This window comes from Leucoraja erinacea, chromosome 1 (assembly GCF_028641065.1).
Source record: "Leucoraja erinacea ecotype New England chromosome 1, Leri_hhj_1, whole genome shotgun sequence".
Classification (NCBI taxonomy): domain Eukaryota; kingdom Metazoa; phylum Chordata; class Chondrichthyes; order Rajiformes; family Rajidae; genus Leucoraja; species Leucoraja erinaceus.
The window spans coordinates 48,755,117-48,827,205 of NC_073377.1; the positions used below are offsets into that span (position 1 = coordinate 48,755,117).

General features: G+C 43.7%; 2 protein-coding genes across 2 annotated transcripts; both read left to right on the forward strand.

Annotated features, from left to right (window-relative positions):
* Positions 1–16,277: 16,277 nt before the first annotated feature.
* LOC129696348 (granzyme K-like) lies at positions 16,278–23,186 on the forward strand. Its single transcript, XM_055634172.1, has 5 exons — positions 16,278–16,402; positions 16,473–16,617; positions 18,064–18,199; positions 20,086–20,367; positions 21,204–23,186. Exons 1-5 carry the CDS (start codon positions 16,339–16,341, stop codon positions 21,423–21,425), a joined length of 849 nt encoding a protein of 282 aa, XP_055490147.1. The 5' UTR covers positions 16,278–16,338; the 3' UTR covers positions 21,426–23,186.
* Positions 23,187–28,032: 4,846 nt separating this feature from the next.
* On the forward strand, positions 28,033–44,174 carry LOC129696354 (granzyme K-like). Its single transcript, XM_055634185.1, has 5 exons — positions 28,033–30,274; positions 30,359–30,503; positions 35,814–35,964; positions 41,161–41,433; positions 43,501–44,174. The coding sequence occupies exons 1-5, from the start codon at positions 30,202–30,204 to the stop codon at positions 43,693–43,695; spliced, it is 837 nt and encodes a 278-aa protein (XP_055490160.1). The 5' UTR covers positions 28,033–30,201; the 3' UTR covers positions 43,696–44,174.
* Positions 44,175–72,089: the final 27,915 nt, after the last annotated feature.

Sequence of the window (72,089 nt, forward strand, 5' to 3'; positions counted from 1 at the left end):
AAAGAGTGGCCAGCAGGCTGTGCCTTGAAAGATCTGCGCAGCTCGCCGCGAGGAGTTGAGGCATTGTGACGTCATCAGCCGTTTAGCTTCAGCTTAAATTAGCTTTAGCTTCAGATAATAATAATAATAATAATAATAATAATAATAATAATAATAATAATAATAATAATAAATACTTTATTGATCCCCTCAGGGAAATTCAGATGTCCAGAAGCCCCCAACCAACAAACCCACAGATTCAAAATGAACGCAGACAGAAAATACATAGAATACACTGTGGATACTACCTGAGAGCAATAAGTACTTAAAAACACCAATAATTAACAATTAAAAATTTAAAATTGCAAGAATGCATCCCCCTACAGCCTAGCGGTCCGAATTATAAAATCTAATGGCTGTAGGGGTGAAGGATCTCCTGAACCGCTCCGTTCTACAGGGCAGGGAGAGGAGCCGGTTGTTGTTCCGAGTGCTCTTTTGACTCTCCAGAATTACATGGAGGGGATAATAGGCAATAGGGATGCCCAGGGTTTTTCCGGATGACCTGCACTTTGTGCCTCATACGCCTCTCAAGCACATCCATCCCAGAGTCTACTCTCCCCTCCAGCACTGAGCTAGCTCGTTTAACCAGTTTGTCCAGCTTCTTGTTGTTTTTTTCACTAATGCTGTTGCCCCAGCAGACAACCGCGTAGGAAATAACACTTGCAACCACAGTGTTGTAAAACATGTGCAGCATATCACTACACACATTGAAGGATTTGAGCCTTCTGAGGAAAAAGAGTCTGCTCTGGCCTTTTTTGTAGAGGGAGTCAGAGTTGACAGACCAGTCCAGTTTGTTATCAAGGTGCGCTCCAAGGTATTTATATGTCTGCACCACCTCAATGTCAGCCCCAGCAACGTTGACCGGCTGAAGGGGGAGCTTGGACCTGCCAAAGTTAATCACCATCTCTTTAGTCTTAGTTGTGTTCAGGATGAGACAGTTCTCTTCACTCCAGACACAAAAGGAACTGGTTAAGTTCCTGTATTGGTGAAGAATTTGAAGAAATAACTAAAGAAATAATTAACTAAATTTTCAGATGAGGGCATTTTTGAAATCATGAGGTAAATCTGTAATGGAATATGTAAAAATTTCACCATCACTGTGTCGGGTTTTTTCGAGGAGATATGAATCACATACAAAATAGCACACACACCCACACATACAGTTTTGCATAATACTAGACCGAGGGGGACCAGTTGTGGGGGGGGTGGTGGGTTTCGGCATCATACACATGCACTAACCACCCCCCCCCCTCCCCACACACTAATCACCCTCCCCTTGATATTATATTAAAATTATTAATTCACTCCTTTTACCCCATCCCTGCCCTATCCATTCATACATAAACCACAACTGTGCAGGCAAGGCTAGAGAGGGAGGGATGGAGAGGGAGGGGAAGGGGGTAGAGAGGGAAACGGAGGGAGTTAGAGATTGAGGGGTAGGGGGAAGGCACGCCATCACAGGGGAGGGCTGGTTCCCGAACGCAATTTTCCATCACTCACCCATAGGTCCCAATATTCACCACTCCGTATAGAGGGAGAGGGTGCAGTGGGAGGGGGGCAGAGAGGGAGGGGGCAGAGACAGGGAGGGTGTAGAGAGGAAGGGGTCAGAGAGAAAGGGCACCTTCTTCTGTGTCCCCCTCCCTCTCTACCCCCTCCTCTCCCCCCCCCCTTTCCCCCTCCTCTCTCTCTCTTTCTCTGCCCTGGGGAGGGGGTAGAGAGGGAGGGCGAGGGGGTAGGGGCAGCACCTACCCAGGTTGTAGAGCTCTTTTCGATGTCATCACTCGGGTGCTCTTCTGGTTATTTCGAGTTCTGTCATGAAACCCGAGCCCAGGCGCGACCGTACTTCGTGTTCAGCGGTTGGGCTATGCGTGGAGCTTGGTGCTGGGGAGCCGAGGCACGAGCGTACTTCGTGTTGAGATGCTGGGCTGTGGACGGGGCTTAGCGCTGTGCTGCAGATGGCACGGCGAGAACTGGTGGGCTGGGCGCTGCGGGAGCCATGGTGCGCAAGTGGGACCCATTGTGTCCCATCCCCTCAACGCTAGGTCGCGTTTGTGCGGCTGCGGCATCACACACACACCAACCAACCTCTCACACACAGGCACACTAACCACCGCCATTGATATTATATTAATATTATTCATTCACTTTTTTTACCCCATGCCCCGCCCTATCCACTCACAATAGCCCCCAACTCGCAGGCGTGGCTAGAGAGGGAGGGGGATAGAGAGAGAGAGGGACAGAGAAGGACACAGAGGCACAGAGGCACAGAGAGGGACACAGCAGCACACAGAGGGACACAGCAGCACACAGAGGGACACAGAGGGGGAGACAGAGGTAGAGAGAGGGGCACAGAGAGGGACATGGAGGCACAGAGAGGGACACAGAGAGGGACACAGAGAGGGACACAGGGAGGGACACAGAGAGGGACACAGAGAGGGACACAGAGGCAGGGGAGCTTGCTGCCTTTTGGAGCTGGGGTTTCTGGAGCGCTAGTATGGGTGTTGTAGGCTGAAGGGACTGGTTTCCAGAGGGCTAGTATGGACATTGTGGGCCGAATGAATTCTTGTGCTGGCGGCTCAGTCACTTAAGCCTGGTGTGGTGGCAGCTCACTCACTCATGGCTGGTGCGCTGGCAGTTGACTCACAGCTATTTCTTGAACTGCTACTTAAGGCAAGGTGCAAGGCCACCAAACTCAAGTGCAGTTTCATGCCACTTCAGGCAGGGTGCAAGGCCACCAAACTCAAAGTGTAGTTTCATGCCACTTCAGGCAGGGTGCAAGACCACCAAACCCAAGTGCAGTTTTCTGCCACTTCAGGCAGGGTGCAAGGCCACCAAATTCAAGACCGCTTGTTAATAAGGCAACACCTGCTTTTGCAATAAGGCAATACCCGCTTATTCATTTTCAAACCATAAACAGCTTTTGCATTTTCAAACCAAAAACAGCTTTTGCATTTTCAAACCAAAAAACACTTTTGCGTTTTCAAACTACATTTTCAAACCACATTAAGGGCACTTAAGGTCAGTAAAACCATTCACAGTTTAGTAGACATGTGTTCAGCATTATTCACAGCTCAGACAGAGAGCTGTGACCTCTCCCTCCCCCTCCCCCATCTTGCAGAGAACTGAAGCACATCCACACTTCAGGGTGTCATAATCCCTCCCCCTCCCACCAGAAGGGGTGTGGCTTTCATGGCGTGATTGACAGGAGAGAGAATCTCACCATTTTTTAAACATAAATAAGTTTTATTTTTCATCAATGGGAAAAATCCTCTTGTCCTGCGCAGCGGAGGGAGACTCTGAGGAAGGTGGCCAAATATCACAGCCGTAAGTGGTAGCATTCTTTCTAAAATCAATATGCAGTGCAAACAGGAAGTGGTCAAGATCAGAGTTTTAATTATATAGATATGATACAATGTCCCAACCAATGAGGGGGAGCACATCAAGCACATTCTTTACAACTAACTAATTTTGTTGCCATTTTCAGGGAGCATTGGTGTGTGCCCCAAGATCCCTCATAACATCAACGGTGTGAATGATCTTGCCCTCAATGATATACCTACTCCTCACTGTTAACCTCCCAAAGTAAAACACCTCACACTTGCTTAGATTAAACTCCATCTCCCATTTCTCCATCCATTTCTGTAGTTGATCTATTAAGATTAGCAAGTTTGCTGATTATACACAAGTGGGTGCTTTTGCAGATGGTGAAGAAGGTTGTGAAAATTTGCAGCAGGATGATCGATTGGCCAGGTAGACTGAGGATTGGCTGATGCAAATTAATCCAGAAAAATGTGAGTTGTTGCATTTTGGGACATCTAACAAGGGCAGAACCTACACAGTGAATGGCAGGCCTCTGGGGAGTGTTGTAGAGCAGAGGGATCTAGGAGTGCAGCAGGTGCCTGGTTCCTTGAAGGTCCAGTCGCACGTAGATAAGGTGGTCAAAAAGGCTTTTGGCAGGCTAAAATTGGAGAAATCAATGTTCCTACCGCTGGGGTGTAAACTACCCAAGCGAAATACGAGGTGCTACTCGTCCAATTTATGGTGGGCCTCACTCTGGTCATGGAGGAAGCCCAGGACAGAAAGGTCGGATTCGGAATGGGAGGGGGAGTTCAAGTGCTGAGCCACCGGGAGATCAGCTTGGTTATTGCGAACTGAGTGGAGGTGTTGGGTGAAGCGATCGCCAAACCTACGCTTGGTCTCACCGATGTAGAGCAGCTGACACCTAGAGCAGCGGATGCAATAGATGAGGTTGGAGGAGGTGCAGGTGAATCTCTGCCGCACCTGGAAAGACTGCTTGGGTCTTTGCATGGAGTCAAAGGGGGAGGTAAAGTGGCAAGTATAGCATTTGCTGCGGTTGCAAGGGAAAGTGCCAGGAGAGGGGGTGGTTTGGGTGGGAACAGACGAATTGACCAGGAAGTTACGGAGGGAGCGGTATCTGCGAAAGCCAAAAGGGGAGGAGATGGGAAGATGTGGCCAGTGGTGGGATCCTGTTGGAGGTGGCAAAAATGTTGGAGGATTATTTGTTGTTTGTGACGGCTGGTAGGGTGGAAGGTGAGGACAAGGGGGACTGCCCTTGTTGCAAGTGGGGGGGATGGGTAGTGGGAGCAGAGTTACGGGGTATAGAGACCCTGGTGCGGGCCTCATCTATAGGAGAAGAGGGGAACCTCCGTTCCCTAAAGAATGAGGACATCTCCGATGCCCTGGTTTGGAACACTTAATTCTGGGTGCAGTTGTGGCATAGACGGAGGAATTGGGAGTAGGTGATGGAGTCCTTACAGGAAGCAGGGTGGGAAGAAGTGCAGTTCAGATACCCATGGGAGTCAGTGGGTTTATAGTAGATGTCGGTCAGTCGTCTATCACCTGCGATGGAGATAGTGAGGTCCAGAAACGGTAGGGAGATGTCGGAAATGGTCCAGGTGTAAATGGTCCAGGTGCCGGATGGAAGTTAGTGGTGAAATGGATGAAGTCAGCGAGTTCTGTATGGATGAAGGAGGTAGCACCAATGCAGTCGTCGATGTAGCGGAGGTAGAGTTCGGGGATAGGGCCATGGTACACCTCGAACAAGGATTGTTCGACGTACCCTACAAAGAGCAGGCATAGCCTGGGCCCATGCGCATGCCCATAGCTATGCCTTGGATTTGGACGAAATCGGAGGAGTCACACAAAAAATTGTTAAGGCGGAGGAGAGTATCAGTAGACGGGGATTGGTTGGTTCTGCGGTCGAGGAAGAAATGGAGGGCTGAAATCAGCTAATTTAATATCATACTTGTATAACATCATCCTAAATATAGAAATACCATCATCCGATAGAATTAGAAGGGACTGGAACAAGAACCAGATATAGAAATTTCGAAATAGAGGTGGGATAAACACTTGCTATATGTGCATAAATGCTCGATTAATGCAAGACATCATCCAATTCAATTTAAAACTCTACATAAACTATACTACTCAAAAACTAAAATAAGTAAACGTTTTCCAAATGTCTCCCCCATCTGTGATAAATGTCTATCCCAAGAAGCAAATATTCCTTTGTTTTTTGTATAAAAATCCAAAAATTTTGGAATATAATTTTTGACATTTTTACAAAATTATTTAAAATAAATCTGAAACCTAACGCAGAATTGATTATTTTTGGAACAATGGAAGTCAGCCTTGAGCTAACCGTCCCAAAAGAGCCTACTTAATTACGGTTTAATAATTAGCCTACATTAATTACGGTTTACTTGACTTCAGAATTAAGGGACAGAAGTTTAGGGGTAACATGAGGGGGAACTTCTTTACTCAGAGAGTGGTAGCGGTGTGGAATGAGCTTCCAGTGGAAGTGGTGGCGGCAGGTTCGTTGGTATCATTTAAAAATAAATTGGATAGGCATATGGATGAGAAGGGAATGGAGGGTTATGGTATGAGTGCAGGCAGGTGGGACTAAGGGAAAAAAGTTGTTCGGCACGGACTTGTAGGGCCGAGATGGCCTGTTTCCGTGCTGTAATTGTTATATGGTTATATGGTTAATAATGGGAAAAAAACTCATACTTAAATTCTGGAAAAATGCCCAACACCAACGATAACTATGTGGATTTCAAATATGTCCGAAATGTTACACATGGAAGATATGAGATTCCTCCTAGCAGGCAAACCCGACCATTTCCAAAAGCTTTGGTCTCCATTTATCGACTTACTACAAGTATAAGGTGCAACATAACTCTGAAAATAAATGGTTTCAGGACCTGGTGAGGGGTGAGTAAAAATACGGTTGGTATATCCCTTTTATCTCTCTTTTTTTACTTTTAATATATCTTCTGTTTTCTTTTTCTCTATTGCTTTATTTTTGGCTTGCTACAACTCTTTTTCGAGTACTTAGTCTCTAAGGGTCTCTCTTGATCACTCTTTAACACACTTACTATCCTATCTAACTCTCTTTACTTTGCTTCTTTTTAAAGTTTAAAATATGAAGTGGTACAGGAAATGTATTGGTATTTTTGGCTTATATCATTGTAATGTACACTACTAATAAATTAAAAAAATAAATAAATAAATAATAAATGGAGGGCTTTAAGACCTGGTGGGGGATGGAGGTGGAGTGTGACTGCATATCCATGGTGAAGATGAGGGAATGGGTGCCTAGAATCCAGAAGTCATGGAGGAGACGAAGAACGTGTGAGGTGTCTTGAACATAGGTAGGGAGGGATTTTATCAGGGGGGATAGGATGGAGTTGAGGTATGCGGTAAGTTCGGTGGGGCACGAATGGGCAGAAACAATACGTCTGCCAGGACAGTCACGTTTGTTGAGTTTGGGGAGAAGGTAAAATCAGGCCGTGCGGGGCTGGGGAACAATGAGGTTGGAGGCTTGGGAGAACAGGGAGCCAGAAGTGATGAAGTCAGTGATAGTGTTAGAGATAGTGGCCTGGTGCTCGTCTGTGGGGTCATGGTCCAATGATAAGTAGGAGGAGGTGTCTGAGAGTTGGCACGTGGCCGCAGCCTTGTAGAGATCTGCGCGCCAGACTACCACGGCACCTCCCTTGTCAGCAGGTTTGATCACCCAGTCTGGGTTGTTGCAGAGTGAGTGTCGGGCTGTATGTTCAGGGGGGGTGAGGTTAGAGTGAGACAGGGGAGTGGAGAAGTTGAGACGGTTGATGTCCTGCTGGCAGTTTAAAATAAAAAGGTCTAAAGCCGGTAGATGGCCATCGGCTAAGCCGGTAGGGGGTCCAAGATGAGGGGGTCCATTGGAGATGGGAGAAGGGGGTCATCTCTGTCGGGCGAGAACTCCTTCCCATGGAAAAACGCTTTGATGCGGAGGCGATGGAAGAAGAGATCCACATCATGGCGGACGCGGAACACATTGAGGTGGGGAACAAAGGTGAGGCCTCTGCTGAGGACAGATTGTTCGGTATCCAAGAGGGGGATGTCAGGGGGGATGGTGAACACATGGCAAGGGTGGGGGTTGTGGCCGGAGGAAGGCAGGTGAATGGGCAGAGGCCGAGAAGATGTCTGGTAGGGGTTGGTGGGTGGTCAGGGAGGAGAGGGGTATAAGGACTATAGTGTGGGAGGGGAAGAGCTGGGGTCACATGATTTGAGGGGGAAGGGGAAGACCCAGTGGTAAATCCACTGAGGTTCCCTGTGTTGGGGCAGGGGGGAGCACTAGGACCCAGCACAGTTAGAAGTATGTTGATTTAGAAGTATGTTGGTGGAAGATTAGAAGATTTATAAATATGTTGCCAGGACTAGAAGGTCTGAGCTACAGGGAGAGGTTGAATAGGTTAGGTCACTATTCCTTGGAGGGCAGGAGGGGTGATCTCAATGAGATGTATAAAATCATGAGAGGAATACATTGGGTAGATGCACAGAATCTCTTGCCCAGAATGGGGGAATCGAGGACCAGCCATAGGTTCAGGGTGAAGGGGAAAGGATTTAATAGGAATTTGTAGGGTAACTTTTTCACACAAAGGGTGGTGGGTGTATGGAACAAGCTGCCAGATGAGATTGTTGAGGCAGGGACTATCCCAACGTTCAAGAAACAGTTAGGCAGGTACATGGATAGTTCAAGTTTGGAGAGATATGGACCAAATACAGGCAGTTGGGACTAGTGAAGATGGAACATGTTGGCTTGTGTGGGCAAGTTGGGCTGAAGGGCCTGTTTCCACACTGTATGATTCTATGACTCCATGACTATATCCCACTGTATACATTGACAACCTTCCTCACGGTCTACACCTCCATCAACCTTGGTATCACTTGCATACTTACTAAGTTACCCATCTACATTTATGTCCAAGTCATTTATATATTTCACAAACATTAAGGCTGTTAAACTGAAATTCATTGCATTGGTGGTTTTCAAACTGTTAGTACCAACTTACTTTCAATTTCATGAACAATTTACAAATTCACCTCTTTACTATGACTCATGTAAATCAAAGAATTGGTAAGGGTAGAGTTTGTTGCATTGTTCACCCATGTCACAAGGGAGCAGGTAAGCAGATCACCATATCAAACTTTGGACAATATTGTCAAGTTAATCTATGGCCATGCAACTAATACCATGTGTTAATCCTAGTAGGAAGATCAGAGTTTAGCTTCAACATATTTACTCAAAGGCATCTGTTTGTTAGTGATTGATTAGAAAAAGATTTCAGTGAGAACATTTTCTAGAGTTTAATTATTGAATAGAGTCATAGAGTGATAAGGTGTGGAAACAGCCCTTCAGCCCAACTCGCCCACAGCCAACAATCTCCCAGCTACACTAGCCCAACTTGCCTGCACTTGGTCCATATCCCTCCAAACCTGTCTATCCATGTACCTGCGTAGCTGTTACTTAAACAATGGGATAGTCCCTGCCTCAACTACCAGCTCTGGCAGCATGTTCTGTACACCCACCAACCTTTTGTGTGAAAAAGTTACCCCTCGGATTCCCATTAAATCTTTTCCCCTTCACCTTGAACCTATGTCCTCTGGTCCTCGATTCTCCTACTCTGGGCAAAAGACCCTGTGTATCTACCCAATCTATTCATCTCATGATTTTACACACTTCTATAAGATCTCCATCCTCCTGCGCTCCATGTAATAGAGAACCAGCCAACTCAACCTCTCCCTAGAGCTCACACCATCTAGTCATGACAACATCCTTGTAAATCCTTTCCTAACCCTTTCAAGCTTGACAATATCTTTCCTATAACCATATAACCATATAACAATTACAGCACGGAAACAGGCCATCTCGGCCCTACAAGTCCATGCCGAACAAATTTTTTTCCCCTTAACATGGTGCCCAGAACTGAACACAATATTCTAAATGAGTCTCACCAATGTCTTGCTGTCATCTTTCACAACCATCTTCAATTTGCAAAACCACTACCTTTTGCATCATCAGCAAACTTGCTAATCTTGCCCTGTATGTTCTCATCCAAATCATTGATGTAGATGACAAACAGTAACTATAGTTATGCCGAACCCTGAGGTACACCACTAGTCGCAGGCCTTCTGTCTGAGAAGCAACCTTCCACAATCACCCTCTGCTTCCTTTCATGGAGCCAAATTGCTATCCATTCAGCTATCTCTCCTTGGATCCCATGCGATCTAACATAGAAACATAGGAAAACAGGTGCATTCGGCCCTTCGAGCCGGCACCACCATTCATTGTGATCATAGCTGATCGTCCCCAATCAATAACCCGTGCCTGCCTTCTCCCCATATCCCTTGATTCCACCAGCCCCTAGAGCTCTATATAACTCTCTCTTAAATCCATCCAGTGATTTGGCCTCCACTGCCCTCTGTGGCAGGGAATTCCACAAATTCATAACTCTCTGGGTGAAAAAGTTTTTTCTCACCTCAGTCCTAAATGGCCTCCCCTTTATTCTAAGACTGTGGCCTCTGGTTCTGGACTCGCCCAACATTCGGAACATTTTTCCGGCATCTAGCCTGTCCAGTACTTTTATAATTTTATATGTTTCTATAAGATTCCCCCTCATCCTTCTAAACCAGTGAATACAAGCCCAGTCTTTTCAATCTTTCCCCATATGAAAGGGATCAATGTTGTGAACCTACGCAGCATTGCCTCCATCACAGGGACGTCCTTCCTCAAATTAGGAGACCAAAACTGTAGACAATACTCCAGATGTGGTCTTACCAGAGCCCTATCCAACTGCAGAAGAACCTCTCTACTCCTATACTGAAATCCTCTTGTTATGATGGCCAACATTCCATTAGTTTTCTTCACTGCCTGCTGTACCTGCACGCCAACTTTCAGTGACCGGTGTACAAGGACACCCAGGTCTCGCTGTACCTCTGCCTTACTTAACCTAACCCCATTGAGATAATAATCAGCCCCCTTGCCATCAAAGTGGATAACCTCACATTTATCTATATTATACTGCATCTGCCACGCCTCTGCCCACTCACTCAACATGCAACCTCCTAACATCCTCTTCACAGTTCACACTGCCACCCAGCTTTGTGTCATCCGCAAACTTGCTAGTGTTGCTCCTAATTCCCACTTCCAAATCATTAATATATATGGTAAACAGTTGCGGCCCCAACACCGAGCCTTGCAGCACTCCACTCGCACTGCCTGCCATTCTGAAAATAACCCGTATACTCCTACTCTTTGCTTCCTGTCTGCCAACCAATTTTCTATCCATGTCAACACCCTACCCCCAATACCATGTGCTCTAATTTTAGTCACCAGTCTCCCATACTGGACCTTATCAAAGGCTTTCCGAAAGTCTAGATACACTACATCAACTAGCTCCCCTTCATCCATTTTACTTGTCACATCCTCAAAAAATTCCAGAAGATCAGTCAAGCATGATTTTCCTTTCATAAATCCATGCTGACTTGGACCAATCCTTTTACTGCTATCCAAATGCCCCATTATTACCTGTTTAATAATTGACTCCAGCATCTTTCCACCACCGAAGTCAGGCTAACTGGTCTGTAATTCCCCTTCCAGAGCAGCCTCCCATGCAGAACCTTGTCAAACGCCTCACTAAAGTCCATGTACACAACATCTATAGCTCTGCCCTCATCAACCTTTTTGGTCACGTCTTCAAAAAAATCAATCAGATTTGTGACACATGACCTTTCATGTACAAAACTATGCTGACTATCCCTAATCAGCCCTTGCCCAACCAAATGCCTGTATAACCTATCCCTGAAAATATGCTCCAGTAATTTACCAACTACAGATGATAAGCTCACCGGCCTATAGTTCTCAGCATTTTCCCTTCAGCCCTTCTTCAAAAGAGGCACAACATTTGCCATCCTCCAGTCTTCTGGCACCTCTCCTGTAATTATGACTCGTAAATGTCAACCAGGGCTCCCGCAATTTCCACTCTAGTTTCCTTCAATAATGGGGCATGCTCGGATATATCGGATCAGGCACTGGAGATTTGTCTACCTTCATACACGACAACACCTTCAGTACTTCAACGGTAACCCTGACTGCTCTCTAGACACCTCCAGTGACTGCTCAAATTTCCTCCGTCCTACTGTATTTCTCCTCGGTGAATACTTAGTTTACTCCTTCCTTCCTTCCTGAAGCTATTTCCAGAGCTATTTTTCAGTACACTTTTAAAAACATCCCCCTTGGCCGATGTTCCTTTCCCCTCTAATAACCTGCTCCAGTCAACTTGAGCAATACCTTCTCTCATACTCTCAAAGTTGGCCTTACCCCAGTTGAGCATTTTAACACGTGGATCCTCTCCATCCCTATCCTTAACTAACTTAAACCTAATCGAAGTGTGGTCACTAGTTCCAAAAGGCTCCTCCACACACACTTCATTAACTTTCCCTTCCCAATTTCCCAATACTAGATCCAACGTTGCCCTCTCACTTGTGGGGGCCTCCACATACTGCTTAAGAAAACTCTCCTGAACACTTTTGAGGAATTGCACCCCATCTAAACCCTTCACGCTATGATTTTCCCAGTCTATATTGGGAAAGTTAAAACCCCCTACTACAACAACTGTATTTGACCTGCAGCTGTCTGTAACCTCCTGGCACATTTGTTCTTCTAATTCCCGTTGACTATTCAGGGGTCTGCAGTACACCCCCAACAATGTGATCATCCCTTTCTTGTTCCTCAGGTCCACCCATATAGCCTCACTGGACGAACCGTCCGTAATGTCAGCTCTGAACACAGCCATGACATCTTCCTTAACCAACAATCCAACCCCCCCCCTCCTCTTTTTCCCTCATCCCTCTCTCCTGAAGCTCCTATACCCCGGAACATTGAGCTGCCAGTCCTGCCCCTCCCTTAACCAGGTTTCAGTCATGGCTACAACGTTCCGGTCGCTCATACCTATCCATGCCCTAAGCTCGTCTACCTTAACGTCAGGCCCCTTGCATTAAAATACGTGCCGTTTAAACCAACTCTCCTTCCTCGCTCTCCGCCTTTCACCTGCCTATTCTGTCCACTAACCTTTCCCCACACCACCCTCCATACCAACTTCTAGCCTCTCACTTGCCTCTGTCCTGCATGAGAGCCCACTCCCTGCCAATCTAATTTAAACCCTCCCGTGTAGCATTAGCAAACCTTCCCGCTAGGATATTAGTTTTCTTCCAGTTAAGGTACAACCCGTCCCTTTTAAACAGGTCACCCCTACCCCTGAAGAGATCCCAATGATCCAGAAATCTGAATCCCTGCCACCACTGCTAAGCCACACATTCATTTCCCCAATCTTCCTATTCTTACCTTCACTAGCACGAGGTGCTGGAAGCAATCCTGAGATCACTACTCTGCAGGTCCTGCTTTTCAGTCTTCTACCCAATTCTGTTGCAGAACCTCCTTCATCTTCTGATCTATATAATTTGTACCAACATGCACAACAACCTACAGCTGCTCCCCCTCACTCTTGAGGATGTCGTGCAGCCGCACCGAGACATCTTGGACCCTGGCACCAGGAAGACAACACACCATCCTGGAGTCTCGCCTGTTGCCGCAGAATCTCCTGTCTGCCCCTCGGACGATGGAGTCTCCCATTACTAATGCTCTGCCTGACGTCACTCTTCCCCGTTGAGCCTCGTCACCAGGGTTGGAATCACAGCCCTGGCTACCACTCAATCTTGTCGTGTCGTCCGCTCCCAAGAGCGTGTACCTGTTTTCAGTAGGTACAGCCACCGCGGTCTCCTGCACCACGTTTACTCCTCTTTCTCATAGTCACCCTCACCTTTGCTTTACCTGTATCCTTGGTGTGACAACTTCACTGAAGGTCTTGTCCATGAAACTCTCATTTTCCCAGATGGCCCCGTGGTTATCCAGCTGCTTCTCCAGTTCCCCAACGTTTATTCAGGAGCTGCACCTGGACACAATTTCTGCAGGTGTAGTTGTCAGATGCACCAGCGGTGTCCCTCACTTCCCACATCCAGGAAACACACTGTGCCAACTTGCCTGCCATTTCGAATCAAGTGTGGCCTCCTTGCCTCAACCTCCTTGCCAAAGACTCTTGAGCCAAAGACTCACACTTTACTCACCAAGATACTTCTCCCCAACAGGCCACTTCCGCTAGAGCAAGCCCTACTTTTATTTACTGTTCAATTAACTAATTAGCTAATTTACAAATTTGGTTAACGGTTTTTAAATGACCCACTCTTGAAAAACTCACCAAGGCTTCAACTTCTGCAGCCAATCCCCGCACTTGCTCCTTCATCTGCCGCTCCTCTGCCGACCTTGAATGTTATTGGTACTTGAGAGACTGAGAGATTGCTATGTCTGGAAGATGCATTCTGACCTCAGAAATAAACTCCCAGTTAAACTGGGAGAGATAATTATAGGTAGACACAAAAAGTTGGAGTAACTCAGCGGGACTGGCAGCATTTCTAGAGAGAAGGAATGGGTGTCATTTTGGGTTGAGACCCTTCTTCAGACTAAGTTTGTTCCAAAGTATGGGTTTAAAAGATGGCCTTGGGAGAAGTGAGTCAGATAGTGAGAAAGTGGTGATTTAGAATGGAATTCTTCTGTTGGTGCTTGAAGAGAATGAAGACACTACAGCCTAGGAGTAGCATTGGCTGGGAGTTCAGCATCAGAAAAGCGCACAGGGCAATCTGACCTCTGGATTATAGCAGTAAGAAATGGGGTGGCCAAAAAACAATTGAAATGAGGAAGAGAATTGTAGAAGAAATTAAGAATAATTGTCTGAAGAAGGGTCTCATAGAAACATAGAAAATAGGTGCAGGAGGAGGCAATTCGACCTTTCGAGCCAGCACCACCATTCATTATATCATGGCTCATCGTCCCCAATCAATAACCCGTGCCTGCCTTCTCCCCATATCCCTTGATTCCACTAGCCCCTAGAGCTCTATCTAACTCTCAACCCAGAATATCACCTGAAGATAGACACAAAATGTTGGTGTAACTCAGCGGGACAGGAAGCTTCTCTGGATAGAAGAAATGGATGATGTTTCAGGTCGATACCCTTCTTCAGACCGAAATGTCACATATTCCTTTTCTCCAAACCTGCTTAGACCAGCATTTTGTGTCCATCTTAAGTGAAGTGTAATGCTGGGCTCTGATATAATGTGTCAGTGATGCAGGGGTAATAGACAGAAGTGGCTGAGGACAGATTGCAAACTGAGGGACTAAATTTCAATTCTGAGAACTCTCTAATTCAGTTTGCAACAGTAACAGGGGGTGGAATCGTGTTGGTGACTAGATTACAGTATCTTCAGATTTCATCACATTATATTTTTCATTAAACACTGCATGAGGAACTGAATTTGAAAATCTATTTGTTTTTTTAAACCCTTTAGAAAATCCGTCTCTGGTCTAAAATAAAAACATGAATTCATGGAAACTTCACTGAAAGAGAAATAAAGTTAATGATTCAGGTCAAAGATCTTTCTTCAGAATTGGGAAAAAAAAGGTTAGTTTTAATTTCCAGAAAACAGCTGAGGGACAGATAAAGTAATGGGAAATCTCTGATATGATGAAACCAATGTTGCTTAATTTCTCAATCAATAACAGTAAAATACCTACAACCCTGTTTAGTCTAAACTTATTGATGGAATATCCTTGTATGACCTTATCAAAAACATTGCAATTCTGGAGTTCGGAAAGACTCCAGCAACTCACATCAACTTCTACAGATCTGGCGTAAAAAGCATTTAATCGGGATGCATTACAGCATGGTTTGCCAACAGCTCCATCCAAAACTGCAAGAGATTGCAGAGAATAGTGGACATAGCTCAGGCCATTATGCAAACCAACTTCCCTTCCATTGACTCCATCTACACTTCACGCTGCTTCAGCAAGACCACCAGCACAATCAAAGATGAGTCTCACCCCGGGCACTCCCTCTTCTCCCCTCTCCCATCAGCCAAGACATAGCGAAGTGTGAAAACGCATCACCGACTAAGCAGTCCTGAACTACTATCTACCTCATTGGAGACACAAACTATCTTGAATCAAACCTTTCTTGAACTTATCTTGCAGTAAAGGTAGTGAATGTGGATGATCAGCCATAATCACATTGAATGGCGGTGCTGGCTCGAAGAGCCAAATGGTTTACTCCTGCACCTATTGTCTATTGTCTATAAATCATGTATGGTCTCTCCGCTAACTGGATAGCATGCAACAAAGAGCTTTACACTGGAGATGTCGCAACGAACTAAACCAAACTAAAAAGTCCATATAGACAACATCTATCATCCTGCCCTCATCAATCCTCTCAGTTACCTTATCAATAAACCCTCACAGATTTATGAGACACGATTTCTCACACATAAATTTGCATTGACTTTCTCTCATCAATCCTTATCCTTTCAAATGCTGGTAGATCAGTATCCCCTCCAGTAACTTATCCACCACTTCCACAGCCTTCTCCTCGCGACCCATCTTAAATAACAATACACGTTAGCCATCTGGAACTCTTCTGGAACTGATATCCCGGTCAAGAGAAGGTCTAGTGTTGGGCCCTCTCTAGCAGGGTCATCTTGGACACTGTTAACAAAGTCCACCCTGCCCAAACCCATTCCACTGTGGCTGAACATAGGAGAAGTTAAAATCTCACTAATACCACCTTATTATTTTACAGTTATCACAATCCTCTTGTACATCTGCCCCGCTAATTAATAAAAATGTATTTCATTTGCATTCAAGATATGTTTCTCGGTTGCATTTTCATGCTTCAAAGCATTTTTTCCACAGGCAGTTTCACAATGGGGGTGTAATTGTGAAATCTATTGGTTGTGGCAAAATGTGTTATGACAAATCTGTAGAAAAAAAGAATGTCTTGATAAAGCAAAAGCGTTGCTCCTACACACATCCTCCTCTAACATATAAGACTGTTCTGGCACAGTGGTGATAAAATGATTAATATGGTTCGAGGGGTATTTGTTGCTTCAATAATCAGTGTTTTTGCAGTTCATGGCTGTAAGTATACAAATGATGACTTTATCTCCATAGAAACTTGAATCAATATTAATAACAGTATTTATTGCAGGTATCGGTGTGAAAATCATCGGAGGCAATGATGTTAAACCTGGTTCAGGATCGTATATGGCATCCATTCAAATATCAAATGAACACCACTGTGGAGGAATTTTAATCGACAAGCGCTGGGTTCTGACTTCGGTAAACTGTGGACTGTGAGTACGAGGACAATTATTTTTAATCCATTGCTGTTTATTTTGAAATCAGCAAGTCAAAAACTTATGACAAAAAATATTTCTATTTTCTCTTCTCTATCTGGTATTTTCAAAATGTTTAAAAAAAGTTTCCCGAACTATATTTCAGAAGCATGTTCCTTTCTATCTTTGGGGTCTATATTAGGATCTGTATGGACTCTTAAAACGTAAGTAGGGTGCTTGACTTCAGCTTATTTTAACCAGATCCAAGCCCATTCCAGTTCATAAAAGAACAACACTTTTCATGGTAAATAAGTAACACAAGTGGACAATGTTATTCGGATCATAGTGAAAAATGAAGACCCGCTTTTTCATGGTGCCTTTCTTGATATTGTGTTCTTTCAAAGCCTTTTTAAGCATGGTAAATGTGGAACCAAATTTATGCACAGCATGTTTCCATTAGGATGAAATGCCAAATAATCTGTTCATATAATCTTGATGGAGTATGGTTAGGCCCAAAGGGATAATGCCTCCACTTATTTCTGAATTAGTTGCAATAGTTTTCTTCTATCTACCTGAGAAAACAGAGGGTGTCTCAGCTTAACCTCCTCTGAAAGACAATGCATCAACCATTTTAGATCATTGTGCACAAGACCCTTCACTCCGACTTAAATCCAAGACCCTAGAAATGAGAATGCTATCACTCAGCTACCGCTGACAATTGAAATCTATCGATGTGAAGCATCGCTCACGGGAATTCTTGTGAAATGTGTGCTTTCCTTTTCTACAAAGGAATAATGAGGCCTGGAACTCCTCGTCTTGAACAGATGGTGAAGGCAGAAGTTTTTAATTAAAATTAAAAGTTTCCTAAATAAGCATATGAATAGCCCAAACCCATATGCAACAAAAGCTTGTCACTGTACATGTGGCAATAAACTAAACTCAAACTTACAGGTTGGAAGTGAGATCAACCCAAACTGTTCAATGTTTTGGCCAACATAGATCTGAAGGGACAATGGGCCTCTTACTATGGCTTTGCAATATTTCTTTGAATGAGAAAATTATCTCCATTTCAATGTTAAATTATGGTATATTTACTTTGAGTTGCTGCCCCAAGAACTAGACTGAGAAAACATCAGTGCAACATGTATTCTATGTTCAAAAACTATATTGTAACTCGAACTTTAAAGGTGATGTGCAGGGCAAGTTTTTTTACACACAAAGGATGGTGAGTGCCTGGAGCGTGCTGCCAGGGGTGGTGATGGATGCAGACATGATAGTGGCATTTAAGAGCCATTTGAATAGCAATATACATATGCAGGAAATGGAGCGGTATAGATTATTTACAAGTAGATAAGTCGGTCTTGGCATCTTGTTTGGCACATGCATAGTGAACCAAAGGGCCTGTTCCTGTGCTGTACTGTTTTATGTTCTATGCTCTCATTGTTCTCCTTTACTTTATTCAAGGAAACAAGTGTCTGTGGTTATTGGAACACACTCTTTAAAAGATAAAAAGAAAGCACAAACATTTAAAGTTATTAATGCTATAAAGCATCCCAAGTATGACAGTAAAACACAACGGAATAACTTGGCTCTCCTCAAGGTAGGAAATGCTCAATATGACTGTATATATGGACAGCAATATACAGACTAAATAGCAAGTCTGCCGTGGTCTTTAAAACGTACCATATTATTGAAACAATTTGTGCAGGCTGTTTGCATTTGTGTTTTTGTGCAACCATATGAGATAAAGTTGATTAATTGATAAATCGTATAATTAGCATAGAAAACATAATATTTTCTGAAAATAAAGCTTCTGTGAAAAAGAATCAGAGCATCACAGTGTCAGACAATGTCAAAGAGGCAAATCAGCCCAATACGCCTCTATTTGGTCAAACTCCATTGTTCTTGCCTCATCAGCCAAGTTATGGAAGGTGTCATGACACATCTTATCTAATATTACCCGGCTTCTTAATGCACAATTTAAGTTTCATCAGCATCAACCAGCTTCAGACCTCATCACAGCTTTAGTACAAACGTGGACCAAAGAACAGAATTATAAAATATATTGGCCTGGATATCAAAGCAACATTTGATGGAATGTGGCATTAAGCAGCTCTGGCAAAACTAAAATCAATAACCATCAAGGTCAAGGCTTTCTGAGGATGTTTCCAGGACTAGAGGGTCTGAGCTATAGGGAGAGGTTGATAGGCTGGGTCTCTATTCCTTGGAGTGCTGGAGGATGAGGGGTGATATTGTAGAGGTGTATAAAATATAGAGGAATAGAGCAGGTAGATGCACAGAGTCTCTTGCCCAGGGTAGGTGAATCGAGGTTCAGAGGACATAGGTTTAAAGTGAAGGGGAAAATAATCTGAGGGGTAACTTTTTCACACAAAGGGTGGCGGGTGTATGGAACAAGCTGCGAGAGGCTAGGGCTATCCCAACGTTTAAGAAACAGTGAGACGAGTACATGGATCGGATGAGTTTGGAGAGATATGGACCAAATGCAGGCAGGTGGGACTAGTGTAGCTTAGATATTTTGGCTGGTGTGGGCAAGTTGGGCCAAAGGGCCTGTTTCCACATTGTATGACTCTCTATGACTCTATGTTGAAGTCTTTACTTGCACAAGGGAAATAATTGCTTGTTGGTGGTCAATGACCCCAACTCTAGCACATTGTTGAAACAAGGAAATGCATATGCTGGTGAACAATACAATTGACATAAGGTACTGGAGTAACTCAGTGGGTCTGGCAGGATTATTGGAGTGACATGGATAGGTGACGTTTTGGGTCGGATTCTTCTTCACACTTTTTCAGCACATTTTTTCAGGAGTTACTTAGGGTGGTGTCCTAGGGTAACCATCTGGGCTTCTGGATCAATGATTTTCCTGCATGTACATTTTAAGGGAATGCTAAAGGGAATCATAGGGTCAGAAGTGGGATGTTTGCTGATGACTGCACAATGTTCAATCCACTTGTAATTCCTCATTGTCAGCCTGTCGAATCCTGAAATCTAACATCCAACAGCACGGTGGGAACACTTTGACTAGAAAGACTGCAGAGTTTCAGCGAAATAGAGGGATAGGGATTATGCACAGGTTAGATAAGAGATGGTCGGCATTATGTTTGGCACAGACCTTGTGGGCCGAAGGGCCTGTTCGTGTGCTATACTATTCCATAGATGGACACAAAATGCTGGAGTAACTCAGCAGGTCAGGCAACATCTCTGGAGATAAGGAATTGGTGACGTTTTGGGTCAAGATCCTTCTTCAGCGTTTCCTATATAGTGTCTATTCTATGTTCTATGTTCAAGAAGAATGCTCACCATCACCATCTCGGGATCTATGTGTTCGGGATGAGCAATAAATGTCATTTGTGTGTGTAACATTCAGAATCTCAACAATGAAAGAATTTAAAAATATATATTTTATATATTCTCCTTACAATGAAATTCTTTAATTTAATCCCATGTCATTTCTCCTTGCTACAGCTGGATAAAGCTGCAAAATTGAATAAGTTAGTAAAGATCCTGCCATTGCCAAAATCAGCAAAAGATATGAAACCTGGAACAATATGCAAGGTTCTAGGATGGGGACAAACTACAGCATCCCCCAGGGACACAGATCCCTCAGATACCTTGCAAGAGACAACTGTGACCATTATAGATCAGAAAACCTGTAACAATAAAAAATATTACAAAGAACAATTTGTTGTAACTGATGATATGATTTGTGCTGGTGATAAAACTGGGGGTCAAGCTAAAATGTGCAGGGTAAGTTACAAATTTCATATAAATAACGTGTGATGAAAATATATTCAGTATATAATGAATATGTATTCAGTTATTAATAATATTTATTGATATTATTAACATATTAATCATGTTTATTTATTAATGCAGGATTTGTGCATAATTTATGTATAATTTATATTTTTGCTTGTTGTCCGAGCCTGCTGCAACAAGCACGATTTTCATTGTACCTGTACTTTACAGTACATGTGCTGGTGTTAAAGTCGGATTGACTTGACTTCTTCAGTCTTTCTGGATCTGCAATCAACTCAACAACTGGAAAGTCTTCCAGTTCTGGGTGGAGCATAGGGGCAAGGGGCAAGGGGTGTTGGTGAAGAGTGGACAGTCAGATGATGAATCACCTTCTCACCTTTGCAGTTCATGGAATTGTGTGACTGGTTCAGATAAGTTTATGTGTAGGAAGGAACTGCAGATGCTGGTATGAACCGAAGATAGATACAAAATCCTCGAGTAACTTAGCGGGTCAGACAGCATCTTCAGACTGAAGAAGATTCTCGACCCGAAACATCACCTTTTCCTTTTCTCCAGAGATGTTGTCAGACCCGCTGAGTTACTCCAGTTTTTTGAGTCTATCTTCAGATGTTTAATGATGTGACAATCAGAGTTTTGTCAGATCGACTTGGAATTCCATTGTTCAAAATATATCCCTATTGCTGAGTAATAGCCAAATTACCAAGAACATCTTTTTATACCTTTGGTTTGAATAAGTCCACAGAGACAAAACAATAATGTTGCCTTAATCACAATCTTGTTGTCTATTATAAGGAGATTCTAATTATTTATTTGTTTTATCACAGGGAGATGTAGGAGGACCATTAATATGTAAAAGTTCGTTTCTGAAAAAGAAAATTTTGAGTGGCGTTGCTATCTTTGGAATGGGATGTGACGTAAAGTTCAAACCCGGCATTTATACTAATTTATCCAATAAATACCTCCAGTGGATTAAAAAAACAATCAAATCCAAAACCAATGACATTTCAATGGATCAAACATGGCACGAGCAGCAGATTACTGTGTAACAAGACAATTGTCTGCGCTTTGAAGAAAGAAATTAAGAAAACTCAACCAAAGTGATTAGTCAGTGACTGCATTTAAACTCTTCAACTTGCACAAGGAGTAGTGTATAAATTCAGTCTCACAGCACCCAACGTTTAGGTTCCAACCAGCCACCTCTGCCCCCAGTTTACTGCATGGGAAAGCTAATTAGCATAACCTTTGACAAACTGGCATACCTCTGGGTATTGTCACTTACTAAAAGTTATAGAATAGTGAGAGGCATAAATAGGATAGATGGTCAGAGTCTTCATCTCAGGGCAGGTGAGTCCAGAACTAGAGGTTTAAAATGAGAGAGGAAATATTTAAAGAAGATCTGAGGGTTAGGTTTTTTTTCAAGGAGAACGTGATGAATATTTGGATAAAATGTGGTGGTGAAGGCAGATGCAATTACAACATTAAAGTCATCAGGTCATCAGCAAAATTAGGCCATTCAGCCCATCAAGTCTACTCCGCCATTCAATCATGGCTGATCTATCTCGCCTTCCTAATCCTATTCTCCTACTTTCTCCTCATAACTCCCGACACCCATACTAATCAAGAATCTATCTATCTATGCCTTAAAATATCCATTGACTTGGCCCCCACAGCCTTCTGTGGCAAAGAATTCCACAGATTCACCACCTTCTGACTAAAGAAATTCTTCCTCATCTCTTTTATAAAGGAACGTCCTTTTGAGGACTGCTAGTCCTAGACTGTCCCACTAGTGAAAACATCCTCTCCACATCCATTCTATACAAGCAAAAAAAAAAAAGATGATGATGGCTTGGATGAGATGGGCTGAAACGGCCCATTTCTGTGTTGTACTGTTCCATTATACTGTGATTCTATAATTACTAGACAAATATATATTGGGAAATTAGGAGAATAAACGTGTAGTCATGTCAGGAAAGAACAGATGAGGTTTGAGATCAGACACAATCTTATTGAAAGGCAGAGTAAGTATGGGGGAAAAAATTCCTGCTTCTGCTTCTATTTTGGTTTTGCTTTCACACACAGAGTCTCTCCATTATTGAGGACAATATTGGCTGATAAGAGGCTGAAAACTGACCAGCGAGTGATTGAATTTATAGGCCTACACTTTATGCAAATTTAAGATGTTTAACATGTGCTTACAGAATATGATGTTGTTTTCAAAATATTTCAAAAGTTGTTTTCAAAATGTTAGTACAATTTAAGACTATTGTAATCTCTGCAATACAGCTTATACACAAAGGCCAAACTTGCTAAATAATCAGCATTTTGTTAATCATCCAGCAGCTTGTTCTTTGCTCCAGTTTTTATCATCTGCAGCTTATTGTGTCTTGCTAAATAATCAGTTGTTGTTGCCTTCACATTCTTATTCTGCAACTGAAATTACCAGAAATAAAGAGGTACCAACACCATTTATTGACATACTGTGTCTTGTGTTACTTTGAGATATTCCCTTGATTTTACTTGTCCCTTCCTCATTCACTCTACAGCTTGAAGTGAATTTGTTTTCTCTCTTCCCATGTACTGCAAAGGGTCTTTAACATGAAAGATTAATTCTGCTTTCCTTTCCAAAGAGACGGCCTGACCTGATATGTTTTTCCAGCACCTTTTTCCCCCTCAAATTTCCACACCAGCAATGCTTTAATTAGCACATTAAGTATTGTTCTATCTCACACTCTATTTAATAAACTCAATGGAATTACTCTCTATCAACGGTAGGCCTTGCCTCAAATGAGATCAACACTTTCACTTCTATAAGCATTGTTGTAACATAAAAACATAGAAACATGTATAGGTGCTATTCGGCCCTTCGATCCATTCAATATGATCATGGCTGATCATAGAAACATAGAAAAATAGGTGCAGGAGTAGGCCATTTGGCTCTTCGCCAGCACCGCCATTCAATATTATTATGGCTGATCATCTAAAATCAGTACCCCGTTCCTGCTTCCTCCCCATATCCCTTGATTCCGTAAAAGTATTTAAAAAGAAAACTTTTTAACTTTGTTAACGGTTTTTCTTTTCATAATTATTTTCCTTTTCCTAATTATTTTCTGAGTTATTATTCTGCTTTAAAGACATTGGCTACAATATAAAAATGCCAATAGTAATTTTATAAATGTACATGAATGAGCAATTTAACCCATTTCTTGGGCCACTCTGCAATAAAGACAATGTTTAGACAATGGTTGCATACAATTACTCACAAAATCCTGAAATTAAATGCTCCATTTACTTAATCTAAAGTTGCAGCCAATATTAAATTGAATTATTCAGTGGGATATTCGTTGAAATAAATCAATTCTACTATTTCAGCAGATTTAGGTCAAGGTTTAATGTGTACCACAATAAAGTGAAATGCTTTGCTTTGAACATTGTACAATCAAATGAGATAATATTATATGTAGCGGGAATTAGACACTTTAGAAATGTTATAATCGTATTGAATTTAAGCAGCTAGATCTCACATGAATTAGAAACAATCATCAGATTATAAAGTCTTCAAAATTACATGCTGATAAATTCATGGTTGTAAACATATATATTGTTCCTTTGATATACACACTCCTTCTTTGCATTAGGAAAGGACTTTACTTGAGTATAGCGAACCCTTCGAAAATACATTGCAGGATCTGAAATTCAGCTATTCAGAAAACAGATCAGTGCTTTGGTGATTTCCATATCATGCACCTATTCTTTACAGGATTTTCCTCAGCAAAATGGGAAATCCCCTCTGACCAGCTCCCGTGAAGGGGCTGATGCAATTCAGGATTTCCCCATCCCTTTGTAACGAAAAGGCAGTCTCAATAAACAAAGAACATAGCACAAAAACAGGACCTACAGCCCACAACATCTGCACCAAACATGGTGCCAAGTTCATCACTTATCTACCTGCAAATAATTCATATCCCTATAGTCCCTGCAAATCCATATATCTGCCTCAACCACCACACCCCAACAGCACACACTAGAAGCAGTGGAACCAAGTCGGTTGCCACGTCAACATCATTTTGATTTGCAAATCTTGTTATGAATTTGACCATAGTAGTTTTATAGACGGATAGATAGTTATATTTGATCAAATTATTGTTGTTGTGTGGTTGACTACTTTAACCACTTCCCTAGTTAATGAATTCGTAAGATCAGTCAATTATATCCCTATTTCTGCATGAATAACTTCTCATGTAATGATAATTAAAACAGTATGTTTTAAAAGCTCACTTAAAGGATTTATTAGTTACTTAGGGCATTGTGGAAATTAGGTTTCATTGATGTTTATTTGTGAAGGTCCCCGGGTTGCTGATGAAGTACAGCAGACTGGCCCCTTTATATAAGTACACTTGGAATTGAATAGTCTTTTGCCACAGGTAGACGACATGTGTTTAGTTTACTGGCTAAATATCTAGTCAGGGACATAATATGGGATAGAATTAGATATTATAGCCACGTATGTGTATGCAAATTGGTTTAATTCTTAGAATCAATAAAACAAATGCATTCTCTGCAATATTTTAGAACATATTACAAAATACAAATGTGTTGTCTAATCAGTGTGTGCTGCAGACGTCTTAAAATTATACCATTCACTTCCTACAGCAGGCATCTCCAGGCACAGGAAAAGCATTATAAATGCTGACTGCAAAATCCTTCAAATCCACTGGCAGGATAAGACAACCAACATCAACATCCTCCCCTAGTTAGAGGTCCTAGCTACCCAGATGAAATCAGTCACTCTATCCCAAGTTCTGTCAGGACAAGAGAATACCAGGTGGACAAAGGAAAAAAAAATCCAAGGATGTTCTCAAAATCCAAGGATGCTTTCTTGAAGAAATGAAACATCCCCACCAACTCATGGGAATCCCTGGCCCATAACCACTCAAAATGGAGATGAAGCGTTAGGATACCTTTGAGAAGCAAAGTCCCTTCATCGGGCACACCCAGTGAGAGGCATGCACCACCTCCCAAACTACCTATCTATCCATTGCATCTGCTAGCCTGTTTTGACAGAGTCTGCAGGTTCTAAATGTGCCCATCAGCCACCTCAGAATCTATAGAACTGGACAGGAAACATGTCTTCCTCAAGCCTGAGATACAACATATAAAGTAGATGATACTCTAAACCACCTTTATAGAGACATCATGAAATAATGTTTAGGCGGAATTCTAGATGTAGTAGGTAGACTGTTCCAGCCGCTACGGTCAGGCAAACGTCTCCGTTGCCATGCAGTGAGAACGGAGAGGTTGAGAAGGAGTTTCTTCCCAGAGGCAATTCGGACTGTAAACGCCTTTCTCACCAGGGACTAACTGTACAGAACGTTTTTCCTTCTATTATTTATTATGTAAAATAATATGTGTGTTATGATTGTGTTTATAATTTATTTGGTTGTTTTGTTGTTCCGCGAGCATTGCCACTTTCATTTCACTGCACATCTCGTATGTGTATGTGACAAATAAACTTGACTTGACTTGACTTGACTAGATCAACATCACAAATCCGAAAGCTGGAAGTTCTTAAATACATTTTATTCCAATTTCAAATTTTGCAGAAACTGCTTCTGCTCTAACATGCCAATCCCTGAGCACATAACAACAGGAGGTGTTGCATTTTAACATATATGAGCATTTCACACCTCCTCTTTCTTTACGTGGTCCATTTTCTCACCTTGCATTGTTCTCTCATCTCTACCTCAACTCGAAAAGTTCCAGCTGCTTTCGATACCATGTTCTGCAGGCTTCGCTTTGCTAATTTGAAGAGTTTATAAACTGATGGAAAGAACTGTTGTATCTCTGCTATACATTTTTCATCAGAAATAGTGTGCCATTTAGTACTTGAAAGTTTTTGAAGTGTCTGTTGCGTGGTTCCATGAAAGTATCTGATTCCAATAGTCAAAGAAGGAATTCACCAACCACGTTCTCAAATGCAACCAGTAATGGGCACTAATTGAAAAAGCACTTTTTTTTAATGATTTTCTCATTACATTTTTGTAAAAGTGTGCAGCATTCACTAGTTCAGTGAAGTATCCAGAATTAACCACGTGAATAATGCTGGTTGAATGTGCATCTTGTACATCAGTTTCAACATGAATATGAAGATTCCCATCCTCACAACCTTGGTCTGGAATTGATAAAGGTCTACTAATGGAAACGCGAAGGGGTGACTAGTTTGAGCTGGGTATGATAATGACATTGGCTGATAGATATTTCTGTCTGTGTTGAACGACGCCAAGACCATCTATTATCTACCTACGCATAATCCATATTCCACCATTCTCTGCATATCAAAGGGTTTCAAAGGTCTTTTATTGTCACGTGTACCAATTAAGGTACAGTGATATTCGTATTAGCAAACAGCCATATTAAAGAAAAGCAACAAGACGCACAACTACATAGAAGTTAACATAAACATCCACCACAGTGGAATCCAAATTTCTCACTGAGATGGAAGACAATAAAGTCTAATCTTCCCTCATTTTTCTCCCGCGGTCAGGGCAGTCAGACCATCCGTAGGGGCGATCGAGGCTACTGCAGCTGGTGGTCGAAGCCCCCACGTCAGGGTGATCAAAGCTCCCGTGTCGGGACGGTCAAAGTTCCCACGTCAGGGCGGTCGAAACTCCCACGTCAGGGCGGTCGTAGTTCCTGTGGTTGGAGCTCCCGAAGTCGGTCTCGAACCAGGGACCGTGAGCTCCACGTTGTTAAAGTCTGCAGGCTCCTGCGCTTGGAGCTCAGAGGTCGATCCCTGACAAAGGGATCATGAGCTCCACGATGGTAAGTCCACAGGCTGCTGTGGTTGGAGCTCCTGAAATAGGTCTCCAGCAGAGGCCCCCAGCTCCTCGATGTTAGGCCGCCGTGTGGACGGAGATGCAATACAGAAAAAATTGCATCTCCGTCGAGGTGAGAGATTTTTTTAAAGTTTCCCTCAACCTCCCCCCCCTAACACCCACATAAAGCAAGTTAAAAAAACACTAAAAACATACATGTAACACAATATAAAGAAACAACAGAGAAGGAAGGGACAGACAGACTGTTGGTGAGACAGCCATTGCTGGCGCCACCCGGTGGAGAACAACCATATCCACATGCCTATTCAAAAGCCTCTTAAATACCACCATCATATCTACCTCAACCACCAACCACAGCAGCGGGTGTCAGGCACTCATACTCACAAATACTCATGCTATTACTTGCAGCGTCTACCATCAAGAAGGAGAAGATAGGAAACACAAGGAACCGCAGATCCTGGAATTTGAACAAAACACAAATGGTCTCGACGGGTCAGGCAGCTTCTGTGGTGGAAATGGATAGCTGACATTTCGGGGTTGGGAGACTTCTTTCTTTGGAAGAGGAGTCCGACCCAAAATGTTGTCTATCTATTCCCTCCACAGATGCTGCCTGACCGGTTGAGTTCCCCCTGCACTTAGTGCTCAGCACAAGTTTGGAGTTGGCTGTGAACACCAGTACCTGCTAGTTTTTCAAGTCCCACAGCATTTCGATTTGGAATTATGTTATCATTTCTTCATCATAACTAGTGCTAAAACTTGCAATTCCAGCCCAACAACACTGTGGAAGAGCCTTCAGCAGAAGACTGCAGAGGTTCAAAAAGGTGACTCTCCACTACCTTCTCAGGAGCAACAAGGGCAGAACAAATAATGCTGGCCTCACCTGCACTTGTTCATATCACAATAAAACAAATTGATTCCTACCCGAAACGTCGCCCAACCTTTTTCTCCAGAGATGCTGCCTGACCTGCTGAGTTACTCCAGCACTTTGTGTCTATCTTCGGTATAAACCAGCATCTGCAGTTTCTTACTACACAAATTAAATATCCTTATGGTTTGCTCCAATGGCATCTGCCAACAATGAACTTTGGTCCTGATTTATTCTAATTTTTGTATTTGGTTGGTCAAGATGCTAAAGATTTGAGTATAGGAGCAGGGAGGTTCTACTGCAGTTGTACAGGGTCTTGGTGAGACCACACCTGGAGTATTGCGTACAGTTTTGGTCTCCAAATCTGAGGAAGGACATTATTGCCATAGAGGGAGTGCAGAGACGGTTCACCAGACTGATTCCTGGGATGTCAGGACTGTCTTATGACGAAAGACTGGATAGACTTGGTTTATACTCTCTAGAATTTAGGAGATTGAGAGGGGATCTTATAGAAACTTACAAAATTCTTAAGGGGTTGGACAGGCTAGATGCAGGAAGATTGTTCCCGATGTTAGGGAAGTCCAGGACAAGGGGTCACAGTTTAAGGATAAGGGGGAAATCCTTTAAAACCGAGATGAGAAGAACTTTTTTCACACACAGAGAGTGGTGAATCTCTGGAACTCTCTGCCACAGAGGGTAGTTGAGGCCAGTTCATTGGCTATATTTAAGAGGGAGTTAGATGTGGCCCTTGTGGCTAAGGGGATCAGGGGGTATGGAGAGAAGGCAGGTATGGGATACTGAGTTGGATGATCAGCCATGATCATATTGAATGGCGGTGCAGGCTCGAAGGGCCGAATGGCCTACTCCTGCACCTAATTTCTATGTTTCTATGTTTCTATTATTTTATGATACCTGTATCTTCCATTTTCCATCCTCCTGACAACATTAATAAGCATGTTCTCCCTTATATCAAATGCTGACAGACGCAATTTGGAAAACTAGACCTTCGGTATCTCAATTGATGGCCACTTCTGGAAAAATGATCGTTTTGAAGAGATAAGTTGAATAATTTCTGCTGCAATGTGAACGGTTACAGCATGAATGATAGATCAGAGAACACAATTTGTATTATGCAATCCACTTTGGCTATATCATAATCACAAGAACCTGTTTGATTCTATGCTCCGAATGTAGTGAAGGCAACCACACTAATTGCGTTTTATGAAGAAATTTAAAAAAAATCATAAACATTTTATATAACTCTGCAGACCAAAATCAATCTTTCTATAATCAATCTAACATTGATTTAAATTGTTTATTGGCAATATAAACAGTTAGAGTGGTAAAGAAGGTGTATGTTATGCTAGGCTTCATTGGTTGAGGCATTAAATATAAGAGTCTGGAAGTCATGATGTAGCTCTATGTCTTTAGTTAGGCCTCATTTGGAGTATTGTGTACAGTTCAGGTCACCCCATTACAGGAAGGATATGGAGGCTTTGGAGACAGTGCAGAAGCGATTTACCAGAATGCTGACTGAATTAGGGGGAGCATTCTGAAGAAGAAATTGGACAAACCTGGATTGTTTTCACTAGAAAGTCAGAGGTTGAGAGGATAGAAGTATATAAAATTATGAGGCATTGATAAGGTAGATGGTCAGAGCATTTTTTTCTCATGGTAAATGTCAAATACCAGAAGGCATAACATTAAGGTGAAAGGGGTAAAGTTTAAAGGAGATGTGCTGGGCGTTTTTTTACACAGAGACCTGGGTGTCTGGTACCAGCTGTGAATATGGGTCATTTGCAGGCAGATGAGATTAGTTTATTTTGGCATTATGTTGGGCACAGACATTTTAGGTCTAACGGTCTTTTCCTATGCTACACTGTTCTATGTTTATATACTTTCTATATTTAACGATTAATGCAAGGTTGAAATTGTAAGTGTAAGACGTTGATTGGAAATTCCCGTGACTTGGAAGATTACATGTCACCTGCCTACATACCACAACATCAACTTTCACATCTATGTGGTCGTGAGGTGCTGTAAAATATTCAATAATTTGAAAAGGGAAGGTACTTACACTCTTGAATACGACGTGACTGTGCGAAGCTTGTTTACACTGAGAACATGGAGAACGTGTCCAGGATAGGATGTGCCGTCTGGTTAACTACTGTGGTAATTTTCCTGACTCTACAAGGGTGTAAGTGTGCAGTATATGAAGGGCTGTCTTTACAATTTTAACGATTCTATTAAGTAATTATTTAATATTATTTGTCTATTGTAGGTGTCGGCACGGAAATAATTGGGGGCCGTAAAGTTAAACCTCACTCCAGACCATACATGGTGTCCATCCAGGCTAATAAACACCACGTTTGTGGTGGAGCTTTGATCGCGCGTAGATGGGTTCTAACTGCAGCGCACTGTGAACAGTGAGTACACATTGTAAGGATGTTAAAAAATACCTACTTGCTCGTGAACGGCTAGAATATACAAATGTGTTAAGGGCCTGTCCCACTTTCCCGAGTTATTCACAAATTTTCCTGAGTTAATCACAAATTCCCCAGAGTTTTCAAACTCGCAGAATGTTCGTAACGAGTCCGTAGGAGGCCGTAGAAGTTCGTGGATATATCGTAGCGGCTCGTTATGCCAGCTGTAGGTACTCGGGGCTATTTTTCTACTCGTGGTCATTTTTCATCAGGCTGGAAAAAACATCCCGATTTACCTGATTCCCCGAGTACCTATGGTTGGCATAACGAGCCACTACGATATATCCACGGATTCCTATGGCCTCCTACGGACTCGCTATGAACATTCTGCGAGTTTGAAAACTCGGGAGAATTCGTGAATAGCTCGGGAGAATTCGTGAATAACTCAGGAAAGTGGGACAGGCCCTTAAGAAGGAACTGCAGATGCTGGTTTAAACCGAAGATAGACACAAAAAGCTGGAGTAACTCACCGGGAAAGGCAGCAACTCTGGAGAGAAGGAATGGATGACGTTTCGGGTCTGTGTGAAAAATAAATGTTTTAAGGGTTTGTGTTGCAAGCACTCAACCTTAAACACAATGCACGGGACCTTTTATCGGGCGTGTGACCCGAACCAGGAGCACGGATCACCGAGTCAAGCCCGAACGGGACACGACTGTCTGTGGCTAATGCTGGCTCGGGTGCCTGAACCGTTCGGGATACGACCGGCCGCGGCGTTCACACAGAGAACAAGAGAGTGAGAAGATGAGGCTGAGAGGCTGCTTATGTCCGTGTGTGAGAGTGAGAGAGAGGGAGAGAAAGGGTGAGAGAGAGAGAGGGGGTGAGAGAAAGGGAGAAAATGAAGCAGAGTTGGTTTGTGCGTGAGAGAGATAGAGAGTGCGTGTGTGTGAGAGAGAGAGAGAGAGAGAGAGCTAAAAGGCGTGAGCAGGCAATGCAGAGGTAATGCAGGGTCAGCTCCGGGCTGGAGGGCTCGGGTAGCGCCCCTGTACCTGAGCAGTGAGGTGCACAGGCACATTGCTTTCGACAATCAGATCAAGCAACAAGCAGGACCAATAGCAAACACTATTTACAGAAGCACATTTCTAAAGGCGTACAGGATGGAATCGCATCAAAAACACAAGGTGCCAGTCTACCCGAGTCTCGACCCGAAACGTCACCTATCTATGTTCTCCAGGGATGCTGCCATTGCCCGCTGAGCTACTTCAAAACACAAAGTGCTGCAGGAACTCGGCGGCTCAGATGGGGAGAAATGGACGTTAACTTTCTACAGACTGAGGGATGGGACGTGGGGTAGGCATAAAGCAAAAGCCCCCATAAACTGATGCCAAAATACACCTTCAGTATAGTTTCAGAATTATGTTCGAGAAATGCTGGGAACCCTCAGCATCCGTGGGAAGAGAAATAAAGTTAATGTTTCTAATCCAAAACTTTTCGTGAGAACTTGGGGGAAACGTAAACTTGTTTTCAAATTACTGAGATGATGGGAAGAGGGATGGATAGGACAAAGGAAATATCTCTGAAGGAGTTCGACCCGAAACGTCGCCTATTTCCTTCGCTGCAAAGATGCTGCCTCACCCGCTAAGTTTCTCCAGCATTTTTGTCTACTTTGATTGTCCAGCATCTGCAGTTCCTTCTTAAACATCTGATAGAGTGGGGATAGGTTTGCTGTTGGAAATACTACCAATGACGTTATCTAGTTGATCTACCCACAGTAAGTGAATCAATGATCACTGGGCATCGTTTTAAGGTGAGAGGGGAAAGATATAATAGGTATCTGAGGGGCAACTTTTTCATATAGATGGTGGTGGGTATGGATGATATGGATCGAGCTGCCAGCGGAGGTGGTTGAGCCCAATACTATAACAATAAAATACATTTGGACAAGTACACGAATAGGGAAGGTTTCGAGGGATATGGGCCAAACATGAGTAGGTGAGATTAGTGTAGATGAGTCATCTTGGTCAGCAAGTTGGGCCGAAATGCCTCCAGCAGGAAAGGGTCTTTGACCTGAAATGTTAACTCTATTTCCCTTCCCATGAATGGGAAAGTGATGTTGGAAGGGGAATGGAAATACAAGGACATAGGGTTGCAATGGGAATATTCCCTTTGGAATGCTAAAGCCTGAACCACCTCCTCAAACTGCTGCAACCTTCCTGGGCCAGATAGTCACATGGTGCTGGTGATTAAGTAGTTCCAGGATTCCTTGTTGTGAGGATGTTGCCAGGACTTGATGACCAGAGGTATAGGGAGAGGTTTGGGCAGTCTAGGACTTCATTCCTGTAGCGCAGGAGGATGAGAGGTGATCTTATAGATCACGAGCAGTGATAGGATGTACACACAGAGTCTTTCACTCAGAGCAGGGAAATCAAGAACCAGATGACATAGGTTTAAGGTGAGAGGGAAACATTGAAAAGAAACCCGTTGGGGGTGACCTTTTCACACACAGAGAGGTGGGTATATGGAAGAACAGCCAGAGGAGGTAGTTGAGGCAGGTACTATAACAACACTTAGAAACATAGAAAATAGGCGGAGTAGGCCCTTCGAGCCTGCACCGCCATTCAATATGATCATGGCTGATCATCCAACTCAGTATCCCGTACCTGCCTTCTCTCCGTACCCCCTTATCCCTTTAGCCACAAGTTCCACATCTAACTCCCTCTTAAATATATAACCATATAACCATATAACAATTACAGCACGGAAACAGGCCATCTCGACCCTTCTAGTCCGTGCCAAACATGTATTCTCCCCTAGTCCCATACACCTGCGTTCAGACCATAACCCTCCATACCTTTCCCGTCCATATAACTATCTAATTTATTTTTAAATGATAAAAACGAACCTGCCTCCACCACCTTCACTGGAAGCTCATTCCACACAGCCACCACTCTCTGAGTAAAGAAGTTCCCCTCATGTTACCCCTAAACTTCTGTCCCTTAATTCTCAAGTCATGTCCCCTTGTTTGAATCTTCCCTACTCTCAGTGGGAAAAGCTTATCCACGTCAACTCTGTCTATCCCTCTCATCATTTTAAAGACCTCTATCAAGTCCCCCCTTAACCTTCTGTGCCACAATTACCTTCTCTGGCAAAGAGAAGACTTAAAAGATATTTGGACAGATAAGTGGATAAGAATGGTTTAGAAGGATACAAGCTAAACATGAGCAGATGGGACTAGTGTAGATGGGGCATCTTGGTCTGCATGGGCAAGTTGGGCCAAAGGGCCTGTTTCCATGTAGTGGGGCTCTATGACTTTACTCTTTTTGGTCAAACTGACAATGAAGGAACAGTGACACGGTTCCCAATCAGGAGGGTGTGCAACTTGGAGTCGAGTCTGCAGCTCAAGGTAGTCTCATGCACCCGCCATGCTGAATGTCTGGCTGGTGAGATCACAGGTTTCTAAAGGATTGTTGTGGAAGCTTGGGTGAGTAACTGCTGTGCAAGTACAAGCAAATTGTTACAGGCTTCTTGTTACAGAAATGTGGCTTCATGGTATCCAAAGCTGGGAGCTAAATGTATAAGGAAGTACCTGTATAGACTAAAATTGTTAAAATGCACTGTGATCAATCTTGGCTTGGCAGTTCATGATATAAATTTGGAATCAGTTTATGTCAAGCTAATGGACAGCAAAGGTTGGAAAATATCAGTAGAACTTTGTGGAAGTTGTTTATAGATCACCAAATAGCAATTTGTTTGAGAAAGAACTGCGGATGCTGGTAAAATCGAAGGTAAACACAAAATGCTGGAGAAACTCAGTCTGTAGAAGGTCTCGACCTGAAACGTCGACAATTCCTTCTCTCCATGGATGCTGCCTCACCTGCTGAGTTTCTCCAGCATTTTGTGTCTACCAAATAGCAATTGTTTTTATTGGGCATGGTATATATCAGGAAATTAGAGATAGCGATGAACAAGTAATCATGGGAGATAATGTTCGATCCATAGACTGGACTGATCGAATTTGCTGTATTACGATGAAAGATGAATTCATGGAATTCTAATTCTAATATTTGAGAAGACCTGGGAGAGGGCTATTTTAGATTTTATCATGTGCATTGAGAAGGAATTAATTGATAACCTTCTTGTCAGGGAAAGTGGCCATGATATGTTTTATCATATAATGTGATATGGTTTCAACTGAAACTATGATCTTAAATCTAAACAAACAATTTAAATGAGAATTGGCAATAGTTCAATGGAAAAATATATTGAAAGGTATGATGGTAGATATTGAATGGCTCCCACTTAAAGAAATAACTAGACTAAGTGGGACCCGTTGGGTCCCAGTCACATGGGAGCCCTGCCCCCCCCCCCCCCCCCCCCCCCCCCCCCCCCCATGCAACCCATTTCCCCAACACAATGTTTCCACCACTCACCTGTTTCCCCCAACGTAACCTGTTCCACCCTCAAAGCAATATTCCACCACTGTGGGGAAGGGGGTGTGGGGAGGGGGTGTGCGGGGGAGGGGGGGGTATGGGGGGAGGGGGGCTGGAGGAGGGGGAGTGGGGTGTGTTTGGGAGGGGGGGGGGGGGGCAGACAAGATGAAGTGGTTTAGAGTTTAATAGTATAGATAGATGTGCCATTTTGGGGGAAACTAAATTCCTTGATGGTACAAAAGAAACCAGGAAAATAGTCATCAAATGCTGGAGTAACTTAGCAAGTCAGGCAGCAACGTTAGAGAACATGGATAGGTGACGTTTTTGGTTGGGACCATTCTTCAAACTGAACTGTTTCTCCAGTAATTTGTGTCTTTGTAAACTAGCATCAGCAGGTCCTTGATTTTACAGGAAAATAGTCCATCCATACCTGACAGGAGAAACTAAAGTTAGTTTTGAATCCAAGGAAGAGTCTTACAAAATTGTCAACAATAGGTTGCTTGGGGCAGTTAGAATTCAGCAAAGGAGGATGGAACGAAATTGATAAAGAGAAGGTAGAAAATGAGGATTAAAGATGCGAAAAGTAAAAATAAACAAAAGTTAACTAACAGTAAGTAGTTTATAAAGAAATGGCAGAGGAATTAAACAATCATCTCCAGGAAAGGTGATTTCAAAAACCTGCCAGAAATACAAGAGAACCAAAGAACTAGTGAGAATGAGGAACTGAAGGAAATAAGTGCAATTCAAACAGTACAAAAGAAGTACAATTATGTGGAATTGATACTTCCTGCTCATTATAAAAGTAAGGGTGTAACAGCTCATAGACCATTGTTTTTCAAATGGTTTCTGGAATCTTGAATAACTCAGTCACCTTTCCAATCACAGATATAGTCGAATAACACTATCCAAAGTGGTTCTTGGAGCACATTCACTTTCTAGGAAACAAGAAAGGAAAACGACAATTGCAGTGATAAAGATGGTTCCTTACCCGGACTTTAACTCAAAAACTCCAGAAAACGACATCATGCTGGTTCAGGTACTAAATATATGTGCACAAGATTATTTAAAAGCAAATTCCATAGCTCTTTGCTGCACTGGAGAATCGAAAATGTATCCTACAATCATACAGACATCTGATCCATCCACTCCGAGCTGGAGTATATTAATATTAATGGCCCATCCGAAACATTTGGTTCTAATTTATTTATTTGGTTATTATTTATATATTTTTTGTATCAAAAATAATTTATTTGATTATGAACACGATACAAAAACAAAAAAAAAACAAAGCCATGGTGACATACTCACCACCATATTACAATAGCAATTTTTGCTATTGAGGGAGTGCAGCATAGGTTTACAAGGTTAATTCCCGGGATGGCGGGACTGTCATATGCTGAGAGAATGGTGCGGCTGGGCTTGTATACTCTGGAATTTAGAAGGATGAGAGGGTATCTTATTGAAACATACAAGATTATTAAAGGTTTGGACATGCTAGAGGCAGGAAAAATGTTCCCGATGTTGGGGGAGTCCAGAACTACAGTTTAAGAATAAGGGGTAAGCAAAATAGAACGGAGTTGAGGAAACAGTTTTTCACACAGAGAGCTGTGAGTCTATGGAATTCTCTGCCTCAGAGGGCGGTGGAGGTCCGGTTCTCTGGATACTTTCAAGGGAGAGCTAGATAGGGCTCTTAAAGATTGCGGAGTCAGGGGATATGGGGAGAAGGCAGGAACGGGGTACTGATTGTGGATGATCAGCCATGATCACAGAACGGCGGTGCTGGCTCGAGGGGCCGAATGGCCCACTCCTGCACCTATTGTCTATTGTCTAAAATCATCAAATTATTCAGCCACTGAATTCCAAACAACTATGTTACAAATATACTAAATAACTACTATACAACTGTGTCCCTCTCTAACATCACCCGGGCACAGACGTAACCCTGGTAACGGAGCAAGCATCTGGCTTGGGCAGGTTCTAATTTATTATTGGTTCGTGTGCTGTAGACATAGTCACCAATGCTGGAACTTTTGTCCATTCTAATGGTTTCTGAACCAAGGAGACATTTAAGAATCGTGCACATTTTTTTTTCAGGAGTCATGTAACAGGCAGACCGGGGAAGGCTATTGGATTTGGTTCCCTGAAGAATAATGGTCAAACAGATGGGTTTTTTAAATCTCTCTTGAATACCATATTTATCTAACTACTTGAATTTCAATTACATACAAGGTCAAGGTCCCACACAAGAGATTAGTTTGCATGATATAGAGGGTAGGGCATCGACATGGATAGAGAGCTAGTTGGCAGACAGGAAGCAAAGTAGGGATTAACAGGTCCTTTTCAGGATGGCAGGCAGTGACGAGTGGGGTGCTGCAAAGCTCAGTGCTGGGACCCCAGTTATTTACAATATATATTAACGATTTAGATGAAGGAATGTAACATTTCCAAGTTTGCGGATGTCACAAAGCTGGGTGGTAGTGTTAGCTGCGAGGGGGGTGCGATGAGGCTGCAGGGTGACTTCGATAGGTTTGGTGGCTTGGCAGATGCACGGCAGATGCAGTATAATGTGGATAAATGTGAGGTTATCCACTTTGGCGGCAAGAATAAGGACAGATTTTTATCTGAATGGTGACAGGTTAGGAAAAAGGGAGGTGCAACGAGACCTGGGTGTTCTTGTGCATCAGTCACTGAAATAAGCATGCAGGTACAGCAGGCAATGAAGAAAGCAAATGGTATGTTGGCATTCATAGCAAGAGGATTTGAGTATAGGAGCATGAAGGTCCTACTGCAGTTGTACAGGGCCCTGGTGAGACCACACGGAATATTGTGTGGAGTTTTGGTCTCCTAATTTGAGGAAAGACATTCTTGCTATTAAGCAGTGCAGCGTAGCTTCACCAGGTTAATTCCTAGGATGGCAGGACTGACATATGATGAAAGAATGTGTCAACTTGGCTTGTATTCACTGGGATTTAGAAGGATGAGAGGGTATCTTATAGAAACATGTACAATTCTTAAGGGATTGAACAGGCTAGATTCTGGAAAAATATGTTTCCGATGTTGGGGGAATCCAGAACCAGGGGCCACAGTTTAAGAATAAGGGGTAAGCCATTTAGAACGGAGAAGAGGAAGCACTTTTTCACACAGAGAGTGATGTGTCTGTGGAATTCTCGGCCTCAGAGGTAACGGTGGAGGCCAGTTCTCTGGATACTTTCAAGAGAGAGCTAGATAGGGCTCTTGAAGATAGTGGAGTCAGGGGATATGGGGATAAAGCTAGAATGGGGTACTGATTTTTGATGATCAACCATGATCATATTGAATGATTGTGCTGGCTCATTGGACCGAATGGCCTACTCCTGCACCTATATTCTATGTTTCTATATCTTCCATAGATACATAGATACATAGAAAATAGGTGCAGGAGTAGGCCATTCGGCCCTTCGAGCCTGCACCGCCATTCAATATGATCATGTCTGATCATCCAACTCAGTATCCCGTACCTGCCTTCTCTCCATACCACCTGATCCCTTTAGCCACAAGGGCCACATCTAACTCCCTCTTAAACATAGCCATAGCCAATGAACTGGCCTCAACTACCTTCTGTGGCAGAGAATTCCAGAGATTCACCACGTCCAAGTGTAGGAAGAAACCGCAGATGCTGGTTTAATCCGAAGATAGACACAAAATGCTGGAGTAACTCAGCGGTAAAGGCAGCATCTCTGGGGAGAAGGAATTGGTGACATTTCGGGGTCAAGACCCATCTTCAGACTGAAGGGTTCTGACCCGAAACATCACCCATTCTTTCTCTCTAGAGGTTCTGCCTGTCCCGCTGGGTTACTCCATCATTTTGTGTCTTTCTTCAATATCTTCCATGGTGACATTCCCCGCCTTGTCCTGGAGTGATGATATTATGGATCTTGGATCTTTGGTGTGTTTGTGCCAATTTATCAGGTTTCTGGTCTCCGTGATAAATCATAATGGTGATTGGTGCTGCATTTTTTCCACTCTGCCTCCGCTGTTGTCATTACTCTTGGAAGTTGAAGTGGATGCATTTTTCAAACAATAGATTGCCAGAAACTCAATGTTATGAGGTGAATTTGGTTGGCCAAATTGTGTTTAAAACAAAGTCACAAGAAATCCAGCAAAAATGAAGCGAATTATGTGGAGTTGCTGCTATGTTAGACAGCCAGTTAGACGGTAGATGTACTTCATCACAAGCAACAACACAGTCAAACAAAAAGTGGGAAATTCACAGCAGGACAATTGATAACCGCGGAAAATAGGTACAAAGCTTGCTTATGTTAAAGGAGAAGGAAAGATTATTTGTTATGCTCCCTATTTCATAAATATACATTGGTGTTTCACTTTTGCAAAGTATTTCTCCCACTTGGATACAAAGTAAATCTGAACATCAGGTCATCCATACAATATAATAAAACTTCAATTTACCAGGAATAATAAGACTTTTAGAAGAATTACCACACGATTGTGACAGGAGTTCATTGGATGTTGGGAGAGAAATGAATGTTCGGAGCCATCTATACAATTTCACCTGGATTTCAAATAAACTGGATTATGATTGGATTAATGTGGGGGTTGGATAGAATATAAAGCATTGAACAATACAGTACAGGAAGTGGCCCTTCAGCCCACAATGTCTGTGCAAGCAGTTTGCCCAGATAAACTAATATCATCAACCAGCACACACATGGCATTTATTTCAAGAGGGCTAGAATACAAAAACAGGGTTGTAATGCTGAGGCTCTGGTCAGGCCGCATTTGGAGTAATGTGAGCAAATTTGGTTTACAAGAGGAGGTTAACAAGAGTGATCCCAGGAATGAATGGGTTAACATACGTTTGAGTACTGGGCCTGTACTCACTGTAGTTAAGGATGAGGGGGATTTCATTGAAACTTACCAAATAGTGAAAGGCTTGGATAGAGTGGATGTGGAGAGGATGTTTCCATCAGTGGGAAAGTCTAGGACCAGAGGTCATAGCCTCAGAATTAAAGTATGGTCCTTTAGGAATGAGATTAGAATTTCTTAAGTCAGAGAGTGGTGAATCTGTGGAATACTTTACCATAGAATGCTGCAGAGGCCGTCAATGGATATTTTAAAGTCGGAGATAGATAGATTCTTGATTAGTATGGGTGTCGGGGGTTATGGGGAAAAGGCAGAAGAATGGGGTTAGGAAGGAGGGATAGATCAGCCATGATTGAATGGCAGAGTAGACTTGATGGGTCGAATGGCCTAATTCTGCTCCTATCACATATGACCTCATGATCCATACCCATCCTTTTGCAAAGTGTGTGATACAATTGCAAGTGCATGTCTTTTAAAACTCAAATAACTTCACATAAAAATTTTAGGATATTTTATCATGAAACTACTTTCTAAATTTCCAAGATTCATATTAGATCCTGAACCAGTTTTATTGTTGTTTTCAAGGTTACAAATAGTATAGCCGATAAAAGTGAGTTGAACATTGCCTGACACTTCTCAGTTTTTGTGATGAGCTGTGCATACACATACAGTGAAAAGCTGTTTTGTATGCCAACCAATCAAATCTGATAATATTATAGATCGACACAAAATGCTGGTGTAACTCAGCAGGACTTGCAGCTTCTTTGGACAGAAGGAATGGGCAGCTGAGCTACTCCAGCAATTTTTGTCTATCTTTGGTGTAAACCAGCATCTGCATTTCCCTTGTTAGACACAAAAAGCTGGAGTAACTCAGCAGGACAGGCAGCATCTCTGAGGAGAAGGAATGGGTGATGTTTCGGGTCCAAACCCTTCTTCAGACCTTTCCTACACATCTGTATTTCCCTCCTGTGAATTTATGGAATTCCCTGCCACAGAGGGCAGTGGAGGCCAATTCACTGGATGGATTTAAGAGAGAGTTAGATAGAGCTCTAGGGGCTAGTGGAGTCAAGGGATATGGGGAGAAGGCAGGCACGGGTTATTGATAGGGGCGGTCAGCCATGATCACAATGAATTGCGATGCTGGCTCGAAGGGCCGAATGGCCTCCTCCTGCACCTATTTTCTATGTTTCTATGTTTCTATCCTACACTGATACTATAGATAAATACAATCAAGGACAACTTGAGCAGAATAGATAGAATATAGTTCTCAGCATTGTAGCGCACCAGTTCCATGGATAGATTCCAAACGTTATATGATTTAGTCAGTGGTAATACTTATAATTCAGTCTATTTTATCTGTTAATTTGAACAGTTGGCCCGTGACGCTGTTCTGAACAAGTACGTGTCCACTTTGAAACTTCCCAAATCAACAAAAGATGTCAAAGCTGGAACCAAGTGCAGTGTTGCCGGATGGGGAACAACAAATTCTTTAGTCCTGAAAGCATCTGATATCCTGAGGGAAGTAAATTTAACCATCATTGATCGGAAAGTCTGCAATAGTAAAAAATACTATGACTTCAGCCCTTACATAACAAAGGACATGTTATGCGTTGGTGATGCTGAAGCAAGAAAGGATTCATGTGCGGTAAGTTTACATTTCTCAATTTAAATGAAAACTCTGAGAGTTGCAAAGCATTATCACAAGAAGGTACACTGCCAGTTATTTGATTGAAATATGTTATGGTGACCTTGGGACTATTAATGATTTGTGTGAAAATTGGACAGCACCATTTAGCAACACCATGGTAGCACAGTAGTGCAACTGGTGGAGCTGATGAATCACAGCTGAGAGAGGTTTGATACTGATCTCAGGTGCTGTCCGTGTGGAGTTTGCACATTCTCCCTGTGACCGTGTAGATTTCCTCCACGTGCTCCGGCTTCTTCCTACTTCCCAAAGTAGGTTAATTTGCATCTGTAAAAATTACCACTAATACATAAGGAGGGGTTAAGAAAGTGGATGACATGGAACCAATCTGAATGGATGGTCAGCTTGGACTCAATGGGCTGAAGGGCCTGTTTCCATGCTGTATCTCAAACTTACTAAATGCACATGTTCAGTTCCACATGGAACATGGGAAGTTGCTGCCTGAGTTATTTATTGCAACACATTTACCGACAAACACACATTTATGTACACTGACCGGCATATTGATTAGTAGGACTGGATGTTACAATCCCTAAGGTTCTTCACCACAACTGACACCCGGTATTCTTGGGGATGACCACTAGGTTATTTTGCTACCAATTAGGCACATCTTCAGTTGTGTACCTCAACATCAGTGGGTGTTTAGGCCTTTTTATCACAAGACACCCTCAGTCGAGACAGTGATCAACCCAGGGTGTGTGTTTTATGGTTAGCCTCTAGATGGCAGCCCAGACAGCATCTTTTCTCATCAGCCATAGCCAGTGACTGCTCCATTCTGCTTTTTTCCTTCCATCTTCCTCTCTACCGCTTACTGTGGCTGGTTGGGCTCTGGACTCGTGTCCGTTGGTGGGACAGTACTTGGTTGAGCTTCACCTGGGGTGCCGATACCACTGTGGGCTGTGCTGGTTCACCTGCCACTGGGCTTCACTCGTCTGAAGTTACTGCACTTAACACGTAGTTTTGAACGCAACAGCATTTACTTGTGATTTTTCAAAATTATGTTTTACTTAACAGTTTCTTACCATACCGCTGCCTTTCTGTGCCTTACATCTATGCCATAAGCCAATCTTTCTTTCCAGCAGTTTTATTAAACAAGTAGCAAGAGAACAACCTGAATAGATCAGCACATCAAAGGCCATTTCTCACGGGCTGGTTACAACCGAGCAGTATGAACGTTGATTTCTCTCATTTCAAGTAACTCCTGCACCCCCCCCTGCCCCCCCCCCCCCCCCCCCCCCCCCCCCCTCCCCACATCCTCCCGGTCGTCATACCAGTTCCACTGTTCACATCCTTGTATCCCTCTCGTTAGTACAACTTCCCCAGCCAACAATGGGCCAATATGGACTCCATCTCTCCTGGGATCATCTGTTGTTCCGGCCTTTCCTCACCTCCAGCTTTCACACACGTCTGTCTTTCAGTCTGAAGAAGTGTTCTGACCCAAAACGTCACCTATTCTTATACTCCAGAGATGCTTACTGACCCGTTGAGTACTCCAGCATTTTGTGACTATCTTCACACAAAGAGTGGTGAATCTCTGGAACTCTCTGCTGCAGAAGGTAGTTGAGGCCAGTTCATTGGCTACATTTAAGAGGGAGTTAGATGTGGCCCTTGTGGCTAAAGGGATCAGGGGGTATGGAGAGAAGGCAGGTACAGGATACTGAGTTGGATGATCAGCCATGATCATATTGAATGGCGGTGCAGGCTCGAAGGGCCGAATGGCCTACTCCTGCATCTATTTTCTATGTTTCTATGTTTCTGCACTTGCAGTTCCTTTCTACGCATGTTTATATATCTGTTGTGCTGTTGCAAGTAAGACGTTCATTCTTCCGTTTCAGAACATATGACAATAAAACACTCCTGACTAGAATTTGAACTTATTTCTCTTGAGAAATGTAAATTGTTGGCCAGACCTCTGCATTGCTAGTCTAGTAACAGAGAAAGCATTTCAGCTCCATATTCCACGTGTACAGCTGAAATAACTGTTACATTTTATGTGTCTTGTTTCAGGGAGATTCTGGTGGTCCATTAATATGTATAAAGCAGGGGAAAAAGAAAGAGTACACTGGCATTGTTTCAGCTGGAGCAGACTGTGGAGTTCCCACTGAACCTGGTATCTACACCCGCTTATCTGAGAAATACCTTAGGTGGATAAAGGCGATTATAAGGATCAAAAACCATAATACAACAAAGGAGCAGAACTAGTTGTTTCCTCTGCATGTGATTTGAAATGTCTTTCTCTTTAATTCTGTTACGGTTTCCTTTAAATAGCTTCATAAACATTTTGCATTTTTCCATGTTGTCTAACAGAAACATTTCCATATCATTATAAAATTATGAATCGTGAAGTTGCTAAGAACATGTATTGGCTGGATAGTCTTTGAAATAATGAAATGTAGTCCCCTGGCAGAGTTGATTATTTTTCATATGAGATGCTTATTAGTGAAAATCTTTCCTGCTCCTTGTACATTATTTAACTGTAATAAAACTTTATTGAAATTGCCAACTAAGTCAATTGAAATTTGCAGTGCTATGGAGAGAAGATAGGGTGTGTGAATAATTACTTGAAAACAAGCCCTTTGGCCCAACTCGTTCAGGCTCACCAAGTTGCCTAACCAAACTTTTCCCACTTGCCAATGCCTCTCCAAACCTTTCTAACCATGTACCAAGTGACTTTATAAGGTCATAAATTGTACTCACCACTGCCACTTCCTCTGGCAGTTTGCTCCAAATAATATCTATCTATCTATCTATCTATCTATCTATCTATCTATCTATCTATCTATCTATCTATCTATCTTTAAAACTCTGTGTTTGTAGGTGTCAGATTTGGCCTTTGATTCCTTGGTCCGCCAAAACCACACGCAAAAACACCGAGATATTTTCCATTTCGCTAGCCATTTCATTTTTACATTCACTCATCCACTCCTCGTTACATTTAGACATTTTTATGTACACATTTTAAAATAAAATCCTCCCCCCCCACTCATTCTTTTTGTCGCCGCCTGCTGGCTAGCCACCATAACGGCTGCTGCCGCCCGGCTTTCCTCCAAAAACGTTGACATTTTTCACATTTCACTAGGGCAGCATTTCCAGAACGTTCTTCAAATGTTTCACCACCTCCCCAACAGTCATTCTCACTTTGACTATTTTCAAAGACTTAGTGGCGTTTTTACTTTGCGTTTTTAATTTTTTTTAAAAATACCTCGCTCGGGTCGACGCCTGCCCACCGCCTCACTCGGAGTCCTTGGGTCGACGCCTGCCCACCTGCCGCCTCGCTCGAGGTCCTCAGGTCGATGCCCGCCCGTGGCCTCCCTCGAGTCCATGTCCGCCGCCCAGCATCTGGTGGGGAGGCTGCTGCCTGAGCTGGAGCGGAGCCTGGAACTGGAGAGAGGGCCAAACCTGGGGTTTGGAATGGGGCCATGACCGGGGCCATAAAGAAGAGGCCTCATGCCCGCCAGCAGTCTCTCTGTCTCTGCCCTCTCTCTGTCTCTGCCCTCTCTCTGTCTCTGACCTCTCTCTGTCTCTGCCCTCTCTCTGTCTCTGCCCTCTCTCTGTCTCTGCCCTCTCTCTGTCTCTGCCCTCCTCTGTCTCTGTCTCTGCTCTCTCTCTCTCTCTCTCTCTGCCCACTCTCTCTCCCCTCTCTGCCTTTCTCTGCACCCTATCTCTCTCTCTCTGCCCTCTCTGCCTCTCTCTCTGCCCTCACCCCCACCCCAGAAAACAGACCTTCATGGTCAGGTCAAGACCTCTGCACTTACTACAACTGGGAATTGGAAATGGTGCCAAACCAGTGACTGTATATACTCCCCCCCCCACACCTCTAGCCCACCCCTCCTCCCCCACAACCACATGTTGGGGGAACAGACCCAATGGGTCTGCACTTGGTCTAGTACATAACTAAGACTTGTGGTCTTCCGATTTGCGCGTTATTCTATTTGCACAAAACGGTACACGATAGCGTTCAGATATTTCGCCAGTTCACTTACCATTCTCCTGTGCTGCGACTGCAACAAGTTTCATCCCAATCGATAGTATTTTGTAAAAGTTACTGTTATATTCCGGACTGCAGAATGAATAACAACTTACACGCAGGCTGCCTGGATCATAAGAGAGATTTATTACCCAACCTTCCTTGCTTAGACCTTCCTCAACTTTGGTGCCACTGTGTTGTGTTGTGGTTATGTTGTGTTGTGGAGTTCTGTGTTTGTGCTTGTTTTAAAAAACTTTTGTTTTATTTATTTATTATTTATTTATTTTTATGATACTTGACTGTAAGGAAAATTAATTTTGTTTCTCTAATATGAGATAATGACAATAAATTGATTTAAAAAATATATATATACAACACCAACTCATTAACATATACATGAATATGCATGAATACATTACACTGCTCTCCTTTTTTTAAATATTAAATCTAAGTATTCAGTTACAATTTTGTTGTTGTGATACTTGATTTAAATCAGTATTCATGAAATCTTAAATGATAAACATAATATATTTACTTTACATATTTACACATTTTCATTTTACCTAGACAGTGAGTTACTTACCTTACAAACCTAATCTGACTACAAGTTTACAGATCCTGCCTGATCTATCTAACAGGTGTAACAGGTTTAGGTGTTGACTCAACTGTAGGCTTGTTTGGCTCTGTTTTAGTACCCTGACTTTGACCAGAGGTATCTATTTCTTTGTCTGAACTGGGTGATCTTTCCTGCCAGTCAGCGCTGCACAGATTGGTCTCTCCTATCACTCCACGGGATGATCCGCCCCTTCCTGTGCCATTGTGTTTTTGCGCGCCTCTACTTCCTGAGAAGATTATGGAGAGTCGGTATGTCAAGGAGGACTCTTGAACTTCTACAGGTGCACAGTAGAGAGCATGCTGACCGGTTGCATCGTGGCTTGGTTCGGCAACTTCAGCACCCAGGAGCGGAAAAGACTGCAAAAAGTTGTAAACACTGCCCAGTTCATCATCGGCTCTGACCTCCCTACAATCGAGGGGATCTATCGCAGTCGCTGCCTCAAAAAGGCTGGCAGCATCATCAAGGACCCACACCATCCTGGCCACTCACTCATGTGCCCGCTGTCTACCGGTAGAAGGTACACAAGCCTGAAATCTGCAACATCCAGGTTCAGGAATAACTACTTCCTCACAGCCATCAGGCTATTAAACGCAACTTAAACAAAATTCTGAACATTTATAGCCCATTGCACTTCATCTGCTTATTTATGTGTGTGTATTCAATGGTATATGGTCACACTGTTCTGTTCTCTATTTATTTATGCCTACTATATTCTGTTGTGCTGAAGCAAAGCAAGAATTTAACTGTCCTATCTGGGACATGAAAATAAACTCTCTTGAATCGTGAATCTTGAATCTTGAAGGTGAGGAGTGTGGTGGGGAATAGAGGGATAGGTGGGGGTAGGGAGGGGAGAGGAGTCATGGAGGGCGGGAGGGAGTGACTGAGGGTAGGGGTAAGGAGAGGTGGTGAGGGAGGTGAGGGAGGGATGGGGAGGGGAGGAAGAGAGGGGAAAGAAGAGGGAGGGTGAAGAGGAGGTGGAGAGAGTGCTTGGGATGAGAGGAAATGAGCAGTTGGGGGCTATGGGTGAATGGTAGAATATTGTGTTGGAGGACCGCCTCCTGTGTGCCTAGTATACATATGAAAACGTTGCCCCTCGGGTCCTTTTTAAATCTTTCCTCTCTCACATTGAACCTATGCCCACTAGTTTAGGCTCACCTACCCTGGGAAAGAAGAGTGTGAAAATACTCTTTGTGAAAACCTCTATGTGAAATACATTGTATGCTGCTTTGTTTGTAGACCCATGTGATATAAAACGTTGCCTTTGGTACATAGAGCATAAAATGTGTAAATAATTACAATATAAGCATTTCCAAAATTATGCATACAGATCATATTCCTTTGAGACAAGTTATGTGGGACAATAAGTAAAACAACTTTTTCAAATTAATTTGCACTTTATTAACTTGGAACCCTTAATTTACTTTGGATTCTTGCTTCAGTCTCCTTACAAATCCTTCTTTCAGAGGGCATGTGGGATTGTCTCTGACCTACTTTGGACCCCCAAAACATAATGGTACACTTCTGGAGAATAGTGTACCTCATCTTGAGGGCAACACAGTGCCACAATTGGTAGAGCCACTGCCTCACCGTACCAGAGACCAGTGATCGATCCTGACCTCAGCTGCTGTCTGGTCAGGCCAGTTGCATGTTCTTCCTGTGATTGCATGGGTTTCCTCTAGTTGCTTGGATTTCCTCCCACATCCCAAAGACGTGCGGTTTTGTAGATTAATTGGCCTCTGTAAATTTCCTCCAGTATGTGGGGTGTGGATGCAAAAGTGAGATAACATAGAACTAGTGTGAATGGGTGATCAATGTTCGACATGGACTCAGTGGGCCAAAGGATCTTTTCAACGCTGTATATTTTAACAATCAATCTTCCTGGGAATCTGCAGGGATGAAGGAAACTCCGGCCTGAGAACACATGGATCAAAAGGAGGAGTAGAAGGGGAGACTCGTTGAACAAATGGGCTCGGCAGAGATGCACATGACGATATAGAGGGAGAGGAGGGGAGTAGGGAGGGGAGAGGAGTTATGGAGGGAGGGAAGGAGTGACTGAGCATAGGGGAAAAGAGAGAGAGAGGTGAGGGGGAGGGATTGGGGAGGAGGAGGAGGAGAGGGGAAGGAAGAGGGTGATTGAAGAGGAGGGGGAGATAGTGCTAGGGAGAAGGGGAAATGAGCTGCGCCTGTGCAGTTGGGGGCTATGGGTGAGTGATGGATGTAATTATCTGACTCGTACACAAGTAATGGCGTAAGCATCTTTAATAGTCATTTCAGTGTCAGATATGCAGTACATTATACGTTCAGTCTGCTGCAACTACTGAACATAATAAACGAGTCCTTACACTATAAAGCTAGCACTAGGCGGAGTTATTATTACTAAGCAAAGTTCTTGAATTTTTGACTGGTGAATTGACTTCCATTGTCAATTTGAAGGCGGACAGGTGCTCCATGCACGGACAGGTGGATTGATAGTTTTCGGATCACTGTCTCGGAGGTGATCGTAAGGAGTAGGTCAATTTCGAACCAGCTCGAGTAGGAGTCCACCAAAACAAGGTAATGTTGCCCGTGCCATTCAAAGATGTCAGCGGCCAGTGAAGACCATGGAAGGGAGGGAGCTGGCTGAGGCAGGAGGGGCTGCTTCTACTGGTGTGGTGTCTGGCTGTTGCAGATGTCGGTCTTTTTGCGTATGTGCCTTGTCATCCCAGACCAGTAGATCATGTTCTGGGCCCGTTTTAGAGTGGCCTCCATGTCGGGGTGGCCTCTGTGGATATCGTTATAGTACTCACTCCGTAGAGTGGAAGGGATGACTGTCTTGTGGCCTTTGACGATTATTCCGTCCTGTAGCTCTAGTTCGTCACGAACCAGGAAGTAGGGTCGTATTTCAACCGAGGTGTTTGACTGGAGAAACTCAGCGGGTGCAGCAGCATCTATAGGCAACGTTTCGGGCCGAAACCCTTCTTCAGACTGATCGGGGTTGAGGAGGGCGGGGACAAGAAAGGAAAAAGGACGAGGAGCCCGAAGGCTGGGGGGTGGGAGGAGACAGCAGGGGGACTGAGGAAGGGGAGGAGACAGCAAGGACTAACACAATTGGGAGAATTCGATGTTCATGCCCCCGGGATGCAGACTCCCCAAACGGAATATGAGGTGCTGTTCCTCCAATTTCTGGTGTTGCTCGCTGTGGCCATGGAGGAGACCCAGGACAGAGAGGTCGGAGATAGAGTTGGAGGGGGAGTTGAAGTGCTGAGCCACCGGGAGGTGTTTGACTGTTTGTTAGACCATCCATTCCTTATGACGGTGGTTCGCAGTTGCGAAGTTTTGTCTGCAGCTGTGTGTTTGGCAAGGCAGCGTAGACGATCAGTGGGCATGAACGAGACCTTCAGGACTTTGTCTTGTTCGATGAGGTGACGTTCGCTGGTAGTGCGCGGGGCTCTGAAAAGCGTGTCTGCGATGTGCACGTCTTTACCTTTTTTGTAAACGATGCGGAAGTCGAAACGCTGCAGCTGCATCATCATGCGTTGTCGATGAGCCGGGGCAGTGTGGATGGGCTTGTTCAGGATGGTGACTAGTGGCTGGTGGTCAGTCTCAACAGTGAAAGTTTTGCCAAAAATGAAGTCCTTAACTTTTGAACAGGCAAAGACGACGGCGAGCGGTTCATTTTCAATTTGGGCATAGCGTTGTGCAGTATCTATTAGGGTTCATGATGCAGTGGAGATGGGCATCACATCACCATCGGTGGTTGTCTGTAGGCAAGTTGTGCCTAGCCCGTACTGGGATGCCAGCTTGAAGTTAAAGTACGCCAGTGTTGGTGCGCTGGCTAGCTGGAGCTTGAGAGTCTCAAAGGCTCTTTGGTGTTGTGGGTGCCAGGACAATGCAGTGTCCTTGTGAGTCAGTTGTCGCAGGGGGGCAGAAAGGTCGCTGAGGCTGAGGATAAATTTTCCCAGGAGTTCACCATACCGAAGTACAGTTGCAAACTGGTGACGTCAGTTGCAACTGGCAGTTCGTTAATGGCTGCAGTCTTTAACGGATCAGGCTTTAATCCATTGCTGGTGAACACATGGCTGACATAAGTAACTTCCGGAACCCGGAATCAGCACTTGAGAGGGTTGAGTTTGAGGTTGATGTCTCTGGCATGGTTTAATATCTTCTCCAGGTTGGCGTCATGCTCGGCTAAGTCACGGCCGTAGACTAGGATATCATCAACAATGATGGCACATGGATATTCTGCAAACAACAGTTCCATTGCACGTTGGAAAACTTTGCTGGCTGAGTTGATGCCGAAGGGCATTCTTAAAAATCTATAGCGGCCAAATGGTGTGGCAAAAGTGGTGAGAGCAGATGATGCATGGTCCAGTGGTATTTGCCAGAAAGAGCTTTTGGCATCAAGGACCGAGAATACTGTTGCGTTTCCAATTTGCGCAGCCATGTCCTCAGCAGTTCTCATTGGATAATGTGGGCGTTTGATTGCTGTGTTTAGGTCTTTGGGGGTTGATGCAGACCCGCAACTCTTCTTTGTTTTTCTTGGTGGTTACGACCATAGTAGAGACCCAGTCAGAGGGTTCGCTGACCTCAGCAACAACTCAGATGGAGACCATGCGTTTTAGTTCAGTGTGTATTCTTTCCCGCATGGTAGGGGGAACTCGGTGGGGTGCGCGAACCACTGGTGTAACTATAGGATCAACAGTGATTCTGTACGGCTTGGGCAGCTTGCCAAGTTTGTCGTCGAACAGGTCTTTGTACTGGGATAGCAGCTGCTGTGTTGGCCCCTCTGTCAAACAGAGTTTGTGGACAGCACGTCCAAAATAGATCAGTCCTAAGTCATGGCATGCACTGATGCCAAGCAGGGTTTCAGAGTTAGGTTACACAATGTAAAACATCAGGTTTTTTGTTTGTTCATTGACGGTGCATTTCAAATCAGCTTTCCCCAGTGGGAGTAAAATTTTCCCACCAAAGGCATGTAGTGTGGAGGAGTCCTTTTTCATTTGCTCTGTGCTCCTGATCTTGTTGAACTCTCTAAGCAACATTAAGTCAACATTGGCACCAGTGTCCACCTTGGCAGTCAGGACCTTGTTGTTTATCACCATGATCACTGCTGGGTCCAGCAGCTTGCCTGAGGAGCATAGGAGAGATGGTACTGCTGAGTCGTTGTCTGTGTTGTCGGAATCATTCCCGTGGGAAGCATCGTCGTGTTCTTGGGAGTCGGAGTCAGACAGTTCTTGGTGTAGCAGGTGCAGATTTGTCCTTGAAGCAGCGTTCCCACGAGACCGACAACATGTAGCAAAATGATTAAGCTTCTTGCCGTTGTGACAAACTTTCACATGGGCTACACAGAACTGGCACCCTCTAGAGTGGAAATAGTTGCAGTTTGGGTATCTCGTGGCAGGCACATTAGAACTTTTCCGAGGCACATTTGAAACATTGCGGGGAGAGTAGTTCACAAGATTGACGTTGTGATGCTGTTCTGGGCTGGCAGGATCGAAGTCTGCGAGCGGGGCCAAGACCTCTGCCATACGACATGAATGAATGGCTTGCTCTAGTCAATTCAGCGTTTCGAAGCAGTTTAGCTCTCATAGAAACATAGAAACGTCTGTCGGGCGGAATACCTTGTCCTCTCAAGGATGCGATTCGAGGGCAGGTCACATAACTCTCTAAATTTTCTGAGTAAAACAGTTGGATTGTCGATAGATTCTGCTGGCACAAGGACCTGGCCATTAACATCATTGATTGCTGGGCCAAACTCGAAGTTGTCTACATGATTCATTGCCTCTGGACCCGCTGGATTGAGCAGTAGCGATGCCTTCAGATCATCGGGGTCATTCCGGTGAACAATGCGAATATAGTGAGCATAATCATGTTCAAACATGCACCATCGCACGGCTATGTCAGAGTCAAACACAAGGAGACTCAGCTTTCGACGAGTTGGCCATAACGTTGAAAAATTACAAAATAAAGAACATAAAGGAAAATAAATCCCAGTAAACAAGCGGAGAGGGTTAGAACTAGTTGCCTGACACCATGTAATTACCTGACTCGTACACAGGTAAAGGCGTAAGCATCTTTAATAGTCATTCCAGTGTCAGATATGCAGTACATTATACGTTCAGTCTGCTGCAACTACTGAACATAATAAACGAGTTCTTACACTATAAAGCTAACACTAGGTGGAGTTATTATTAGTAAACATTCTGATTGGCTAACATGCAATAGCCAATCTACATCTCTTCTCGTAGAAATGAAAAGCAACTAAGGCTCTTTAAACAATAAGCTGAGGGAATATTGTACGGTTAAACAAAGTTGTTGTATCTAGTGGGTGGCTTATTAGCCCGCCCGGTCCTCATGTGGGAGGGGGCTGCCTCATCACCCTTTCCCTCCGAACAGATGGGGACTGGGGTTGGTTATGCCGCTGGTGACCCGATCGGCCTGTGGGGAGAGACCGCTACGGGGGGAACTGGGGATAGACCGACGAGGGGAGACCGGGCACCGGTTACAACAGGAGAGGCAGGGGCAGACCGAGGCGGGGAGCGTGTGGTCTTGGTCGAAATAGATGACGGAACGGCTGCAACAGGCGTCGGTGTAAACACGAGCGGTGGGGCATCAGGACCCGCAGGCGCTGGACGAGATTCCTTGCAATTGCCAGTTAATCTCAGAAATTATTCATTAAATAAAAATAGACAATAGACAAAAGACAATAGCAGGAGTAGGCCATTCGGCCCTTCGACCCAGCACTGCCATTTAGTGTGATCATGGCAGATCATTCCTAATCAGTACCACGTTCCTGCCATCTCCCCATATCCCCTGACCCCGCTATTTTTAAGAGCCCTATCTAGCTCTCTCTTGAAAGCATCCAGAAAACCTGCCTCCACCACCCTCTGAGGCAGAGAATTCCACAGACTCACAACTCTCTGTGAGAAAAAGTGTTTCCTCGTCTCCGTTCTAAATGGCTTACTCCTTATAGAAACATAGAAACATAGAAAATAGGTGCAGGAGTAGGCCATTCAGCCCTTCGAGCCTGCACCGCCATTCAATATGATCATGGCTGATCATCCAACTATATATCCTGTACCTGCCTTCTCTTCATACCCCCTGATCCCTTTAGCCACAAGGGCCACATCTAACTCCCTCTTAAATATAGCCAATGAACTGGCCTCAACTACCTTCTGTGGCTGCAAATTCCAGAGATTCACCATTCTCTGTGTGAAAAATGTTTTTCTCATCTCGGTCCTAAAGGATTTCCCCTCTATCCTTAAGCTGTGACCCCTTGTCCTGGACTTCCCCAACATCAGGAACAATCTTCCTGCATCTAGCCTGTCCAACCCCTTAAGAATTTTGTACATTTCTATAAGATCCCACTCAATCTCCTAAATTCTAGCGAGTATAAGCCTAGTCTATCCAATCTTTCTTCACATGAAAGTTCTGACATCCCAGGAATCAGTCTGGTGAACCTTCTCTGCACTCCCTCTGTAGCAATAATGTCCTTCCTCAGATTTGGAGACCAAAACTGTACGCAATACTCCAGGTGTGGTCTCAGGTATGGTCTCCTGTACCACTGCAGTAGAACCTCCCTGCTCCTATACTCAAATCATTTTGCTATGAATGCTAACATGCCATTCGCTTTCTTCACTGCCTGCTGCACCTGCATGCCTACTTTCAATGACTGGTGTACCATGACACCCAGGTCTCGTTGCATCTCCCCTTTTCCTAATCGGCCACCATTTAGATAATAGTCTGCCTTCCTGTTTTTGCCAACAAAGTGGATAACCTCACATTTATCTACATTATACTGCATCTGCCATGCATTTGCCCACTCACCCAGCCTATCCAAGTCACCTTGCAACCTCCTAGCATCCTCCTCACAGCTAACACTGCCCCCCAACTTAGTGTCATCCACAAACTAGAGATGTTGCATTCTATTCCCTCGTCCAAATCATTAATATATATTGTAAATAGCTGGGGTCCCAGCACTGAGCCTTGCGGTACCCCACCAGTCACTGCCTGCCATTTCTGAAAAGGACCCGTTTACTAGTAAGATTAAACGAGAACTTACCAGGTTTGAAGTTTGATCGTTATTTTATGAGGAGTAACGTTGAGGGATTACGTGAAGAACCCGTCAGGACGCATGCATGTCATTCTTCAAAGCAACGGTGTGAAATCACAGATAACATTAATGACCTGAACATAGTAAGATTAGAGAAAAAAGGATACCAGTTGAACTTTATGATCGAGGGTGGGAGCGGAGGGCACGTAATCCCTCAACGTTACTCCTTGCCGAGATGCAGTAGATCAATCTCTGGTGTTTCATATCATGCTACAATATCAGCAAACACTTTGTGGACCAATATCCATTCGATGTTTGACATTGAATTTGCTTGACCTGGTGTCTGCCACTAAATTTGAGGTTATTAGTATGAGTAGGTAACTAGCTGATATTCAAATGTTCTTCTGAATACACCATTGCCAAATTGTGTTAGCCAGATTATCACATGATACCGATTTGATTCCACCCATGTAGTTAGTATATGTCACCATGGTGGTGTTATCAATCTGTAGTCTAACATGCAGGTGATGCATTTCTGAACAGTATGATTTTAGTCCATAAAACGCACCCAACATTTCCAAGTCAAGAGTCAATTTAATTGCCATTTGGACCCCTGGAGGTCCAAACGAAATGCCGTTTCTGCAGCCATACTTTACACACAAATAGACCGCAGACACAACATAATTACATTTTACATAGACATCCATCACATAGCTGTGATGGAAGGCCAAAAAAACTTATCTCTCCACTGCACTCTCCCCCCCCCGATGTCAGAGTCAAAGTCAAAGCCCCCGGCTGGCGATGGCGATTGTCCCGCGGCCATTGAAGCCACGCCGGGTGGTGCAAGGTCGCACACCGGGTCTTGGTGTTGGAGCCCCCGGTGTGCGCTCGCAAAGTCCCGCGGCCATTCCAGCCGCGCGGGGCAGTGTTGTCAGGCCCCGCTCCAGGAGCTCTTCAACCCCGCAACACGGGCGGGAGAATTCGCCGTTGCAGGAGCCCCGAAAAGCGGTCTCCCTCCAGGGATCCGCGGGCTCCCGGTGCCGCCGTCCGCAGACCCGCAGTAGCAGCCTCCGACTCAGCAGCAGCAGCGGCATCGGCAGCAGCAGCAGCAGCGGCAGCAGCGCTCCTCCACCGCTCCACCCGCTCCGGTCTCGGCCAGCTCCGCGACGGCAACGGTGAGTCGGCACCAGAGTCCCCGGCTTCTTCCCGTTGGAGGCCGCTCCTCGTTGAGGCCTCAACGACACCTGAGACCCGACGAGAAAAGGTCGGGTCTCCAGTGCAGGGAGAGATTCAAGTAGTTTATGACATGTATCTGAAGCAATGATGCTTCTTGTGCATCCCATCTATATCCACAACTAGAGATGGGGTTAGTAACACGCCAACCATGAACACTGGCATCAGTTTGTAGCACCACTGAATGGTTGCTGACAATGATAGGGTTTGAACAATGTCCAATATTTCCCCTATCATTGTAATTCCGTGATTGCTTAGATTGGTAGCCTCATTGGTTTCTACACATTACCAGTATTGATTTTAAGTGCTTATACCTTTGTCCTTGTAATTATTGGTAATAGAAAGGTCAAACAGTGTGGCTGGAAAGGCCCCAGTATTGCCAATTACCTTTGCTACCAGTCGAATAGGTGGTTTACTGGTGTCAATGAGGTTGTTGGCCTCAGTTAAGTCTGTACCTTCCTTTGATAAGTTACCCACATGTAGACTAAGTCAAAGGTGAACCCCAAGTAGTCCATAGTGGTGGAAGGTGTTAGCTTAGAATTAATAACGTCTATAATCCTTCTGCATGGGCACCGTATAGTAAGCATCTTTTAATGGATGCAATCCATAAAGTAGCCTATGGATCAATTGTTTGGCAGTAACAAAGGTTTCCAATTTCGAATTAATTTACTGCACAATGTATTCAGTTTTGTCAGACCTGAATGATTGGTAACCACATCTTTTTGTTTTTCGTAAAGATATTGACACGAATTCCAAAGAGTCGTGTTGGGATTTCCCCATGATTCCCTAGCATCTAGCCTCTCCAGTTCAGCATGCGCTTCCAGTTTTTCTTATCATGAAGGTACGAACGTTCAGTTCGGTACATGCTGAACCGGGAGATTTTGTGCACAAATTCAATTGTATATCCCTGAACACTAGGTAGAAAATAAGTGTTAGTAGTTATTGCAGTCCATGCCTCCCAAGAAAATGTAATCTACACCCAATTTGTGTTATTTACACCTCCTGTTTTTTGGAAGAGACCAGACCCCCCCAACCTCCATGGTGACCAGTGGAAAGTTTGTTTTCTTCCTTGCAGTCGCCGTAGAGGTTTTGGCGTCGGTTTTTGGATTTTGGATTTGGGGTTGCACGTCTTCCACGAAGGCCGGTCTGGGCCAGGCCTAAAAGACCTCTGTCCTGTTGCCCGGCCTTTGAGCTTTCACCAGCTTCTGTGCGTCTTCCTGCTGGTGGGTGTGTGGAGGTGCTGTTGTCGTGTGTGTAGGAGATCCTGCCTGTTGCCGCCTTTATGAGCCCAAGGGTATTGGCCTCCTTATTGAGCTCTTTTACCTGTTTTGACAGGTTGCCCCCAAGTAGTAATTTTGGTGGTTTAATCCCTCCAGGTCTGCACAGCTCTGCAAACTTAGGGTTTAAAGCTGGGCGGATGGCGTTCTCCTGCGACTATTAATCTCATACTCCGTATTGCAGAATAATGCCACAGCATCTTAGCTAAGCATCCTGCCTTCTGACTCCCGTTCCAATGTATTTACAGATGTAACTGTTCACCGTGGGAAATTTTGAGGGATACCCATTTTCCGGTGCCAAATATTTGGCAGTAGTGTCTATTACAGCCATGTTCCTGTAGTTGTTTTTAGATGTACAAACTTGGACTCCTTTTCCAGGAGGTTCCCTTGTTCTTGCACCCTCTGCACACTGATTTGTTCTTCAGCAAAACCCCTCTTCAGAGCCAGCCCAGAATTCTCTCCCAGTACTCCCCTCTGTCGAGGGAGATGCACTGTGCAGCCCTGATAAGGTGCTGCCATGGGTGTATTATATACCCATTGTGACTAGACTCCATCTCCCAGAGTCTGTCACAGTGGAGCATGTGCTCCATAAGCCGCTCCATTTGGCCCCAGTAACACTGGTCCACGCGGCATTTCTTTGCAGTTCGACTTGTCAGCCAAGTCGGGCACAGCTGACCCCACTAACGGTGATCTGGTGCCGTCAGCCGCTGCTGGCTGTCCGCAACTCTGTAGTTTTCCCAGCCAGTGCAGCACTTGTGGACTCCTGTCCATAGTTTCACCCTGTGAAAACCAGCACGGGAAACAAAGCATAACCGCAGTAATTCCCTTACCTGTTGGTCTTGGTTTTAAAAACTTGGCACTGCAGGGGAATACTCCCCCCCCCGCCTGCCGTTTCAACTTGTCAGAGTCAACGGCTCTGATCTGTGTAGTCTTCCCGCCCGGCCGTGGCGTTGATCTGGCCGGCGCGGGTGCTAAGTCGGACACAGCTGATCCCACTCATGGTGATGCTGGTGCCTTCAGCTGCTGCTGGCTGCCCGCAACTCCGCGGTCCTCCCCAGCCAGCTTTAGACGCAGCCCTTGTGGACTCTATTTTTGTCCAGTTTCCCCCTGTAAAAAACAGCACGGGAAACAAAAAATGACCGCAGAGTAATTAACTTACCTGTCGGTCGCGGTTTCAAATTTACCGCTGCGGGGGAACGCTCCACCCCCCCTGTCGTTTCGCAAAGCGTGAAGCGATATGACACGCATGCATCCTGGCGGGTTCTTCACGTAGTCACTCACATGACTCCGAAGTAAAATCCTACTCTTTGCTTCCTGTTTGCCAGCCAGTTCTCTATCCACATCAATACTGAATCCCCAATACCGTGTGCTTTACGTTTGTATACTAATCTCTTGTTCACATGCTTGTTCACATGAATTAACATTTTGCAAATTATCTGCATTCTGTATCTTATGAAAAGTGCTGAGAACTGGACAGTGGGTTGTGAGAAACCACTGGGCTTGGACCACAGGTTTTAGCAGCTTGCTTTTGTATTCTGAGAAAACATTTCGTCAGAAGCTTTCATATTCTGGAAAATATCTGTCATAATAACTAGCAAGTTACTGCAAATCTGAAAAGAACGATGTGTGAACCCATTAGAAATAAAAATACTCATCTAACATAATAATACAAAGTTAAAGGGCATTGCTAATATTCAAAATCCAATTCCATGATCTGTGATTGAGGCCAGACTTTTTTCAGGTTAAGGTAGTGGTTGAAATGCTGGTCTGAAGTGTTTGGACCAACTGGAGTCCCACCAAGGCAATCAGGAAATTTCAATGTAACTCACTAAACAAGTCTGAAATGAATTTTGGTCACTAATTTATGTTCATTACACAAATGATCAGATTCACAAAATTAGCAGATCAATAAAAATACAACTTTTCCGCTGTTCACAGAAAGATATCTGCAATCTTTATCTGGCTTGGCATGTATGTGACTCTAAATTCATCTTTGTGGTTGACTCTTTCTTGTCCCTTCAGATCAAGGGGGAGCTAGGGTTGGGTAATGCACACCAGTCTTTTCAATAATGTCCGCAATTCACAAGAACATCTCACAAACAAAAAATGCATATAAAATGCAAATGTTTTATGTGTATTTCCATTCTTGTGTGTTCTAATAATTCTGAGCATTAAAAGCACCACCACAGAAAAAACAACTTTAATGAACAGTTTTCAATTGTTATTTAAAAAGCAAATAGAAGACACAATGATCCAATCGACAATAACAGTGCCATCAATACAAGCTTGTGAGATTTTAAAAAAATGCAGCTGTGTTTGCTGATGTTCTTTGCTGAAGCATCTATTCAAGTTCAAGTTCAAGTGAGTTTATTGTCATGTGTCCCTGATAGGACAATGAAATTCTTGCTTTGCTTCAGCACAACAGAACATTGTAGGCATTTACTACAAAACCGATCAGTGTGTCCATGTACCATTATATAAATATATACACACATGAATAAATAAACTGATAAAGTGCAAATAACAGATAATGGGCTATTAATGTTCAGAGTTTTGTCCAAGCCAAGTTTAATAGTCTGATGGCTGTGGGGAAGTAGCTATTCCTAAACCTGGTCGTTGCAGTCTTCAGGCTCCTGTACCTTCTACCTGAAGGTAGCAGGGAGATGAGTGTGTGGCCAAGATGGTGTGGATCCTTGATTATACCGCCAGCCTTTTTGAGGCAGCGACTATGATAGCTCCCCTCGATGGAAGGGAGGTCAGAGCTGCTAATGGACTGGGCAGTGTTTACTACATTTTGTAATCTTTTCCTCACAAGGCCCTCAAGTTGCCGAACCAAGCCATGATGCAACCAGTCAGCATGCTCTCTACTGTGCACCTGTAGAAGTTAGAGAGAGTCCTCGACAAACCGACTCTCCGTAATCTTCTCAGGAAGTAGAGGCGCTGATGTTATTTCTTAATAATTGCTTCAGTGTTCTCGGACCAGGAAAGATCTTCAGAGATGTGCACGCACAGGAATTTGAAGCCCTTTACTCTTTCAACCATCGACCCGTTGATATAAACGGGACTGTGGGTCCCCATCCTACTCCTTCCAAAGTCCACAATCAGTTCCTTGGTTTTGCTGGTGTTGAGGGCCAGGTTATTGTGCTGGCACCATATGGGCAGTTGCTTGATCTTTCTTCTATACTCTGACTCATCCCCATCACTGATACGTCCCACAACAGTGGTGTCGTCAGCTAACTTGATGATGGAGTTCGTACTATGACCGGCTACGCAGTCATGAGTATAGCGTGAGTACAGTAGGGGGCTGAGCACGCAGCATTGAGGTGCTCCCATGCTGATTGTTATCGAGTCTGACACATTTCCACCAATACGAACAGACTGTGGTCTGAGAATGAGGAAGTCGAGGATCCAATTACAGAAGGATGCACAGAGATCCAGTTCTGCGAGTTTGGTAACCAGCTTGGAGTGGATGATTGTATTAAATGCCGAGCTGTAATTGATGAATAACAGCCTGATATATGAGTTTTTGTTGTCTAAGTGGTCCAGAGCACAGTGGAGGCCCACTGTTGATCTGTTGTGGCGGTAAGCGAATTGGTTAGTCTAGTGGGTCTAGGTTTTTGTCGAGGTAGGAGTTGATTTGGGCCATGATCAGCCTCTCAAAGCAATTCATCACCCAAGACGTTCATGCCACAGGTCGATAGTCATTGTGGCACTTCACCTTACTCTTCTTGGGCACTGGCATAATTGATGCCCTTTTGAAGCAGGTGGGGACCTCAGACCTCAGAAGTGAGAGGTTGAAAAAGTCCGTAAAAACTCCAGCCAGTTGGTCCGCTCAGGTTTTTAGAACACGCTCCAGGTATACCATCAGGTCCAGGCGCTTTTCGAGGGTTCACCCCTCTGAAGGATATCCTGACATCGGCCTCCGTGAATGAGACTGAAATACCATCACAGCGAATGGGGGCTCGGGAAGGCACATCAGTATTCTCCCTATCAAAGCGTGCGTAAAACACATTGAGCTCATCAGGGAGTGATGTTTCGCCGACATACGAACTGCCTCCTGATTTCACCATGTAGGAGGTGATTGCATTCAGGCCCCGCCACAGCTGCCAAACGTTTGTCTCATCCTGAAGTCCCTTTTGGTCTTTTTGATGGCCTTACCAAGGTCACATCTGGACTTCTTGTAGACCACTGTATCATCAGACATGAATGCCCGGTGTCTGGTCTTCAGAAGAGTGCGTATCTCAAAGTTCATCCAAGGTTTCCGATTGGGAAACAGCCGGAAAGTTTTTGTAGGGATTCAGTCCTCCACACATTTCTTAATGAAGTCTGTAACCACTGTGGCGTATTCGTTCAAGTCCATTGCCGAGTCCTTGAACATTGCCCAGTCTACAAACATCCAAACAGTCCTGTAGTTGTTCCTCTGCCTTACCCTGGGAAAATCTACTCTTTATAGACCTCTTATCTATATTACTAAAAGTCTGATCTTGACCACTTCCTGTTGTCCTGTATATTGATTTTTGGCCATCTTACTCAGAGTCCCCCTCTACTGCGCAGGACAAGAGGATTTTTCCCATCAATGAAAAATAAAAGAGTTAATAGTGTTTAAAAAAGTTGAGATTCTCTCTCCTGAAGGCCACGCCCCTTCCGGAGTGACTATAAAACCCGGAAGTGTTGAGTTCCTCAGTCAGGTTTGGCAAGATGGCGGAGCGAGAGGGTCATGTCTCCCAGTCTGAGCTGTGAATAACACTGAACACATGTCTACTAAATTGTGAGTGGTATTACTGACCTTTCAGTGCCCTTAATGTGGTTTGAAAATATAGTTTGGAAATGCTAAAGCTGTGTTGCCTTTGGTTTGGAAATGCTAAAGCTGTGTTGCCTTTGGTTTGGAAATGCTAAAGCTGTGTTGCCTTTGGTTTGGAAATGCTAATGCTAAAGCCTTTGGTTTGGAAAAGCTAAACCTGTGTTGCCTTTGGTTTGGAAATGCTAAAGCTGTGTTGCCTTTGGTTTGCAATTGCTAAAGCTGTGTTGGCTAATTAAAGTTGCCTTGCCTAATTAAAGTTGCCTTGTCTAGTTAAAGTTGCCTTGCCTAATTAAAGTTGCCTTGCCTAATTAAAGTTGCCTTGCCTAATTAAAATTGCCTAGCCTTCTATATAATTAAAAGTCTAATCTTTCCCACTTCCTGTTTGCGCTTTATATTGATTTTAGAAAAAACGCTACAATGTATGGCTGTGATTTTTGGCCATCTTACTTGGAGTCCCCCTCTGCTCATCAGGTGCCAAGGATTTTTCCCATAATGAAAAATAAAAGAGTTATTAGTGTTTAAAAAATGTTGAGATTCTCTCTCCTGCCAATCACGCCATGATGGTCATGCCCCTTCTGGTGGGAGAGAGGGGGGCGGGGAGGCACTATACAAGATGGAGGAGGGAGAAATCACGACTCGCTGTCTTTAGTGGCCTTGCACCCTGCTTGAAATGGTATGAAATTGCACTTAAATTTGGTGGCCTTGCACCCTGCTTGAAGTGGTAAGAAACTGCACTTGAATTTGGTGGCCTTGCACCCTGCTTGAAATTGAATTTCAAGGAATAGCCGTGAGTCAACTGCCAGTCCACCAGCCGTGAGTGAGGAAGCTGCCAGCACAACAGGCTTGTGTGAGTGAGCAGCCAGCCCAAGAATCCATTCGGCCCACAATGTCCATACTAGCCCTCAGGAAACCAGTCTCACTTAGTCTAGTTTAATTAAAAATTTCTGGTAGAACTCAGCGGGTCAGTCAGCATCTATGGAGATAAATAGACAGGTGATGTTTCAGGTTGGGACTCTTCTTCAGACTGCCATTTGCACTTTGCTCAAGATTCAAATATCGGCTTTTCCTTATATCCACCATTTAATCATGGTCAAAGCCACGTGCCAAATCAGTTTAACAATTACACTTTGTTCAGCAAACAAATGCTATTCATCAAATTCAAAATATGTTCAACGATTCAACAATTTAAATGCAGGAGACTACATTTAAAACAGTAAATTTAGCAAACATATTGCAGGTCCATTTGCAGATGATCAGGAAACCCAAATCATCCTTTGGTTGGAAAACCACAGCAGTTGGTTTGCAGTGTCTCTCACCCTGCGAAATGTACTGCATTTGAATTTTCACATGTCCCTTGGCTAGTGGTTTGTGATTCTATCTGCAGATGAATGTATCATTAATGATGAAACCCACCAGTACCACCAAACTGGTCTTCACAAGTGAGCTTTGCAACAGCCGTCTTAATAACATGATGATGTTTTGAAATATTCAATGCTTTACCGAAACCGTTTGCAATGATATGTTCAAGTTTCTCACACAACAACAAAAGTGCCAGTGAAGTCCATCCAACGCAAATGAAGGTTAAAAAAACAGGACTATATGTTGCGGAGCAGAAGTGAACCATTTGACCATTTGATCCCATTCCATCATTCATTGACACATGGTGGTGCAACTGTAGAGCTACTGCCTTACAGTGCCAGAGACCTGGGTTCGATCTTGACCAAGGGTGCTGTCTGTCCGGAGCTTGTACGTTCTTGTACGTGACCTGCGTTGGTTTTCGCTGAGTGCTCCGGTTTCCTCCCACACTCCAAAGACGTACAGATTGTAGGTTAATTGGCTTTGGTGAAATATGTAAATTGTCCCTACTTTGTGTAGGATAGTGTTAGTGTGCAGGGATCGCTTGTCGGCGCGGACACATTGGGCTGAAGGGCCTGTTTTCATACTGTATCTCTCAGCTGAACTAAACTAAACACTGTCAAACACAATCACGGCAATGTCCCAAGGGGATGAAAAGGCCACATTATGAACACGCATCCCAAGATGTGGGGGTATATCAGCACTTCGAGGGTCCCTGCCCTCTACTACATTCATCCTGCTAGCATTTAAAGTAACAAATTGTATAACTTCACATCCTAAATGTTACGAAAATACCTATTCACCCTCTCAGTGTGTTCCAGATTCCAACCTCAGATTGAAACTTCTTTCTCAGATCCTTCTAGATCTCTTTTCCCTTACTTTAAACCCACATCCTCTAGATGCCTTTGTAAAGGGGAAAGGTTTGTCACTGGTTTCTCAATATTTTATGCGGTAGATTCTTTCTTTATTCGGCTAGATTTTGCGTCCTTGCAGAATGTACATATGGAATCTGCCTAAAAAAAGGGCAAGCTATTATAAAATATAAATGGTTAGTCAGCAGTATTTAAATGGCCTCTACTTGGAAGGAAGCCCAACTAAATATTTATGACCCTTCCAATGGGTGGAAGAACCACAGGAGATCCCAGAATGCTTGCATGGAATTTTGTTCACAATCATGACCATCTTTGTACCAAGGTTTCACATTAGGGAGGGTTTGGAGAATGGAGGAGAGTTAATCGATGTTTGAGAAACAGACAATACCCACTAGAAGGGGCACTTTGAATATGTACAGCCTGAAGAAAGGTCTCAACCTGAAACATCACCTATCCATGTTCTCTAGAGATGTGCCTGTCTTGTTGACCTGCATGGGTTTTCGCCGGGATCTCCGGTTTCCACCCACACTCCAAAGTCGTACAGGTTTGGAGGATAATTGGCATGGTAAAATTGTAAATTGTCCCCAGTGGGTGTAGGATAGTGTAAGTGTGCAGGGATCGCTGGTCAGTGCGGACACAATGGGCCGAAGGGCCTGTTTTCATGCTGCATTTCTAAAGTAAACTAAACTAAGCTAAACTAAGCTAAACTAAGCTAAACTAAACTGGGTTTCGGCCCGAAACGTTGCCTATTTCCTTCGCTCCATAGATACTGTCGCACCCGCTGAATTTCTCCAGCATTTTTGTGTACCTTAAACTAAACTAAATACTGTCAACTACAATCATGGTAGTGTCCCAAGAGAATGAAAAGGCCAATCTGTGGTTGAAAATCAAGAACTGAACAGCTATTCAAATCCCAACAAAATAATTAAATGCTTGTGGTGAAAAATTACTGTCACACATTCATAACATCTTTCTCTTCTGGGAAGAGCAGAGCATGTTAGGGGGCCTTGACATGTATATGCAGGAAATGGAGGGATATGAATTACTGTACAGGCAGATAAGATTAGTTTATCTTGGCTTCATGTTCAGCATGTTCCTGTGCTGTTCTGTTCAATGTTCCATGAAGACACTGTAATCATGACTGTGTTCAAGTAAGTAAGTAAGTCATTTTTATTTATATAGCAATTTTAAATCAAATCACATTGAAGCCACAGTGCTTTACACGGAAGAAATTAGATTACATCCATATAAAAGAAAAACGAAAAAAAGATTCAATACACTGTAGGATTCAATAAGAACGTCAACACATTCGGCTCTGAGGGAAGGCACCAAAAAAGTGTTCAAGATGGGGGATGCCTGATAGTGACAATTCGCAACTTTTCAATCTTGTCTCACACTTTCTGCTTTTATCTCTGGCCTTTGTATCAACCACCTGCTTATCATCCCCCCGCTCCCCCATCTTCCCCCCGCCCTTGCCTGTGTAGCTGCCACACTTTGTCCTGCCTTCTCCAACTTCCAGTTTTCTCCACCCACACCCTACAATCAGAAGTATCTTGACCCGAAACCTCATCTATTTATTTCAGAGCTTCCAATTGACCTAAGTTACGCAAGCACTTTGTGTTTTATTGTGTATTAACCAACATCTGTAGTTCTGTCCTGTTGTGTATTAACCAGTATCTGCAGTTCCTTGTTTCTACATTCAAGATTAATGCAGAGAGCAGCACCAAAAGTCAAAAGTCAAGTCAAGTCAAGTCAAGAGAGTTTATTGTCTTGTGTCTCAGATAAGACAATGAAATTCTTGCTTGCTACAGCACAGCAGAATACAGTAAGCATCAATACAGAACAGTTCAGTGTGCCTATATAGCATACACCATATATAACCATATAACCATATAACAATTACAGCATGGAAACAGGCCATCTCGACCCTTCTAGTCCGTGCCGAACACGTATTCTCCCCTAGTCCCATACACCTGCGCTCAGACCATAACCCTCCATTCCTTTCCCGTACATATAACTATCCAATTTATTTTTAAATTATAAAAACGAACCTGCCTCCACCACCTTCACTGGAAGCTCATTCCACACAGCCACCACTCTCTGAGTAAAAAAGTTCCCCCTGATGTTACCCCTAAACTTCTGTCCCTTAATTCTGAAGTCATGTCCCCTTGTTTGAATCTTCCCTACTCTCAGTGGGAAAAGCTTATACATAAATAAACATAAAAAGTGCAAGAAGCTGTTATAGTTCAGTGTTTGTTTGGATGCAAATTTAAAAGCCTGATGGCAGTGGGGAAGTAGCTGTTCCTGAACCTGGATGTAGCAGATTTCAGGTTCCTGTACCTTCCACCTGATGGCAGCAGAGAGATGAGTGTGTGAGCAGGATGGTGTGCGTCCTTGATGATGTTGGCAGCATTTTTGAGGCAGCTACTGCGATAGATCCCTTCGATGATCGGGAGGTCAGAGCCGATGATGGACTGGGCAGTGTTCACAACTTTCTGCATTCTTTTCTGCTACTGGACGCTCAAGTTGCCGAACCAAGCCACGATGCAACCAGTCATCATGCTCTCTACTGTGCATCTGGAGAAGTTCGAGAGAGTCCTCTTTGACATACCGACATTCCGTAATCTTCTCAGGCAGTAGAGGTCCTGATGTGCTTTCTTTATAATTTCATCAGTGTGCTGGGACCAGGAAACTTCTTCGGAAATATGTACGCGCAGGAATTTGAAGTTCTTGACCCTTTCCATCATCGTCCCGTTGATATAAATGGGATTGTGGGTCCCTATCCTACCCCTTCCAAAGTCAACAATCAGTTCCTTGGTTTTGCTGGTGTTGAGAGCCATATTATTGTGCTGGCACATTTGGTCAAAAGGCAACAATTGTGAGTGGTAATGCTGATTGGAAGATTGAGAAGAGAGCAAACTCTCAGAAGAGATATCCTAAGGCAGAGGGGGGTAAATGTGGGACAGATTAAGGAGCTAAATGCTGAATTTAACCCACAATGCAACAGGTGACTGGACGAGTCTGAAGAAGGGTCTCGACCCGAAACATCACCTATTCCTTTTCTCCAGAGATGCTGCCTGACCCGCTGAGTCACTCCAGCTTTTTGTGTCTGTCTGGTTTAAACCAGCATCTGCAGTTCTTCCCTACATACCAGTTTTCGTTGGTGGGTTGGTAGAGAGAAATAGCAGCTACCCATTCCCTGGAATTAACAGCTCAGTTCCCCTGTCCTAGGCTTGCCACATAAATGTAATCACAAAGAAGGCAAGTCATGCCTCTATTTTCTTAGAAGTTTAAAGAAATTTGGCATGTCACAGAATATTGTGACATTGTTCTACAGGTGAACTGTAGACAGCATGGTCCAGTGTGGCAATTTCATTGCATGTGCAATGTGCAGTGCATGAGATTGCACAGTCCTTCTCAAGATTATTCAGCTCTTTCCTTGTTTTTCCTCACAAATTCAGTTTAGTTTAGAGATACAGAAAGGAAAGAGGCCTTTGGCCCACTGAATCCGCACCGACCAGCGATTCCCTTACATTAACACTATCTTACACACAATATCGACAATTTACATGTATACCAAGCCAATTAACTACAAAGTTGTACATCTTTGGAGTGTGGGAGGAAACCAAAGATCTCAAACAAAACCAACAGTCATGGGGAGAACTTACAATCCACACACAGACAGCACCCGTAGTCGGGATTGAACCCGGGTTTCTGGCACTGTGACCAGTGTAAGGCAGCAACTCTACCGTTACACCACGGTGCTGCCCTATAATTTTTGAACAAGTTGTTTATGTGCAGACCAAACTATATACCATCTTCTATATTACTAAAACTAAGATCTTGACCGCTTTCGACTTTCTGTTTCGTGATTTCCGAGAGAACGTCGCCACTTACGACCGTCATTTTTGGCCATCTCGCTCAGAGTTCCCCTCCGCCGGATTGGAGTGGAGGATTTTCCCCATCGATGAAAAATCAGGGAGTTATCAATGTTTTTAAAATTTTGCCATTCTCTCTGCTGGCTGCGCTGGCGGCAGGGGGAAGGGACTATAAAACCCGGAAGTGACATGCCTCACTCAGTCTCTGCAAGAAGGAGGAAGCGAGAGGGTCACGACTCTCTGAGCTGCGAATAACACTGAACGCACGTCTACTCCACTGTGAGTCCCCTCAATGCGGTTTTCAGAAAATTTGTTTGTTGCTAAGTTTTTGCCCAATTGGCTTGGGTTTTAAAGGACTTTCAGAATATGTGTTTTGTTGGCTTGCAAAGTGTTTGCCCAATTGACTTGGCTTTTAAAGGGTTTTCAGAAAATGTATTTTGTTGTCTTGCAAAGTTTTTGCCCAATTGGCTTGGCTCATTAAGGTCTTTCAGAAAATGTGTTTTGTTGTCTTCCAAAGTTTTTGACTAATTGGCTTGGCTTTTAAAGGGTTTTCAGAAAATGTGTTTTGGTGTCTTGCAAAGTTTTTGCGCAATTGGCTTTTAAAGGTCTTTCAGAAAATGGGTTTTGTTGGCTTGCAAAGTGTTTGCCCAATTGGCTTGGCTTTTAAAGGGCTTTCACCAATTTTCGGATGGATAAAACGTGAATAAACATGTTATTAGATCCGAACTGTGTTTAATTGCCAAATTGGCGCTCATTCCGTGACTTCTGCTTAGTGGCAAGATGGCGCCGACTACGTCATTTCCGGTTAGCAGCAAGATGGCGCTGAGTGCATCATTTCCGGTTCGTGGCAAGATGGCGCTGACTGCAGAAGGCACAGAGTGAAGATGTCATTGAATAATTCAAGAGAGCTTACTGCTGTGAGTGTGTTTGTTGGATGATATTTAATGCACATTTTTGTTTCAGCAGCAGCCTTGGCAAGAGGCTTTAAATGTGTGAATCATTCGGTTTTCACACTATGTTCACCATGTTCTGATGTTACTTGTCATTTTAGTATTAGTTGTGTGTGAGCGTGTGTGTGTGTGTGTGTGTGTGTGTGTATGAGTGCATGTACATGTTACTGAGAGAGTGTATTTGTTTGTGTGTATATATGTGTGTATGTCTGTGTGTGTCTCAGTGTGAGTGTGAATGTCTGTATGTGTGTGAATGTATGCCTGTGCACACTGCTTGAAATACTGTGAAATTGGATTTGCTGGCCTGCACTCCGCTTGGAGTGCTGTGAGGTTGGCAGATGACACGAAGCTGGGGGCAGTGTTAGCTGTGAGGAGGATGCTAGGCTGCAAGGTGACTTGGATAGGCTGGGTGAGTGGGCAAATGCATGGCAGATGCAGTATAATTTGGATAAATGTGAGGTTATCCACTTTGGTGGCAAAAACAGGAAAGTAGATTATTATCTGAATGGTGGCCAATTAGGAAAGGGGGAGATGCAACGAGATCTGGGTGTCATGGTACACCAGTCATTAAAAGTAGGCATGCAGGTGCAGCAGGCAGTGAAGAAGGCGAATGGTATTTTAGCATTCATAGCAAAAGGATTTGAGTAAATGAGTAGGAAGGTTCTACTGCAGTTGTACAGGGTCTTGGTGAGACCACACCTGGAGTATTGCATACAGTTTTGGTATCCTAATCTGAGGAAAGACATTCTTGCCATAGAGGGAGTACAGAGACGGTTCACCAGACTGATTCCTGGGATGTCAGGACTTTCATATGAAGAAAGACTGGATAGACTCGGTTTGTACTCGCTAGAATTTAAAAGATTGAGGGGGGATCTTATAGAAACGTACAAAATTCTTAAGGGGTTGGACAGGCTAGATGCAGGAAGATTGTTCCCGATGTTGGGGAAGTCCAGAACAAGGGGTCCCAATTTAAGGATAAGGGGGAAACCTTTTAGGACCGAGATGAGGAAAACTTTTTTCACACAGAGAGTGGTGAATCTCTGGAATTCTCTGCCGCAGAAAGTAGTTGAGGCCAGTTCATTGGCTATATTAAAGAGGGAGTTAGATGTGCCCATTGTGGCTAAAGGGATCAGGGGGTATGGAGAGAAGGCAGGAACAGGATACTGAGTTGGATGATCAGCCATGATCATATTGAATGGTAGTGCAGGCTCTACTCCTGCACCTATTTTCTATGTTTCTAATTCAACAATTTAAATGCAGGAGTTCAATAAAAATTGACAATTTAGCAAACATATTGCCGGTCTATTTGCAGATGATCAGAAAACCTGAATCATCCTTTGGTTGGAAAACCGCAGCAGTTGGTTTGTAGTGACTTGCACCTTGCGAAATGTACTGCATTTGAATTTTCACGTGTCCCTTGGCCAGTGGTTTGAGATTCAATCTGCAGATGAATGTATCATTAATGATGAAACCCACCAGTGCCACCAAACTGGTCTTCACAAGTGAGCTTTGCAACTGCATTCTTAATGGTTTATGATGATGTTTTAAAATGTTCAATGCTTTACTAAAACCTATTGCAATGATATGTTCAAGTTTCACACACAACAATAACAATGCAAGTGAAGTCCTGAACAAGGGTACTGTCTGTACGGAGCTTGTACGTTTTGTACGTGACATGCGTTGGTTTTTTCTGAGTGCTCAGTTTCCTCCCACACCCCAAATTGACTTTGGTGAAATATGTAAATTATCCCTACTATGTGTAGGATAGTGTTAGTGTGCGGTGATCGCTGGTTGGCGCCAACACAATGGGCCAAAGGGCCTGCTTCCGCACTGTATCTCTAAACAAAATCTCTAAACTAAACTAAATTAAATTGTAGTTACCTGCAGTTAATTTAATCTTCAATTTAAACTTCATCTCAATTCATTTTCATTCTCAATTTAATCTTCCAATGTTCTATATACTCGGGTTCAGTTCTTGTGGATTGGAGGGTAGCTAATGTTATCCCACTTTTTAAGAAAGGCGGGAGAGAAAACGGGGAATTATAGACCAGTTAGCCTGACATCGGTGGTGGGGAAGATGCTGGAGTCAATTGGAGTAAGCTATTTAGAACGGAGACAAGGAAACACAGAGAGTGGTGAGTCTGTGGAATTCTCTGCCTCAGAGGGTGGTGGAGGCAGGTTGTTCGGATGCTTTCAAGAGAGAGATTGGGCTCTTAAAAATAGGGGATATGGGGAGAAGGCAGGAATAGGGTACTGATTGGGGATGAGCAGCCATGATCACATTGAATGGTGGTGCTGGCTCAAATGGCCGAATGACCTACTCCTGCACCTATTGTCTATTGTCTCCTTTGTTTTGAACATACGCAAAGACTGAATATCCATGGTCTCTGGGAAAGAGAATTTCGTGTTTTATGGCCTTCTAAGTGAGGGCCTGATTCACCGCTGTGAGCATAAGATAAAACTGGTCAATGAACTTTGAAATTTGCCGGCAGAGGAAAGCGGAGCATTCGGAGGAAACTTATGGAGTCACAAGGAGACCATGCAAACTCCACACAGACAGCTCCCGAGTTCAGGAGTGAATCTAGATTCCTGGCGCTGTGAGGCAGCAGGTGAGGCACCACAGTTCAACTTTATGGTTCAATTTTGACTTGGTGTGATATCAGTTGAAATATGAATCATATGTTGCCACGTTTAGTCATAAATACATAGTTCATTAACGGACAGGTTTTCATTTCTATTATTTATATAACTAGATATCTGCGCGAGATCAAATAGATTTTCATTTGAATTATATCATCCTGTGTAAAAAGGCAAGGGAATTAAATAGTTCATGGGGCACTGCCTCCCTTTGTCATTTATATACGTTGGCTATGAGGAATGACAACCATTGACTTGTTCTGATGTGGAACAAAAATAACATTCGGTCCCATGAGCTGGTTCTTTTATTCATAAAGGCTTTAGTTGATTCAACTTTCCTGCCCAATCCCCTTAGCTTTAACTCCCAGCTTTGAATATATTCAAGGAATCAGAATCACACTTTTCTTGGACAAGGAACTATAAAAACGGGGTAAGGGATTCAACATTTTCTCCAACACATTGAAGATAAACTGCAACATTATTTGTTGGTGGCATTTGGCCAGGAAAGACTGACTGGACTTATCAATAATAATTTCTAAACGATTCCCTACTTCCTGTTCAATGTGCTGCTTCACTCTTCTTTCCCGGACGAGTTGCAGGTTAAACGCATTGTTAAAGATCAGGATATCAGAAAAAGGTGCAGACAGATTGGTAATTGCACCTTTGTATCATTTTTAAGAAAGATAGAAGTAAGGATGAACAGAGAATTAAAAAAGTTACTTGGCATTTTAGTATTAGTTGTGTGTGAGTGAGCGTGTGTGTGTGAGTGAGCGCGTGTGTGTGTGTGCATGTACATGTTACTGAGTGTGTGTGTGTGTGTCTTTGTCTGTGTGTGTATCTGTGAGAGTGTGAGTGTATGTATGTGTGTGAATGTATGCATGTGCACTCTGCTTGAAATGCTGTGAAATTGGATTTGCTGGCCTGCACTCCGCTTGGAGTGCTGTGAGGTTGGACTTTCTGCCAGCTCTCTGCTTGGG

Bases quoted from the DNA above. Each gene is read 5' to 3' on its own strand.
- LOC129696348 (XM_055634172.1), top strand. From the start codon at position 16,339: ATGATTAATATGGTTCGAGGGGTATTTGTTGCTTCAATAATCAGTGTT. The intron at 16,618-18,063 runs GTGAGTACGAGG...ACTTTATTCAAG, and splicing joins ACTTCGGTAAACTGTGGACT to GAAACAAGTGTCTGTGGTTA. The intron at 20,368-21,203 runs GTAAGTTACAAA...GTTTTATCACAG, and splicing joins GTCAAGCTAAAATGTGCAGG to GGAGATGTAGGAGGACCATT.
- LOC129696354 (XM_055634185.1), top strand. From the start codon at position 30,202: ATGGAGAACGTGTCCAGGATAGGATGTGCCGTCTGGTTAACTACTGTG. The intron at 30,504-35,813 runs GTGAGTACACAT...TTCCAATCACAG, and splicing joins ACTGCAGCGCACTGTGAACA to ATATAGTCGAATAACACTAT. The intron at 35,965-41,160 runs GTACTAAATATA...TAATTTGAACAG, and splicing joins ACGACATCATGCTGGTTCAG to TTGGCCCGTGACGCTGTTCT.